The sequence below is a fragment of the Henckelia pumila genome, chromosome 4 (assembly GCF_033568475.1).
Source record: "Henckelia pumila isolate YLH828 chromosome 4, ASM3356847v2, whole genome shotgun sequence".
Classification (NCBI taxonomy): Eukaryota; Viridiplantae; Streptophyta; class Magnoliopsida; order Lamiales; family Gesneriaceae; genus Henckelia; species Henckelia pumila.
The window spans coordinates 14114560-14186092 of NC_133123.1; the positions used below are offsets into that span (position 1 = coordinate 14114560).

General features: G+C 34.8%; 7 protein-coding genes across 11 annotated transcripts; 1 reads left to right on the forward strand and 6 right to left on the reverse strand.

Annotated features, from left to right (window-relative positions):
- Positions 1-1461: 1461 nt before the first annotated feature.
- On the forward strand, positions 1462-6366 carry LOC140866801 (U11/U12 small nuclear ribonucleoprotein 35 kDa protein). Its single transcript, XM_073271853.1, has 8 exons — positions 1462-1645; positions 1749-1846; positions 1919-1970; positions 2223-2293; positions 3334-3424; positions 3493-3568; positions 5380-5458; positions 5788-6366. The coding sequence occupies exons 1-8, from the start codon at positions 1507-1509 to the stop codon at positions 6100-6102; spliced, it is 921 nt and encodes a 306-aa protein (XP_073127954.1). The 5' UTR covers positions 1462-1506; the 3' UTR covers positions 6103-6366.
- Positions 6367-6479: 113 nt separating this feature from the next.
- Positions 6480-7983, reverse strand: LOC140866800 (glucose and ribitol dehydrogenase-like). Its single transcript, XM_073271852.1, has 3 exons — positions 7520-7983; positions 7027-7403; positions 6480-6864 (listed from the first exon to the last, which is right to left on the reverse strand). The coding sequence occupies exons 1-3, from the start codon at positions 7781-7783 to the stop codon at positions 6480-6482; spliced, it is 1026 nt and encodes a 341-aa protein (XP_073127953.1). The 5' UTR covers positions 7784-7983.
- Positions 7984-10350: 2367 nt separating this feature from the next.
- On the reverse strand, positions 10351-14488 carry LOC140866799 (mevalonate kinase). Of its 4 annotated transcripts, XR_012144975.1 has the most exons (6): positions 14284-14488; positions 12490-12733; positions 12148-12401; positions 10988-11401; positions 10507-10691; positions 10351-10465 (listed from the first exon to the last, which is right to left on the reverse strand). XR_012144975.1 is itself a non-coding variant. In XM_073271849.1 (5 exons), exons 1-5 carry the CDS (start codon positions 14414-14416, stop codon positions 10573-10575), a joined length of 1164 nt encoding a protein of 387 aa, XP_073127950.1. In that variant the 5' UTR covers positions 14417-14488; the 3' UTR covers positions 10351-10572. The 4 variants fall into 4 exon arrangements, 3 of the variants coding, with proteins under 3 accessions (XP_073127950.1, XP_073127949.1, XP_073127952.1); XM_073271849.1 differs by having other exon boundaries at positions 10351-10691; XM_073271848.1 differs by lacking the exons at positions 10351-10465; positions 10507-10691 and having other exon boundaries at positions 10698-11401.
- Positions 14489-18704: 4216 nt separating this feature from the next.
- Positions 18705-23877, reverse strand: LOC140865112 (cation/calcium exchanger 5). The gene is made up of 2 exons (XM_073269624.1): positions 22925-23877; positions 18705-20310 (listed from the first exon to the last, which is right to left on the reverse strand). Exons 1-2 carry the CDS (start codon positions 23810-23812, stop codon positions 19546-19548), a joined length of 1653 nt encoding a protein of 550 aa, XP_073125725.1. The 5' UTR covers positions 23813-23877; the 3' UTR covers positions 18705-19545.
- A 1489-nt stretch (positions 23878-25366) lies between these two features.
- LOC140864879 (signal peptidase complex subunit 3B) lies at positions 25367-29508 on the reverse strand. Of its 2 annotated transcripts, XR_012144390.1 has the most exons (8): positions 29374-29508; positions 29099-29232; positions 28949-28996; positions 28006-28068; positions 26745-26798; positions 25816-25902; positions 25521-25734; positions 25367-25475 (listed from the first exon to the last, which is right to left on the reverse strand). XR_012144390.1 is itself a non-coding variant. In XM_073269276.1 (7 exons), exons 2-7 carry the CDS (start codon positions 29222-29224, stop codon positions 25609-25611), a joined length of 504 nt encoding a protein of 167 aa, XP_073125377.1. In that variant the 5' UTR covers positions 29225-29232; positions 29374-29508; the 3' UTR covers positions 25367-25608. The 2 variants fall into 2 exon arrangements, 1 of the variants encoding a protein (XP_073125377.1); XM_073269276.1 differs by having other exon boundaries at positions 25367-25734.
- A 1674-nt stretch (positions 29509-31182) lies between these two features.
- On the reverse strand, positions 31183-33052 carry LOC140864249 (uncharacterized). Its single transcript, XM_073268300.1, has 3 exons — positions 32853-33052; positions 32670-32745; positions 31183-32521 (listed from the first exon to the last, which is right to left on the reverse strand). The coding sequence occupies exons 1-3, from the start codon at positions 32880-32882 to the stop codon at positions 31374-31376; spliced, it is 1254 nt and encodes a 417-aa protein (XP_073124401.1). The 5' UTR covers positions 32883-33052; the 3' UTR covers positions 31183-31373.
- Positions 33053-65158: 32106 nt separating this feature from the next.
- Positions 65159-69653, reverse strand: LOC140863239 (probable E3 ubiquitin-protein ligase LUL4). The gene is made up of 4 exons (XM_073266524.1): positions 68845-69653; positions 67873-68380; positions 65584-65686; positions 65159-65468 (listed from the first exon to the last, which is right to left on the reverse strand). The coding sequence occupies exons 1-4, from the start codon at positions 69474-69476 to the stop codon at positions 65455-65457; spliced, it is 1257 nt and encodes a 418-aa protein (XP_073122625.1). The 5' UTR covers positions 69477-69653; the 3' UTR covers positions 65159-65454.
- Between the last annotated feature and the right edge of the window lie 1880 nt (positions 69654-71533).

Genomic DNA, 71533 nt, shown 5'->3' on the forward strand with positions numbered 1-71533 from the left:
TCAATGAACTTTTAATAACTCCATGAAAATCATGGACATACAAACATTAATGCTTAATGTACAACTATATTTTGTAAAAAAATGTCTTTGGTCTAACCCAAAGATTTGGATGTATTTCTTAAACTTATAAAACCCATCATTTATATTTTTTTCTCACATTTTCTCACTCTTCACTATCTCACCCCTCTCTATCTCACTCTCTCCTATATATGTATTTTTTCCTTCTTCTCCAAAAATCAAAAGAAAAAATATTATTTAAAAATTTGAAAATTTTCAAATATTTTGCTCTTTTTAATATATGATTTATATCAATAATTATAATATTTAATGATAATAATATATGATTCAATAAATTATAATATGATTTAATTCAAATATTTGAATAGCGGATAACAGACATGATAAATAAATAAATAAATTTTTATGATATAATTGATAAAATAATTTATAAGTTATCATATGTTTTTTTAAAAAAATAATTTTACACAATCGCAAAGTTTTTAGTTTATAATTTTGTTACAATAATATATATATATATATATACATTTAAAATAAATGAAATCCATTTTCATCAATAAATTAAAAAAATATTTCAAATAAATTTAGGAAAAATTATTTTTTTGTCCTGTATGTTTATCATTTTGCGATTTCAGTCCTTTATATTTTCATATTTTAATTTTAGTCCGTTATTTTTATTTTTTTTGACAATTTTAGTCTTTTTTTTACGTGGCATCAATTCAATGCTGATGTGAGCTGACGTGTACAATGTCACATAAGCATTTTTGAATAAAAGAACCGAAATTGCCAAAAATAAAACATGCAGGACTAACTTAAATGTGAAAACATATAGGACCAAAATCGCAAACCGCTATCTTAATTTTTTCGGCAATTTTAATCATTTTCCGACGTGGCGCTGACGTGACACAAATTTAGTGCTGATGTGGAGCTGACATGTACAATGCCACGTAAGCATTTTTGAATAAAAAGGACCGAAATTGCCAAAAATAAAACATGAATGACTAAAACTGAAACGTGAAAATATAGAGAACTAAAATCGCAAAGTGTAAAACATACATGACTAAATTTGCAATTTTTCCATAAAGTTATTATTTATGTAAAACAATTATTACTTCAAAGAAAAAAAAAAGATATATTTAAGATACAAATTCATATAATTGTATGAAAAGTTTACAAATTTCTATAAAAATCCTGCAAAAGTCTACAAAGAATCCATGAAAATCTGTTTATAAATCCGTGAGATTCTATAAAAGTCAATAAAAATCCATCAACTCCACAAAAGTCTATCATTTTAAAAAATCACTAAAAGTCATTAAAACTCTGGATTGAATACACCTAACTTATACTTTTGTAGAGTTTTTAAAAGTCAGGTTGAATACCACTTACTTTTAAAACTCTAAAAAAGTCTATTTCGAATACCTACTTACTATAAAAGTCAACAAGAAGTTCAATTCCTCTAAAAAAATTAAATTAAATTTTGTTGTGAAAATGGGTAGCAGCAGCGTAAATTCAGTGTTCTACGCCGGCTCGTACCACGCAATCCAAGCCGGAAGCATCGACGGAACCGACACTCTTCCACACGACAACGGCGTTTACAGAGCTCTTCTCTGTTCCAATGCCGCCCTTTGTAATTTTTGCTGCCTGCTACTATTTGTCAATCGATTATCGCTCATGCTTCAAAATTCAAATTCAATTCATGATTTTTTTTAATCCTGCTCTTATTTTTGCAGACGATCCGTTTGGAGACCCTAAAGTTATCGGAGACCCTTATTGCACTCTCTTCGTCGGTCGTCTCTCCCATCTCACCACTGAAGATACTCTTCGAAAGGTTTTTCTTTCGAAATAAATTTAATCATTGTTGTTATGTTCTGCTAGGAATTATTTTTGTTTACTGTTTCAGGCTATGGATGCCTATGGGAGGATCAAGAACTTGCGCTTGGTCAGGCATATAGGTATATTTTAATTTCCTCCAGTTCCTTTGCTTCAAAGGGATTAGTGAATTACTGGGTTGAGCTTAATCTAACAGCGAAATGGGTTTGGATCATATTTAAAGAAATTTCATGTTGCCATTTCAAGCTAGTCACTAGAACTTCCCCCTTCCTTAGATTTTGGTGACACAGGAATTGTTTGAAAGAATTTCAAATATGCATTCTTATTTCCTTTTTACCTCAAGGATCAACCTTACCTTAGTTATTTGTTTGCAGTGACTGGTGCCTCATGTGGTTATGCGTTTGTTGAGTTTGAAACAGAGAAGGAGATGCGTCAAGCATACAAGGTTATGCATATTGGCCATGATTGTTAGCTGTAAATTTGCTTCTTATCCAAATTTTGTGCGTCATACAAGTGCGCCAAGTTGTTGAGTCGAGAAGAAAGCTCTGTAAACCAACTACATTGATTTTTACTAAAGAGAAAAATATGTTTTTCGAGTTCCTTGAAAATTGGTTTAAAAAAGGAAGGTCGCTTTCGGGGTGAATGGTGAACCAAAAGGAAATTCATAGGAATTTAACTACAGATGGGTAAAGCACCATAACAATAGCTAATAGATTAAAGTCCATATGGTCTAGAAACAAGATTCGATTATTGTACAAAGGTAGCTTCTCTGAGAAACTTTGTTTCAATTAATAACAAAGATTCTTCATATTATCATATACTATTAGAGAGTGAGAAAAGTAAGGAACATATATGTCAAACAATAATGGTCATATGCTCCTGGAAATCTAAATTTGACAAGAAAATGATTATTGAATCCCAAATAAAGATAACATAAACTCCACTTTGGCGTTTCATTTGTGGAAAAGCAACCCATTATACACTATGGGTAGTTTTTATCCATAAAGAAAATGACCTTCGACTCGAACCATGCATTTACTCGATGTTCACTCTTCTAAAAATTGAAATTTTATTGCCAGTGGTTCAACAAGATTTTCCCCCAAAACGCTGATATGTTGTTTGTCAAAAAAAAATTCAGACCTCTGCTGACCCTTCCCAATGATACGAGGCTCCCGGAGCTGAAATATCTTCCTTATCCAGTTTATGAATTTATGGGCATGATACTCTGTCACATCCTCAGACAACAAATGATGATACACCAGTTGTGTACCAATACTCACAAAGAATGGAAACTCCTTTGTTTTTCTGAGTTATGGCATCTTCCCAGATTTTGAAAACCAGTGTTGCTGGATTGTGTCAATATGTGGAAATTTGTTGTTACATGTGATACATTCTTAATACTCACTGAAATCTGCAGCAACCATGTTTTGTTCTTCACTCTACCTTGAGTCTCACTGATGATTATGCGTTCTTGGAAAATTTCAGGATGCTCATCATACGATTATTGACGATTCTGAAATCTTAGTTGATTACAACAGGCAGCATTTGATGCCTGGTTGGATTCCAAGAAGATTAGGTGAGTCAAAAGTTTTCTTTCGCGATGTTTTTGTACTCAGGGACTGAAAGTTACATCATATTTGATAGGAGGTGGTCTTGGCGGCAAGAAAGAATCAGGACAACTTCGTTTTGGGGGACGAGAAAGACCATTCCGTGCTCCACTGTATGTCCATCTTTCCTTGTGTACTAGCAAATGTTTAATGATTTTATCTTTTTATCCTGGTATGAATTTTATGTTTGAATTTTATGTTTGATACGGACAAGAAAAGCAACTACCTGAATTAGCGGGAATCGGGTGGTCTACCAAATCAGGGGATCAAATACTTGAATGATCTCTTGCTCCAACGGGTCAGCTAACATATCGAAAAATCCAATAATTGATCTCCTCTGGACTGTCACCTACTTCACGAACAGACGTTAGAATCGCTGGGATTACCCCCGAAAACCCCGATCACCTCCAAAATATAGTAAAAAAGAGAGAGCTTTTGGAATTAAAAGTCACTTACCCAAATGGAGAGAGTATCAAGTATTTATAGACAAATTAAGATGGATTTAAAATGCAAAAAGGCCCTTTTTGGGTTATATATTACCAACTTGCCGTCTTTAAGGGATAAATATTATTAATTGGTTATTTATTTACTTTTTTGGATTAATTTTGGTGGAATTAATCAATTAAATACGATACTCACCAAAATTAATCAATTAAAATTTTAATTATCCGATTGTTTAAAATACGATACTCACCGGTGTCTTAACAAAAACTTGAATTCTAGTTCTCCATAATATTTCCTCTTTGTTTGTCAAATTGTGGTAAGACAAATTGTTTAAAGAAACCGCAGCAGTGTTTATCAGTTACGGATGGGAATCACCCTCATTTTCTCGGTCATAAATGTGGGAGGTTGAGTAAGAGTCATATCATAAAATAAGAGAAGAATTTTTCGGAGAGATTGGAGTTAGGGAGTGTTAACATGGATTTGTGAGTGTGCATGTAGCGTTGACACTAGACAGAACTAACCAACTGGAGGGATGAATTGGTATGCATTAATGGTGATAATGAGGTTTGTTTACTGTCCAAAGCCAATTAACCAATGGAGATGGCGGGAGAGGAAGAATACTGTAGTTTGTTTCTAGTTCTTGCAAAATTCAGTAATGTTATTGTTTCATCATTTGTTATATAGTTTAAACCATTGAGGCAAAGCACTTGACTGGACAATTGAAGGTAATTGAAGATTATTGAAATACGTCTTAGCAGAATCCCGGGTTTTTTGAAAGATAACAAGATTGTTCCACTTGATGAGGATTGTGTATCAGATAGAAAACCACTAATTTTGGATGATTTAAAGCAGTACTTCTACTGCGTGCTAGTTGCGGTGAACTGTAAATTCTTAGCTAGAATTATATTCTTGTTATGCTCCCTAGCATTGTTATAGGAGCCACCATCGTAATTTTGAGTGACTGTAAATGCTTAGTTGTTTTTCTTTTTGTGTGGAAAGCAACATTTAGCTTTTGAGTTCTGCTGAAAAGGGTTTTTTAGCTAATGATATGTTGGGGTTTGAAGGAATTGACTATGTGAGAATGTGTTGAAATGAACTTGGTAATATTCCTCGAGACAAAAAAACATTCTTTTCTTATATGATTTAGAACCTCACGCATGCAAATTCAGTTTGATTTTGTGGCCTGTCAAAGTTATTTTCGTACAATAAAGATGGAAAGAATATTATTGGAACATGAAGCCTGAAATGGATCCCAAATTATTAGTTTCATCTCAATTTTTTCGACTTTCGAATTGTTTAGTTCCTTTTCTAGTTGATTCAGTTAGTCGACGATCTGTGCACGACTCTTGTCCTACCTATAGTTGTATGCTTTCTAAAGGGAAATATCTCAAGCATACACCTCCCCAAATCCATCTCCGCAAATACTTTACAGTGATGTTTTCCGAGCTCAGAGCTCTTATGTGTTTTGTTGCATGTTTAGGAGACAAATTCCTTGGGATGATTTAAGGAGGCTTGGAATACCACCTCCTCCTGAAGGAAGGTACATGTCGCGCTTTCAGGTAAGGGTACCATTGGATCATTAAGCATGCTGACTATTGAATGAAATATATTTGAAGTTTTGAACGATATCACCAGCTTGCTTAGACTGAGCTTTGGATAGATTCATCTGTTCCAGTTAGGATTAAAACCCAATAAAGCATTGTACTTGATGTTCTCTGAGAAATTTTTAAAAATATCGAAAATCCTTGAGTAGGTACTTCACAATTTGATTAGTTTCATATCTTGTTCGATGACAAACTTGTTAACTTGACACTTGCTGGCCCTTCTGGCAGCAAACAATGTTACAATTTCGAAATGTAAGACGGTCGATATTCTAATTTTTAATTAGGACCCATCGCCACCGCGAAGGAAAAGAGGCGGCGCTGAAATGGATGACACTCGGGAGCACAGGACACGGAGGACACCTTCTCATCAGGTCGAGAAGTTGTCTAGTCCTCAGCATTCATTTAGCGAAGATCGCATCCACAAGGAGCACAGTCGAGTTAGACATTCTTATCGGGAGAAGAAGAGGTTGTCTAGTTCTGATGCCTCGTCTATAGAAAGGAGTTATACTGGCAAGGAGGAACGACCTCGTACACAAACCCGCCATTTGCATCGATATGATAGGTGGACTCCTAGCAGAGATGACCAGTACGGCGATTAGGTTAGAGCTGCATAGTGACCCTTTTCCGGGATCTCTGTTATTGGATTGCAGTTGGCTAATATTTTTGTAATAGTTCAGCTGCATTATCCAAGATCCACACATAAGCACGTCTCGTTAGAAAAGTTTCTAGACACCAGTTATGTTGTAGTTATAGTGTCTCCTTGACTCTTTCAATAGAGTGCGACGAAGGTTTACATTGGTGGGCTGTTGGTAACACAAACACCATGAAAATATAAAGTATATCTTCTCTCATGTAACAGAATACACATGGTCACAGCCAGCAGCTGCATAAAGTGAACATCACAGAAAACTCCCACAATAACTACTATATTGTTACCGTTATTCATCTATACACATATGAGCAATAGCTATCTAACTCAACCATTCACAATTGTGCCGCCGTTGGGGTGCAGGACCTGTCCGGTCATGTACGACGAGTCCACATTCGAGGCCAGGAACAAATACGACGGCGCGAGCTCGTACGGCTGGCCCGCCCTTTTCATGGGCACCTCAGACTTTCCTAGCTCAGCATTTTCCTCTTCACTTAGAGCTGCTACGTTCACGGGCGTCCATGTAGGCCCCGGCGACACGCCGTTCACCCGAATCCCCTTGTCCAACAACTGGTTCGCCAGGCCTCGAGTGAATGCTATGGTCGCCCCTTTCGCGGCCGTGTAATCCAATAACTTTGGGGTGCCTATGTAGGCTGTTAGTGATAAGGTGTTGATGATGGCGCTTCCTTTCTTCATATGCTTCAGACTATGCCTACAAAACATCACATGAAAAATGTCCATATGTTATGAATTCATTAACCACGACTATGTATGTTTTGTGTCTCACCAGAGTTTCACCGGATTGTTTCGGGTTATGTAGAAGAAAATGCTGCCATGATATGGAAATTTATCAAAATTTTGAGAATTACTGTACCTGGTCATGAAGAAGTAGGAGAAGATATCAGTCCTAAACACTCTTATAATCCTTTCTTCATCAATATCTTCAACAGAACTGGCTAAGTGTTGCTCCGCCGCATTGTTCACGAGTATGTCGATTCGGCCGAATTTTTTCACGATCTCCTCCACCACTTTCTTGCAGTTTTCGTCGTAACCCAAATCCGTGGGTATAGCGATGGGGTCTTTGGCATCTGGGTGCTTGGCTTCCTTCAGTATGTTAATTGTGTCCTCTGCGTCTTTGTCTTCTTGACCTTTCACGTACGTGAATGCAATGGTGGCGCCCTCTAAGGCAAACAGGTGACTCACAGCTCGCCCGATGCCCGAATCACCACCGGTCACCACCGCAATTTTACCCTGCAACACATCGCAATGAAATTATGAACTTGTACCTAACTCAACCATGAATACGAACGACTCTCAAGGATAATATCCCACCGACGTGGGATCTATATCTTTGTGCATATACTTACAAGAAGCTTGTTGGATGGCTTGTAATCATCGGAGATTGATTTGGGAATGGGGTCCATCAAGTACTGCTTCCCAGGCTGAGTATCTTGCTTCTGGGGCGGCTGCCCGATCCCAGTCGACGACGCCATTGATCTAACACAAGAACGATGTTGAATCGGAGGACGAGTAGCTTTAGCCGGTAAACGTGGGATGTAACAAGGGAAAGAAGTGGGATTCAAGAAAGCTTTGGTTGCCAAAACTTTGGAACTTGGTATGAAACGAGACATGAATTAGATGTGTTATATATAGAGAAAGAAATATGTGTTTGAAGTAAGCAAAACTTCAATGGGGTACTTTGCATTAATCAATTTGTGTAGGTTGACTGGAAATGGGATAAATTGGGCAAATGGGCAACGGGCATTGTATAAAATGAGAGGGGGAAGGGGATACGTGTTGATGGAAAAATGAAACAAGCTGAGTTTAGGACACATGTACGTACGACAGTGGGAGTACATTTGGATCCATGCAGCTGGTTACATATGTGTGTGTTATATACGTATGTTACGTTTTGTGAAATGACAACATTAATAATGTATATTTGGAAATAGTTAAACTTAACAAATTTGAAAGTATTATTAAAATATATTTTTTTGGATACCGGTCTCATTTTTTGTTTGAATAGAACACATTTCATTTCTCGAAGCACCTGTTAGCTTTTGCAAGTTTGTCTAAATTGTATTTATTTGAATGTGCCAAGTTTATCTTCAAATAATCATAAACGATTTTCGTATTTTTATTTATCGAATTCCCAAATAAATTTCATGTTTTTACATACATACACTGATATACATGCATATATATATATGTGTGTATATGCCTGCGTGTGATCTAAATAGTTTTTTTAATAGATGATTGAAACATGTATTTATTCAAATATCCCTATAAATTTTACCATATATATATACACCATCTCAAAACTATATATATATATATTATATATGTGTGTGTATTAATAAGAACCCAGGAAAGTCAATTAAGGGAACGAAAATGATTTTTTATTGGATGAAAGGATGGACATTGATAAATTATTTAGAAAATGAATTATTATTGCAAATTTGAAAAAAAAAATATATATATATATATATATATATATAGATAAGCAAAAATTGAGAAATGGCCCTTAGAATTGGCATTCCCGTTGGCTTCATCTCTATATATATGTATATATAAAGACACGCACACACGAGTAAATTGAAACTTGAATGCCAACTAGGTGAAAAATGTTCAATTTCACTGTGTTCACTTTACATTTCTTTTGATCGCGGCACGCACGCAGATGAAAGATTTTATGTGAAATTTCCTGAAAAAGAATTTTTAGTTCAATACGTGTTTATTTTTGTATTTTAATCCACAAATATTTAAATAATAACATGGTTATTACAAAGTAACGAACTTAATTGTTTAGCCAAATAAATTATTTAAATTAATCAAGTGCAAAATTCAGTATATTGACATAGATACAAATTTATAAATTGATATTTAGTGGGATAAAATAATTGTTTGTTAATAAAATTTCAAGGAACATTATGAATATTCTTTTTGAGAGTAAAATTTGGAATGACTGGTTCGAGATTTTTAATTTTGTCTTTGCTGCAAAAATTACATTATTTTTAAAACTAAACTTGTACTAAAATAGAGATATGAGCAAGGGTATCTCAGTCAATGTAATGTTTCAGATTCGAAAACTGTTCTCACTATATAAACATGGTTCTTTCCGGCGAAACTTGACAGGAACCACTCCTTGTCCTTACAACATCTTGACACCGACAATCACTTCCTGTCTCTTTTCAACCCCGGACGTCACACTCAAGTTCACACCTCTATAATGGGGAAACAATAGTGAATTTGATACCTACATTTTTCAGGGCACAAGACCAGTCTATTATGAACTTTGCCAGTACTTGTACATACATTTTGGGTTTTTGCTGTTCTAGTTCGTTAGGCTCTAGCCTGAAAATCATTGAGCGCTACTGCGCTAGTGAGGAAAGCACTCGACCATATCAATAAACCTCTGATTGAATACGGTGAGCCTGCTTTTCAGTGGCGGCTGCTATAGGAGGTTCGATCCCATAAGGAGCGATTTTCGGTACTCGCACACATCTGTCTGGTAATTTACTCGCTGAATGCTGGATATCATGTTGATTGCTATAGAATTCATTTTTTTGGCTGTCCTGGAAAGAAGCATAGTTATGACAGAGCAACAGACACTCACATCTTGCTCGAAGCTTAAGCCCATTCGCGTTTTCGCCCCAGCAATATTTGTTGGACATGTTCCTTTTTCTCATGATAGAGACACTTTTGGTTCTATCAATAAGTGTATTACACAGAACGTCACTTTAGCCCCTCCCCTTTCGTACTTCCAATGATGTATATCGATAGTGATGTACCTAGTCCACCTGCTACACTGGAGGGATCTTTGGGGCAAAAAAAAATGAAAAAAGAAAAATTGCAAGCACTCGATCTTACCTTATAAATGGCTAGAGATGGAGAGGCAGAAGAGAGTCTATTATTGCATAAAATATTAAATCTTTTTTGTCGCAAGAAGTTGCTGAGGGTGTGTAGTTAATATTTTCAGGAGACGCGAGAAAGATATTAACCATGCATCAGCTATAATAACAACGAGAATAGTCAGTTCGCTCTAAAATGCATAGATTATAGCAAACTGAACATATCCTTCAAGAAAGTTGAACTGCATGACGTAAACTTTAAAATGCAGCTACAAAATGATAAGAGAAAAGAAACGACACACCGGGTAGTTCATTTTCAAATTTAGAATGTAACAAAATGGGGACAATGAAGAGGCACAAGATTTCATAGTTTTCTCGAGTGAAGGGGAATATGATATCCCCAAGTCCAAAAAAGAAGTTTAACATCGATGAAAACAACAATAGGTAAAAGAAAAACAAATCCTACTGAAATCGAGACTAACAGAACCAGGGAAACACAGCACACATCTGCATGTACTTATTCGACATTACACATACAAATCTTACAGCGTAGGTGTTGCCTACTAAGGTCAGGAAGAACCGGTAAAACTGATTTCCATGCCCCGTCCACCAATCCCTGCGATCAGACATTGGAACCCACTGGATTCTAAATCTGCAATCACTTTATCAACCACTGATCCTGACAATACTGGGTTATGCAGTCAAGGAAAACTTCAGAGAACCAGACATCATAAATTAATAATATATATAGATACATATATACATATGTGCGTGTGTGTATTTATATAAAGCTAATACTTAAGCACATAGCCAGTGGTGAAGCCAGAGAGGGGCAGGTGGGGGCGAACCATCCCGTTTTCCTTGAAAATTTCTGACGGACATTTACATTTTTATAAAATAAAATATATACATTTAAAACTTCAGCCTCTGCCACTGGATAAGATAGGAGTAAAGGAAAGAACCAGCAGAATAAACGTCGGATACAGGCTGGCAGTAATGTCAAAACACAGCCTCCACCACCAGCTCCAGTTAGTTTTGAAGGAAGTTTATATTTTAACGTTGTTCGAAGCACATTTTCTATAGACGCATGGCTGACCCCCATGCACAGGAGTAGTCCTTGATTCATTTCCATTAGCTCTCCTAGTCTTTCCTCTTTCTCAGTTATGGCAAGATCATCAGAAACAGGTGTTTGGATAATTGTAGCCAGCTCATTGCTAATGGAATCAACAGCATTAAATACAGCAGTCATAGCATTAGAATGCCTCATTGTCCTTTCCGAGACACCAGCTACCAAAACTTTCGTATTTCTCCCGACTTTCGTATTTGTTATGAGCATTTTAAGAGGCATATTGGTCTTGATGCATGTCAGCTCACCAGATCTAAATTTGATCATGTTGCCTGATAAATAGAAGTGTCATTGGTTAAACAGTCATCAAAGTGTTCATTGATTTGAGAATCGTTGAGACAAAACATAGCAAGATCTTTGTATTATTCAACAATTTAATCAGGCACGATCGTTTGGTTATGTGCTTAAAATATCCACCTAGACCTGCGGAGTAGTCCACAGAAAACATTTGTTGTGAATGACATCTTGATATGTGTGGGAGGTACTTCCAAGCACAATCTACCGATCTTCAGATGAGGTTGGAACATCGAGTTTATGAAGCCCCTATGATTATTCTTTAGAAGACACCTTATACATCTAAAAAAAAGTCCATTTACGCACAGATAAAAACTTGTTAAATTATTTTCAAAAAATAAAAAATAAAAAATTTGTTAAATTGTTTTCTAAAGTTATATGCAATTTATTGCTTTGCTTATGTTCGAATTAAACATAAGCATTCTCAGAATGTGTAATTCGAGGAAATGTAATTGGAAATGTTTTCTAAAGTCCACAAAGATGAACATCATACAGTTCGATTATGAAATTGAACATCCTGATAACTCCTTTAGGAAATGCAATCGGATTTAATATTTGAAATTAGGCACAAGTCATTCTCAATTTCCCATGGGAATCAAAACCTATTGGAGTTTCTTATTTTACCAGATCTTCCTATTTTCCTCTTTTTTAATTCTTAAAGAATGAGTATGATGAAGCAAGATGAGAGGGATAAAAGACTAAAAAAACAAGAACGTAAACTTACCATAGGTGCTGACTGTGTTATCTATCCCGGATGGCTTGCCATGGATGATCTTTTCACCTTCAAAAGCCCATTTATTTACCAGTTCCAGCTCATCCTCCCCGAACATTTGCCAGCCTTGATGGCTAAAATCCAATTTTACAGAATCGGATAGAGCGAGGAGCGCAGCTGAGAAGGCTACGCACAAGGCAGCAGACGAACCCAAGCCAGCACCCAATGGCAATTCAGAAGTGACAACTACTTTAGCAGGTTTACAACTGATGAAGACAAAAAATGAAACTAAATTATAGCAGTTTGTGCTTAAAAGGAAATTCACAAACCAGCAAAAAAGTTTAAATTACACACCCATGAATTGAAGTGTACAGCCAAATAAAAGCAGAAACACCCGAAGTTAGTCCAGAATGTTCTTCTGGGATATTTTGTTCTTCAACTAACAGAGCAACTGCTTTTGCAGCCTCTAGTGAACATGACGAGGGAGAGGAGATGGCATGACTACCTAGTTCAGGCAGAGCTTCTTTAATTCTTCCAACAGGCCAAGAAAACTCCAAGTCCATATCCTTAAGTTGGATTTTAAGTGCATCATCATTATCTATTCAAAAGCAATCGATAACTGGGTGTTAAAATAACAGATATGATTATCAAACAAATTACAGAATCAAGTATGAAAACAAGGACTGCTGATTTAATGCACAGTTCAAGTCATGTTCTGCTATTGATAGTACTCCCGTCAGAGTTATAACATATTATTTGCAGGAGCTAACTCTTTGTGCATAAAAGTTTGTTAAGGAACAAAGAAGGAAACATGTGATCTTTCTGGCGTCAAGGACCTTAGAACTACATGGACAAATTGATTTCCATCAATCCTCCATATCATTTCAATTGAATCTGGAGTTCAACAAGATCACATCAGCACCTTTAATTCAACAGATTGATTTAACATTGGAATATGAATTGGAATTGGAAGAAGAATCATAATAGATGTCATGTAACCATGACAATTCTTCATCTCAAAGCTCAAAAAACTTTGGAAATATATGTTCAATCATGAAGTGCCATCATACCAATGTCTGACATTTTCTCCACAATTTCATTCAACACTAAGAAACTCAAGTACCAGATTGAGCAGAGGAAGTGACCGTGTTTTATTAGACAATCAGGAAAACTAACAATTTTCAGTTGATGTACGTTTGTCCATAGAATGTAACTTCTAATTGTTTCACATGAACATAGTTAATTTATGCTTTCACTTTTACAATTATTATTTGTTCAACTGACACAACTAGTTGTACTCCACAAAAAGAATGTTTAGGCCAGTGATTTACACAAATTCAAGTAGGAAAGACTCAGTTTTTAACTAACATCGTACATGAAGTTTCAAGCACAAAACTAAGTTCAAATATAAAGTGTTATATCTCATGTCTTGCACCGATTTAAATCAACTTTAAATTTTTATTTTTTGCCATTTCAATTTCAGTAGTCAATCTCACAGTGCCATGTGGAGCATCAAAATTTGTACATCCTTCTAAGTTAATTTGAACCTCTGCTGACAACGAGGAACCCTATCATTCATGTTCATTACAAAAATTCTACAAAGTACCATTCCCAACGGTAATCAAAGCCTCGTCACAGATTAAAATTCAAACTTATTCCCCACCTGCTAACAAGCTTCCCCGCAGCTCAAAATAGTGTGAGAATCATTTTAATTCATTTGACTTAGGGAATTCCAAGCTCTTCCCATTTAATGAAGTAACCAAAAATAAAAAGACGAATCTTGCAAGTAAATCTCAAGTAATGAAGTGTGGAAATATAATGATTAAGTAAACTGTTTAATCAAAAGTTCCATACAATCATTTTCCCAGCAATCAGAAGAAAGAATTAGGATACTCCCAAAATGAATCCGATCACTAACGAAAAAAACAAATCATGCCCATGCTTGATTTTGCTCAAAAAAACGATTAAAATGCATGCAAAACATCAACAAAGAGCAAATGGAACTAAGATTCTGAGATTCATGTAAGCCCTATTGCCGAGTAGTTTAGGAGCGGAAATCAAAATCCCTGCCAAACAGCAAAACATTCGGTGTGATTTCCTCGAAGTTGCCATATCTCTAACATTGTCAGAAAGGGAGCAATTGAGTACCAAAGGGAGTCGGGAAACGAAGAGAGACGTAAGTGTAGAGATCAATGGCGGCCGCCACGGCGGTGGATCCGTGAACCACCGCATGTTCGCCGGCCAATATGATTTTTCCGGGGGCTCTGGCTCTGACTTCCATCGCCTTTTTTCTATTTCTTTTTTTTTTTATTGGGAATCTAATTCAAACAATTTACACGTTAATTTCTTCGAGTGCCGGTGGCGGAGAATTTTATGTACACATGCATATGTATATAATATTTTTTTTTATAACCATGTGACAGCAAATCAAGTGCACTTGCTAAATCTCACAGTTAATTTAGACTTGTTTTTTATCCTTAAAAATAAGTTATTATAAATTTTTTTAAAAAAATAATTAATTTTTCATAACAAAATAAGAATTATCACTTATTTTTAAAAATTACAAATACTACATTATATGTTTTATAATTTTGAAATCAATTTTTGTATAACTACAATATATATGACCTCGGTACGCACTCAGTCAATTTCAAGATTACCGTTTGTATTACCATGTGAATCAGATAAACTACGACACAAAGAATAAAAATGTAATGAAATAAAATAAAATAAAAGTGAAATCAATTTTGATCAAATACATCAATCAATATCTACCACTTATTATTTTGATCAAATACATCAATCAATATCTACCACATATTGATTTCACTTTTATTTTATTTCATTACATTTTTATTCATATTTGTGATTGTGTGCATCTACAATTAGTGAAAACAAGTGGACTAAAACAAATTTTTCATTACATTTGTATCTAATTATTACAATAGATCATATAAGTAAACTAATTTTTTTAAAAAAAATTATTTGAAATGATTAAATTTTGATATATTCGATAATTATTTAAAAAAAGATATATTCGATTAATAATTTATATCCTAATATAATAAAATAGTAAGATATTGAATTCGAGCAAAACAAATATGGCTGTGTGAATATTATTAGAACTTTTTGAAAACATATAGTCAATCAACGGACCCAACCAACTAAAATTTCATTCTTCTAAAAACAAGTTTTTCATGGGAAATGTGGAAATAAAAAAAAATACTAAAAGTTTACTTTGTGTAAGCGTTGAACATCGAATAACGTTCTTGAAAACCGTGCTACCTAACTCCTATCTCTATGTTGGTTCCTTCTTAGATCAACGACTAATTTTTAATGCACGCCTGAACATTTCATGTGTACAATAATGAATCGTTGGATATTGAACACTTCCCAACTCTCAATGAAATAGCATCGACAAGACCTTCTTTCACACACCTATGCATATACATCATGGACGAACCTATATGAAGGGGTAAGACTATGCTCCACCAGGTGTGTGGAGCACAACCCTTGGATCAGGGAGGCCCACATAAAATCATATGGATGCCACATGATTTTATGTGGGCCCTTGCATGATCCAAGGGTTTTGCTGCATTTGGAGTTCTTTTCCAGGTGCAGCATAGTATTAACCTATATGAAGGGTTGGGCTGGGCTCCAGCCCGATGCCAAACCTGAGTTTTTGAGGCTTGAAGCGAGCGTAAAAAAATTGGTGTCCTTCAAGAACGTAACTAGGATTTTTCTTTAGAGGGGGCTAAATTTTAGGTACAAAAAAATTATAGGCATTGAATATTCTAATCTATTATATATATATATATATATATATATAATTTTGTTCCCCTGCACATCAGTGTGCAGAAATTTTGTGTGCACCCTGTGATGTTCGCGTGAACATCTCAAATATTCACGCGAACATCTGATTTTTTTTTAGATGTTCGCGCAAACATCCCGCGGTGCCCACAAAATCTCTGCACACTGGTGTGCAGTGGATCATGACTATATATATATATATATATATATATATATATATATATTTATATAATCTAATTAACTCTCTAAATTTATATATCATTTATTTTTTCATAATTTTTTTAATTTTATTAAATATCAATATCATAATAATGATATAAAAATCTAACTTTTATTATATTAGCTCCCCTAAACTTAATAGAGAATATTATATTATATCATTACACAATTTTTTTTTAAAAATAAAGCATTTTACATTTGAAATCTAATATACGGATGATACTTGTCTAATTTTTTTTAATTAATTATCTTTATAATATAATTTATTATTAGTATAATATAATTGAAATTTCTCAAACTCCATTTGAAAATTTAGTTAGTCCAAATCAAAGTTAAAATAGCCCAAAACAAAAAAAATATGTTTGATAGAACCCAAAACAAAAAATATTATTAGTCTATATCAAACATTAAAATAGCTCAAAATAAATTTTTTTTGAAAGAGCCCAAAAAGAAAAAAAAAATACATTATATTGAACCTTAAAAATATACACATAATATACACATATATATTAATATATGGGCTAAGGGTGGGGGCTAGACTAGGCTGAAGCCCAGTCCAGCCCCCACTGTTGGTCCGTCCCTGGTGCCCTTAAAGCTTAAAATTCATATATTTTTTTATCGATAAATATGATAGTATAAATAACATGAATTCTATAAATAAAATTAAAAATAAATAAAAATATTTAATAAACAAATACCAATAAAGCCAATATCATCCAAACAAAATGTGAAATTCATGTTTTGAACTAGTACATGTTCACTTGAATATTGCTTGTGTCTCAGTTTTGGAAGCGAAAATATGATTAATTTTGCATAAAAGTGTTCTCAAACAATACTTCTTTTCTTGATTAATATATAGTCAAATCATTTATCTTTCATATAACATAGTTGATCGGAGATGAGTTTCGCACAACTTCAACTTGAAAAAACCCTCTTTCGGTAAATAAAACTTCTGATGGATCACAAAAATTATGTAGTCAAGTGTTAGAAAATATCCTGAAATGAATCGATAAACAAATATCAAGTGATAGCGAGCTTGATCATCATAAAATGATGGGGATTTGATTTTTAGCTGGAACTTACTAGATAGATATTTTGAATTGATTATCGATTTTTGTTGAATATTTATGTGGATAAAAAGATAAATGAACAGTGATACTCCAAGTCTTAATCTCATGCTACTGGCAATTAATTATTATTCATGAGATGAGATCACGAATTAAATATATATCATAATAGTAATTTTTTAAAATTTTGGTGCCCCAAATTTTGGGGCCCGAAGCACTTGCCTCAAGATTAATATAACAAGTCCGGGCCTGCAATCCAGCCCAATCGAGCCCCGGCCCTATCCAATATCCATATATGTCATACATTTTATATTTTGAGTCTTTAGTTTAATATTAGTAGACTTTAGTGTTTTTTTTTTTTTTTACTTTCTCCCAATTGCTACCCATATAGACTATATATTTTATATTTTATGTCTTAATTTATATTAGTGGATTTTAGTTTTTTTTTCAAGCCAATATTCTTTAGTTTTCAAATTATTCATTTAAGTTACATTTTTTTTGGGTTTTATATTTTTAATTTGGATTTGTCTATGGTTATTAAAAAGTATGGATAAACTTCTACAATTTTATAATATTAAAATCTATAATTAAATGCTTTCAAATTATCCATTTATGTTACATTTTTGTTGGGTTTTATATTTTTAATTTGGACTTGTCTATGATTATTAAAAAGTATGGATAAACTTCTACAATTTTATAATATTAAAATTTATAATTAAATGATTTTTATCGCTCATTATATAATCATGTACTAAGATTTCATATACATATATAATTATTTTATTTTTTAAAAAAAGGATTATTTAATTATTCGAAATAGAAATAGATATTATCAATTAAATTAATTTTTTTATAAATAAATTAGTTTTTATTTTTCTCTAAATTTTACTATTTCAACAATGGATATATTATTATTTTCATTAATATTATTTTATATTAAGATGGAATTTATTTTAAAAAGTATATTTATGTTATGAAAATTATATAAAAAAAAATTTAAAAATTATATTCAAATTTTCATTAACGAAAATTTTCACATAAAATTTAGCTCCCCAGTGATGAAATCTTGGTTCTACAATAATTAATTCCAACTAGTTACGAGCACTCTTATTTAATGAAAAAAAATCAACCCGTAAACTTCTTAGTTTTAGCATAATATACCAATCATTTTCTTTATTATTAACTGATATAACTCCAACAGTATGTACTATAAATTTCATAAGAATAGAATGAAAATAACACATGTAGAAATGTATGTTTGTACATGATAAAGAACCAACTCCATTAATTTATTAATAATTATAGTTAGCGGTGATATCGTAATTCTAACTTTTGTTAATTGTGGGATACACGTGAATTTCTATTGATGTGTCATGTAAATTATTCATATAATCCAACAAAAGCAAGTTATAAACATGATTTGTTTGGTAGAATATCACTATTATATTTTGTAGACCCGATTCCAAATTCCCATAAAAAATGATTGGAGCAAAAGGTTTGACAATTAGCCCCTCGCTTTTCTTTGACTGCTCAAAAGCGAGAAATTCATACACGACGAGTTGGGATAACGTGTAGGGAAATGAACACTTAAAATTAGCTGTAATTACACTAAGATACAAAGGTAGTGTTTAGAAAAGCTTTTAAGAAGTATTTCTTAGCCTTTCGTTAACAAAATTTCACAAAATTTCAAAATTTTGTTAATGAAAAGCTGAAAAATGCTTCTTAGAAGCTCTCCCAAACACTACCTAAATTCCCAATTCCATAACTTTACAGTAATGGGTGTTGAAAAGAGAGTTCCTGCTCCTCCCAAGGTCCCAAATAAACGATCACTCAATGGGTTTTGAGCATAAAGATTACACCCACCTGTATAAAAAGCCGGGCCTAAGTTTCGTTAATATGTCCAAGAAATTATTCCACCGAAAATAATCACTTATAGATCCAAGAATAGTAAGATGTACTAAATGTCATGTCCACCTCAAATACCTTGGCCGAAAAATCCTGACAATTATGATGATTCAGACAAAGATTCGACATTTTTGAACCACAAAACACTAGGTTTTCAATTGGGTTGTGGGCGTAGCCAACTGCCAACCCTCTACTAAAGATAAAGCAAAAAGGAATAGTAGAAAGAGAGCTCCAGTTGTTATTCAGGGCTATGCAATTTTTTCATATTGGTTTCAGAAGAGCAAGAGCAGCATATGGCGGAATGTAATGGCTAAATCATTTCAGAAATTCACCGTACAACGTGGATTTTTTTTTTCCTTTTTTTTTTTTTTTGCTGCAGCAGCTATTCATTCCCTTTCCTTAAAAAAAATCAAAAAGAGAATGTTGCAATTACCAGACTCACAACCATGAAAACAATGTAAAGGCCAACAAGGCAGAAACCCCAGAATCTAGGCACTCGAAATCTGCTCCAAGTTACGACTAACAAAGATCCCATCAAGCTCAAGATCAAGAAAACAAATGCAACTACAATACTCGTGTGGAAATGAAGCTCATAAGCCTCGGGAAATACACTGGCAGTCTGTATCACTAAACCGGTACCGAGTCCAAAAAGCATATTAAACATCGGCCCAGCAAAGCATCCAGCCATAGCCATAGCCGGCTGCCCAGCTTTAGCTACCGCCACATCAGCAACAAGATCACCTATGGAATTTCCCCAGGCAAGAACTGTCAATCCAAGAAGCGAAGCAGGCAAGTTCAAAAGTACACCAAGAGCCTCCAGGCAGTTGAGCAATTCACCTGCCGTGGTGGAAATCCAAAACACGCTCATAATAAAAGCAACCACCACTGACAGCATTTGCTGGGATTTTGGAGCTTCTTTTTCGACTATGTGATGAAGAATAGCTAAAGAGAAGCTTCCACAAAAGACCACGAACCAAAGAGGAAGATGAGTGTTTGGAAGAAGAAAGATGATCGGGTGGTCTAAAGGCATAAATGATTTGCAAGAGTATAAAACCGCAAGTGGGCAAAGAGCAATGTTGGCAGATTGATAAAATCTGCTCCATTCAGCCGGTGAAGTCTGAGGGATGGTGAGTTTTAGAAGTATTGAGACAGGAATTTCCCATGCTAGTGACATCTGACAAAACAAAGAATATTTAATCAAACTAAAATGGTCGAGATACATTGATACGGGGTTTAATTATGATTAAAACAACAGATTTAGAAATAATATGACATAGATTGATCTAGCATCAGGGAGTGTGTGAAGTTAGATGATAAGATTAATCACACTTCTTGATAAAGGAGTTAGCTTATCATATCAAGGGATTTTACTCAATTTATTTGATGCAAGGCTTTATGTTTATCAATCGCCTATCGTCCAATAAAAAAGTAAAATAAAATATTCCGACAAAGTATTCCCTTCTTCAGGTAATAGTAAGTCTATAATAATGCAGTGGCATAAAAAGGAAATGATTTTAACTTGGCTCATTCCTTATTCTTCCAAAACAAATCATTTTCAGCCTCCTGGTTAAGAATTGAAACTCTTCTGCAGCTCATAAAAGCTAGCTTTGAAACTTGCCCAACTGTTTCAGCCATTGATAATCAAGATTTTAGGTTTTTGCACTAAAGAAATTTCCAAAGGCCAATCTTTTTTTATTTTATGAAACAAATTACAAACACCTCAACAGTTCTAGAATGGTCTATTCAACCCTCCCTTTTGAACTATTTGCTTATTATGCAGAATCCTAACGAACATTTTTCGGTGTATGGGAAGCAATTGCCCTACTATCCTATATGGCTGCTTATGTCATATAACAATTAAAACGTAATGCTTCATACCTTGTGGGATTTAAACTTTCGAGTTACACCATTGCTAAGTACTATAATTTTTTATGGTGCAACACATGATTCAATAATTGTAATCCAAGCCAAGGTCGTGAGGTCAAGTCCCATGAGTTGAACGGGGGCGGTTGTTGAGAACTGCTTAAATGGCATAACAGCCGAAATGTATCATTTGACTAAAATATATAGTTTTTTGGTACAATAGCATGCTCCATTTGACAAAAGTCTCAGCAACAGAGACAAATGCAGTAGATATTCCCTATTGCGCATTGCCTCTATTTTCAGAACAAGACAAATGTAATAGCTACTACAGCAGAGATAGAAACTGATTCCTCATCCTGCTTTTGTTAAATAGAAAAAATTAGAGATCCAAAAGGATCAACGCCAGCCTATCCTCACACTTCCAAAAAATTTTAAAATCATCCAACCTCCAGCAATCCCTCAAATAATAACAGAAGTGGACAAAAGGGAGATGATTAAAATTTCCAGCACTTCAATACCATTTATCATAAGCACATCTTCTCCAAAATATCGGTAGCACTTGGTCAGGATTTCAACTCAATTAAACCCAAAAAAAAAATTATAATTGTTTTGTAGTGATTTCCAAGATCATTTCAAGATAGTAACTGCATATGAATTTCAAAAGGTGTATAGTACTAAAACATATCTAGTGTTGTGATTATAAGGTATATGTCAAATGGTATGGCAATTCATCGTAAGGTAATGGTAAAGTTTAACAGAAAAAGTTTTTCAAAATATATGTCAAGTAGCCCGAACAACTTTATGAATTGATAGGATAAAAATAACATATGCACAAAAGAAATCCTTAATTTAGATCAACTAATAGATACAAAAGGCCTCAGAATGGCAATCCCATCACACTGTCAGTTCACACCTACACATGGACAACTGATTACAGGACAAAACTAAGTTTAAGGTATGGCGTAAATGTCAAGGCTTTCATATAATCAACAATAGTACGTTCAGGACAAGAAACCACCAAGATAATACTACAAGCTGACATCTTCCAATTGGCACTCCCATACTCAAATAATTAATAACATTCTACTTAGAGTCTTAGAGTGTGATTTTTTTTTGGGCTGAGATATAGACCACTCAGATCAAGTATACGCAACCATCTCTTCCAATTGCAAAACAAAAAAAAGTCTGGACAACATGAAACTCTCTCTGCTTCCCCAAGCTATGGAGAATTAAATCTTTTATAATCCTAAGTGAAGATTTTTTACAACTATTAAGGTTAATCTGGCCCCAAAAATTATTCCTCTGGAATAGCAATGGCAAGGTATACATTCTGACTGTGTTACGATATCACCAAGTAAAATTTCTCTGTGCATATTTTTAAGCTACATGCATGCAATAAATGAACTACAAGATCGCCAAAAATATGTCTATCCAAATAGTCAATTATATTATTATGCATAACTTTTAATGGAAAGCAGCACAAGTTAGACTACTAAGGAGATGCTGGCCTTTCAGTAAATTTCTTGAACTTTGAAATTATCATCAAGAAGATAAGATTAATCATTCTTCTAAGTTATGATATAATCGGGCATTAAATTTTTATGATGAGAAAAAGACGCAAGTATTCTAATCTTGCTCATACTTTTCACTTTCAAGATACTGAAGCAGTAACTGACCTGGCAGTGCATTACCGTGACTTGCGTGCGAAGAGGGTTAATGCAAAATTCACATGAATCTATCAATTAGTGCATATAACTTTACAGCACTGATAAGTGAACATAAATTTTTTAAGAAATGAACGAAAGATCATAGGTTTCTAGGCCTACATTTTGAGCTTTAAGCATCTCTGACATGCAGCAATTAAATACTAAAAATTACTAACTTTTTACTATTGGAACAAATTTTGATCCATTGAAGAAACATACCTTTGCAAAGACTTTCAAGAAGCCAAACCTTGGCTCCCCTCTAACCTGTAATCTGCTTGTAACTTCACCACTTTCACAATCTAATTCCTCCAACACTCGGCCCGCTGTCTCTCCACTAGAGACCAACTGCACCTCCTCAACACTGGAGATATTCATCTTCTTCCCACTATCATAACCCAAATCCATGGAAAACACAATCCCAACAAAGAAAAGGTAGAATCCAACAAAACCAACCGCTTGCCACAAAAATATCTCAGCGCTCAAGTACACGTAAAACAGGAATAACGCAGCAGTCAAGTAAAATAAGACATCCCTGATGAAAGGTGCCGGATCAACGGCAAAGGGTGCAGCGTAGATAGCGACGAAACCAACCACTAAAGCAGAGACAAAAGTCCCCGCGGAAAGAATAGCACCAAACCCAGTTCTGGGTTGTCCCCCCCTAACAGCAGCCACGGATGCAAACACATCAGGAGCCCCATTGCCGAGAGCTAAAAGCGTGACGGCGCCCATCGAAGGGGAGAGCTTCAGATGCTTGGCCAGCCTGGTGACAACGACGGAGAAGTAATCTTGGGCCGTTCTGACCAGGATGTAGAACTGAATAAAAAGAACGAAAACGAGGAAAGGGACGGAGACAAATGGGTTGCTAGCAAAGAGGCAGAAATGGAAGGAGGAATAGTTGATGAGGCCATCGGAGGCCGTGAGATTGGAAGGCGAGCAGAATGAGGAAGCATTTACGACGGCGGAGAGGGACCTGCGGTGGGCTGGAAACGACGGTGAGGGGTGAAGAGAAGGATCTGGGCGGGGGAGAAGGAGGAAGAAAAGGAGGGAAGTGAAGAGGATCAGTGAGATTGCGGCGCTATTGAAGACATCGCTGGTGCAGAAGGCCATGCCATTCGCAGATCACGCCATTTCCGAGGATTACTTGTTTCTTGCCTATACGCGGTTTGGAAGCATTTTACATTAATAAAAGCTGTTAAATTAAATTCATATGTTTCTTGGGATTTTATAATTATTCGCAATTCGAATAATTAAAAAAAAAAAGAATTATAGGAATCATTTCATAATATCAAGACTCAAGAGCGTGTTAGTCCGACATTATTAAGTGAGCATAAAAAATAGGGGCTGCGAGTTCCCACTTAAAAAAAAGGTAACCTTTTTTAGCCAAAAAGAAAATCCAGTTTGATCATTCCAAGCAATAAAATTAGCATAAGTGAATCAAATACTTTCAATCTATGTGCTGCAGAGTCATCTTGACGACGAATGTGTTGAATTTCATCGAACACATTATCCAGAATTAAGACTTTAGAGCATATACAAATACGATGACTTTTAGAACATATACAATGGGTAGGAAGTTCATGCGATGAAGTGAACTTTCTCGCCTGTTTCAAAGGAGCGAGAATATCGCACGACGGATGCCCTCGTGCAATGTTGCAGGCAGTCCCTGTGCGGATTCTTTCTACGTGGTGAAGCTCATCCTGCCACTTTTTTTTAAAATTTTTGTTAAAAGTTAATCAGATCCAAGCTAGATTAATCTAACCGTTTTAATTTATTAAATAAAATTTAAAAATAAATTTAATAATAAAACATTTTCTTTATGAAATTGAGGATACTAAGATTGCTATAGCAAGGACCATTATGCAAAAGTTGAGGTACATATGGCAAAGAAGTACGAAATATAGACGATGAATAAGGAAATGAAACAAGCAATGAAATAGACAAAGCTGGAGAGAGAGCAAGAAAATTGAATCATGGAGAAAAATATTAACGATCCTAACATGAATGATGTGCGATGTGACTATTTTATGAAAATACAACGAGCAATTCTTCGTAAAAGATTGGACATAATTTTATTTAGTTGTAAGTAATTTGCTTTAATTATTTGTAATTTTTTAACCTCTTATTTTTGTGTATTTCTTAATTTTATGTAATATTTAAATTTTAATTATATGTAATTTTAATTTCTTTTAATTATAAAATTTATTTTGTGTTTAAATAAAAATATGGATTTAATGAAATAAAAAATTAATATTTCAACATCATCTCTACGATACCATCTCACACTCGCACCTCGCAGAACCATGAGATAAAATTATCATCGCTAACATCAACATGCAATAAATTATTAACAACATCATCACATTTACATCCTCACACCATTAAGCATGCGCTTAAGTTGGCCAATCAACAAGCCAAGCCTTCTACACCCAAGAACTCGGTTAGTGCAGTCACGGCTTGGATTGCACCCCACAAGTTAGGAAAAAACCGATAATGATAATATCACGTTCTTTTTCCCCGATTTCTAACAGCTTTACTGTTTAATTTTTATGAAAAGAATCTAAATTTATCTGAAGAATACATCCCCAACCCTCCCATCCAAGATCATAGATTCGCCCATGATCATATCAGTCATAATAACAACATTAAACACAGTTTTCAGACTTCAGGTAGAGGCCAGTTCTTCGAATTTACGGTAAAATGCCGAGCCTAAACATCACAAGTTCTTCGGATTTAGGGTAGAATGCCGAGTCTAAACTCAAATTCTATAAATCTTCATGGTTAAAACAATATTTTCAAGAGTCACAAATAAAATCACCTCTCAGATTCCTGATTTTGTTACTCCCAAGCATGTATCTTTAACTCTCGTAACACTAAATTACAGAAAATGCCACAAGATGGTTATTTTATCTATACGCCTCAGGTAAGCGGTAGCCAGTCATCACTATTTTGTCGGCAAACATCTTTCCGGTCTTTGGCATGACATGCCAATGCAATGTTAAGTTGAACTCTTTGCCGCGTAGGTTTCTCCCCTAGGCGACAAAAGAAGATACATCAAAGACCGAATCAAAAGATTAGGTATGAATACGTAAAACACTACATATAATACTCACTTGGTCAATAAAACGATATTTGTTTGTTGTGTGAATCTTAAACTTTGCATGTTCTTTGGAAGGTATAATGCCATCCCACAAGGACACCTACAAAATTGAATTCCAGTCATTTAGAGAATTGTAACATACACGATATTTTATGCTACTCAAGAGCTCTCCTGATAGTGTTTTACAATGAAACAAACATTGTCTAGCAAATACTTTGGACATCAATTTTCTTTCTTTCTATCCAATCAATGGAGATATATGATATTGACTAGAATAAAATATTAGAAGGGTATGAGGGGTCCACAGGCAAACAGATATATAATTTCAGTAGTCCAGAATGCCATCCAATTAACAAATCAATTCATACATCATCTTTTCCTTTTTGTTTCCTTCATTTATTTCACTTTTGCAATCTCTCTGGTGTCAAATCAATTCATACATCTCTATCTTTTTGGTTTCCTAAATTTAATTCGTTTTTTCAATCTTTCAAATGAGATAGATCAGTAAAGATATCTCCCCACTATTTGCTGATGACAAACTGAAAAAAAGGTCGAAACCCATTCACCGAAGTCTAAGAGTTCCCAAGCATCAAATTGTTTATCGATAAAGTACACCTAGAAACAATTTTAACAAATCCAAGGACTAGTCATCAGATGACATCTATTCTTGCTTCGGTGATGCTTTCATTCTCAAAATTCTAAATAGACTATAATACGAACCACCTCATCACAAGGCCATAACAGAACAATAGCATAGAGATATCTGCAGAGTATGTCTCAAGTGCAAGAAATACTCTGGTGACAAGAAAACATTTCAATTAGGCCACTAATTTGTAGTGTGATCAAACCATGAGCAGATTATGTACAGTAGATTCGAGAGATAGAAATATACAACAAAATGAATTCGATAAGTATAAAAAAAACTCAAGAACTGGTACACACCTGATTCAACGAATTCTTTGGTGTTTCATATTCAGCAGCTAAAAATACAAAGACCTGAAAATTCCAGAAGGACTGTTGTCACGTTACATGAACTTAAATGCCAATAAGAGCTCATAAGTTAAGCCACTCCAAAATTTTAGCATCTGAAGGTTGACATTAGTTCATTCCTTTTTTATAAACTTCTACGTGAGATATTTTACACATGATATAGTTAAAAATTGCATGTGGTGACATAAAAAGTCAAAATTTGCTGAAGAAAGTAAAAGAAGAGAACACTAATACAGTAATACTTACCAAAAACAAGTACAGATACAAGAAAGCATAGAAGAAGAGAAAACACATCAAGCCCTGAGAACTATGATATTATGAAGGCTAACAGAAGGCAAGAGAAGTTACCATTGATATGCATAAAATGGAGAACTTAATTTAATTTTTATAAAGCTCAAACAAATTAGTAAGGACTAAGGATGGGTCTGGGAATTCGTTCACGTTAACAGTGGCGGAGCCAGGATTTCTGGTCTACCCGAGCTAAAACTTTAAGCTCCCGAATCTTTTAATATTTTTAATTGAGCTAACCGGGCTAATACCAAATTAATCCAAAATTTTTCAAAATTTATATATACAAAAAATTGTAGCCTGGGTGGCCATAAGTGTGGCTCCGCCCTTATACGTTAAGGGAAGGCATGGGATGAAACTTTTTTAAGTTTAAAAAATATTAGATCTCTTGAGTTTAGCTAAAAACGAAAATGAAAATGAGATCTAGGTAGATACACACTTTGTTTCAGGTATTTGAGTAGGAGCTGGGACAGATGGGCAGATCACACCCATAAGCCTGTCCTTGCACACTATGTAACTACCTAAAACAGGAGCCCTGGAATAAGCATGAAAGAGAGATGCAAAGCATAACCTTCCCGTATTTTAATGGTATAGCCTGCAGTCAATAATTTATTGAGCAAACCACGTGGCATGTTTCATTGCATGTGTATTATATCCAGCGACCAGCCAACAACTGAACTATGCCCATAAAAGCTGTAGATGGATAGGCAATGATGATGTTCCACTAGTTGAACTTCATCTAGTTACTGAACCAATCTTTGTGACTATAATAAAAGCCAAACCCATGAAATCATGGATTTATTTACAGAAAGCAAGTAGCCCTCTCTATCCATATTGGGTATCACCAATAGTATCAAGAGAACATACTATAGGTAGTCAAAGTTAAAATTAACAAAATATTTCACATACTAAGTAACTGACAAACCTGCTTTGTATTCCATGTAAATAATGACTGCAAGTTAGCAGATATATTCAATGTCAGGCTGACCTGCATGATACAAACATACTAATTAGCGAACCAGGTATGTCATGTTTCCCCGATTGTTTCTCAAAATTGGAATACAAGAAATTGACCACAATTTTGCACATTGATAACTGCTAAACCTAAGTTATTTTCTGTGCAAGCACACATTAGCTTAGGATAATCTCTATTCATTAGTCAAAATGCGGAGCTGGTACTCCAAATTTGGTTTGAAAAAAGGAAAGAAAAATATGCAAGAGATTTGGGATGAAAGAAAACCAGATTCCAGATCAAGCTGTTGCTTCCTTTTTAACTTTTCATTGGTAGAGGTAGTGACCGGTGAGTGAGGAAATGTAAAATCCTTGAGATTTATTATCACCTTAAACTTAACCAAACCGAAGGACACATAATCATGAAAACCTCCGAATGTAACTATGATAAAGATCATAAACTATGCATGACCCATAAATAGGATTAAATGGCAACCTGAGCCTTTAAACTCAAGAAAAGCATTTCAACAGTGTCAAACTTTGATAGAAAGTTAAATGTTATAAAAAAAGTAAACACAAAAAATAGTCCATAGTGCAGAAACTTTGACTTGTACAAAGCTGAAATTTTGACCGGGAAAGGAAGATCGAGACAATGAAAATGTATGTGGGCAATCCGAATCGAGTAAATGCATAGTCGGCAAAACAACTGAATTTTGAATGCAAGATATACCAACGTAGCAACCAAAATGTACAAAAATCACAGGGACATACAAACAGTTTATGACGAAACGAAGTTAAGGAGAAATTAACGTAGTTCACGTGCTAATATACAAGCGGAACTCTCTGCGCAATAACAGTCCCATAATCTCGGATACATAAAATAAATTAATGAACACCGTCCCAATAGGTTGATTTACCTCATCATCTCCATCGGGTTTCTTCTGGAACCAATTAATATTCAGAACCTAAAACTCACAGGGAAAAAAAAAAGAAACCCAAATGAACAACATCATAAAAAAAGGGAAGAATTAACAATTAAACATATTTGCGCATCCAATTATATATACCTGAACTTCAGAGGTAGGAGACAGCGAATTAAAATTGTCAGATACAGAGGCCATGGCGCACATCAAGGCGAGAATGGTGATGGCGAAGGTTAGCAGAGCATTAGCTCTGTACCCAAAGGAGTGCATTTTTGTCCCTGATTAAGTACACATAATCGGGGGGGGGGGGGGGGGGGGAAAGGTAAATCCAGAGTTGAATCAAATTGAAAGGAATCGCAAATCGTTAAATTCTTGAAATCGCTCAGCATTTGTTCAGAAGCAACAATGAATCTTTGTACCTTGTGAATCGTAGGTGCTGGCGGAGACTGAAACCGATCGACGACGACTGTTGACTTGAGAAGACTCGAACGAGAGAAAACTGGTGAATATATGGGATGGGCCCAACTTTTAAGCAATCTATTGGGTCAACTATTTTTGTTATGTTGGGCTGAAATCTTTACTTTTTTTTCTTTAATTTAATTATAAGCTTAAAAAGATTTGAAATCTATAATTTAAAATCATTTCCATAAGTGAAGCGAACTAAAATTGAGATTTGAGTGTAAGTGTGTACACGTGGCAATTGGTGAGTGGGTTCAGGCATTATGGGTAGATTTCAATCTAGCATATGGGTAATACCCCAATGATAGATCTAATGTCTCATGATTTGTCACGTCAACATTATATAATTAATTACGCCTATGTGTAAAAATACGAACCGTTGGATGCATGATTTGGGTATTACCCATATACTAGGATCTCATCTACCCGCATAATGATAGTAACATTGCACTATATCTAATAGGGTAGATTTTCAACCTAGCATATGGGTAATACCTCAATGATAGATATAATGTACATCTAATAGTCCAATTTTAATTTAGTTATGTGTCCACATTTTTATGAACTTCATGTTCAAATCAATTTTGGACGATTGGATTTAACATTGGCTACTACTATCTTTCTGCTAGCATGCATACAACCAATTGGTCAAAATGATGATAAATAGTTAAACAATGCATTATCCTGCACACCAAACGATGTCATATATTACCCCAAATCTTTATCCAATAGCCAAAGAGATGGTAAATTCTTTTTCCATATAATGCAAATATGCAGAGTCGCAGACCTGCCTGAAAAATTACATGAGACACCCTCGTAACCATTATATTAAGACTAAGGCCTAAAGTACTATCCATAACGTTGCATAGAAGAACTCCATCTGAACCATGTTTGATGATTTAATCTACTAGTTTGCATGAGGATATTGTCTGATACTTTTATAAATGTCTATATTTGGATAGATGGATGTAAAACTTTTTAATCCATGACACTAAAATTTTTTTTTTATGTCACCTCAGCTTTAATATTGGGTATAAATATATATTTTAAAAATAAATAAATAAATTTTCGAAAATTGGAAGGAATTAAAGCCAACGAGAAAGCGAAGTCCTCTCTCTCAAGCTAGGTAGCCATAATCCAAATAGGGATTCTGTGCAGTTGCCGTATGGTGTGGAACAATGTTAAATTGAAATTCACAGCGCACACACGCGTTTTCTTGCCGACATAATTGTGTTGAAATTATTATTATCTAATTTCAACCAAAATTATAAAGTATTTTTATGTTCTATTTTCGTTAATTATATTGAACCCGAATTGTGGTCTTCAATATTAAATCGGGACAAAACAAAGAAGTTGAATTTCGTTATTTTTTTATTTTTTTGAGTGAAAGTTGAATTTCGTTATTACTGCAATACCTTGTATGACTCCCCTTGGTCAACTCTCACATTTTGTAATCTCAATAATTAAATCAATTTAAATAGACTAGAAGATTCAAAAGTTTAGTTCATACATCCACCCACTTGTTATTGGTGCATTTTATTTCAATTTCAATTTCAATTTCAATTTCTTTTAATATTCTAACAATTTTTGAAATTCAATTAATTCAAAAATGATTTGGAAGCAACCATCGTATCAAAACTCAAACCAAACAGCATTTATTCAAACCAAAGACGAAATATTTGATCCATAAAACGATCTCACAAAAGTTTTTATCGTTCAGAATATTGTCTCATCAATAGTTTTTTGTGTCATTAACATAGACATCGATCTCAAAACACGAGGGAAGAATGTTCATAGAACCTACTTAAAAGGAAATCAATACTTCGTTTAGTACATGTTGGATTGACAATAGCACAAATTTTCACTAAGCTACAACAACAGGTCACAAAGCTGACCATAGGAAAAAAAACATCACAAAACAAATTTAACTAAACCAAACATATCTAAAACAAGACTATTTTCACATGATACTGCAACTATCAGTGTTCTCATCACTGAAAATATGCGTAAATTTATCGTTCGGCGGTGGCGGAGGCCCGTAGTTCATCCCGGGTTGCACCGGCCGATTGAACATCATCGGATGGTACATATCGTTCCCGTTCGCCCGTTGCTGATTCATCATCATCATCTGAGCCATGTATTGCTGCTGTTGGTTGTTATAAGGATTCCCATGTCCCATGGCGAAGTGATCCGCCGCCGGCCGCCCTTGTGCCGCGCCGGGAAAATTCCCCATGTGACCCGGAAAATTCCCCATGTTCATCCCTTGCGCGGCGGCGGCGGCAGCCGGAAAATTAGCCATCGGATAGTTAGCACCCATCATGCCTACATTTCCACCATTCAACCCTTTATGATTTGCATTGACCTCCTTGAATCCTTGCTGTTTATTGTCCATTTTTGGAACCACATCAAATTTCTCACCCCCTTTCTTGCCCCAGCTATCATTGTTCTTCCCATCATTCTTACCGTTTTTCGCCCCAGGTTTACCGTCTCCGACTACAAATCCTACATTCTTACCACCTTTTTTACCACCCCCTTTATCTTGATTCCCCTTCTCTGCTTTACTCTTACCACTGTTCTTCCCATCGACATCTTTAGCACCAGTTTTACCCAACATACCCTTCAAAAAGTCGAATCCGCCGCCTTTCTTGCTTTGTTTAGCTCCATTCTTGCCCTTCAAATGGCCGCCATTTGCAACTTTATGGGACACTTGATGACCAGTAACAAATTCCTCATCAGAATCATCATCAAATTCATCGTCGAAATCATCATCATCCTCCTCATCTTCAGAAAAATTAAACTTGCCAGATTTATTATTATCTTTACCCAGAAATTTCATATCTTTCATCCCTTTTACACTCTGTTGCTGCAGAGGTATTTGCTGATGACCACTTTTCTGCTGATCTTTGCCACCCTTTTGAGATCTATTATCTTTGCCCCCATTACTCGGGTTATTGTTGAGAAAATTTGCGGGATTCTGTCTATTTTGAGCTCCCACGAGCTCAGCATGTTTGCCTGATTTCTCCAGTTTCTCTATGAGAACTGCTGGATCAACATTCCCAGAAACTAAAACTTTCCCTTGCTCCACATCTATATTAACCTTGTACACTCCTGCAGAGATATAAAAAACCAAAAAAGATTAAATCTTTGACAAATAAGTAAATAAAACAGTAGAAAAAATCACATGGGACAAAACTAAAACTCGATTTCTTGATAAACACTAGCTGAAAACCAGTGATAATCAAACCCCAAAACTTACCCTGAACCTTCTGCAGCTTCTTCTTGACCTTTTCCTTGCAGCCTTCACAGTGTATATTTACTCTAAGAACACAAGTCTGCAATCCAAAATAACAACACAAGAACTGAGTCATTAACACAAACAAAAACAAGGCAAACACCACGAGTGTGCACAAATCTTGAAAGAAAGAAACCCCTTAATTACCTGAACCTTCAGCATATCTTGCTTGTTCATTATGAATCTTTGGAGCAGAAAACAGGAAGAAAAGGGGATTACAAGAAGCTTAACAGCAAAGAAAACAAGAATCTGAGAGGTGGGTATGCATTTATATCATTGTCGCAGGGCTTTACAAGATCAGGAACCGACTCTCTCTCTCGCTTGCTTTTGCAGTCGGCTACTATCTTTTGTAGTGAACAAATAAAGGCCGACTAGGTTTAGACAGAGAAGGCGGTCGCGAGAATTTTGAATAAAATACAATCTCAATAATAATAATAATAATAATAATAATAATAATAATAATAATAATAATAATAATAATAATACTTTTAAAATATTTCAGTCTGAACACCTCTCCAGCACTTCTTGGCACTATGCAGTGAAAGTGCCATTTTTTTAATCAGTGGTTAAATACTTAAATTAGTCACTTTTTTCCAGAGTTTACAAATTTACATTTTTTTAATCAGAATTACATTTATTTATCATTAAAAAAATGTAAAGATAAATTAAATTAGTTGATGGGAATTTATTATTTTAAATGGATCGAATTCGAAGATGTTAAATAAAATTGTATGCATAAGGTCAAAAGCCTAGGAACCTTAGTATTAAACTAGTTCCTAATGCATTGTTATATACGTGTACCGTCCATTTTTCGTAACGGAAAAAATGATAAAGAAATTTTTTTTATGCGACGGAAAAAAGATAAAGAAAATAAATTGGTAAAAAAGAAATGGAAAGAATGGTAAACTTTTTTAAAAAAAATATGAAAAGGAGACAACACTATCCTACCAAAAAAATGATTTCACCTAAGAACCGAGCCACTTCAAAGTTCAAGTCAAGACATGATTGTAAATATCGTACTGTATTGATGATCCTGAGTCCTATGTTTCTAAATATATGGAGAATTTCGTTCCCATGAAATATTAATGTAAAGAAACTAAACCAACATATATTCACGTGATATTTTGAAATATATCCTAAAATATAAATAAAAATTAAATTCGTAAACGTTGACAAGAGGTCAAAAAAGCATTGGGACCTTAATATTAAAAATTTGATTGATTGTAGTTGCGAGAGATGGATAAAGTTGGCTCCATTACCAGTGTACAGAACCATGTGGCAATAATTAGGAATGACAATGGGTCGGGTATGGGTTGGATATCGTGCCTCCATCCCCATACTCATTTATTAAATCTATCCCCATACACATACCCATACCCATCGGATATTTAATTTCATCTACATCCTCATACCCATCGGATGATCGGATATCCATATCCTACCCATATACCCATTTATTGTATATACTCCATAAAAATAATTTTTTTAAAATTTTAATTATTTGATAAAATTATACTTATTTACTAGATTTTTATATCAAAATTTTTAAGATAATAAAAAAATAAAACACCGAAGAAAATTTACAACCAAATACTTATATAAAAAATAAAACTTCTAAAAAATAGCATTAGTTTTATATTAATAATTTTCATTATTTCATCCAACTAACATAATTCAACAAAAAAAATTAAATTAGAATTTATTTAATATAAATTAATATGTGTATGTATGTATGTATGTATATATATATATATATATATATATATATATATATATATATATATATATAATCGGGTATCGGGTCGGATATGGGTAGGATACCACTACATCCTCCTTCATCCCCATTTACAAGATCTTCATACCCATTTACCAATTTATTTAATCGGGTCCAAAAAATGCCTCCATACCCTCCTCCGTTCGGGTCGGATATCGGGTTCTTCATTGAGTTCGGAGGAAATTGCCATCCCTATGTGGCATTAATGTTTTATTAGCTTTGACCCTAATCCCCATTTCACATTTAATAGTGACGTAAAAATTCAATTTTTAATTATCAACGAAATTTTAAAAGGTGAAACGTGACGAAATAACGACATTTAAATTTAAATTTTAAAAAATTTAACGATTTTTAGTAGTTGTTAAATATAAAAAAAATTGATTTTATTTTTTCCTATAATTGAAATTATATTAAGTGTATCGGTATATATGTTAAATAACATATAAATATACAACATTTATGAATAAATAAATAAATTTTAGAAACTTTTATATTGAAGAGTAACCATTAATGAACATTTAGGTCTTTTAACGATTCTTTTTTTTAAAAAAAATTATTTTGTAGAAAATTAAATATTTAAAATTTAAAAGTTAACTTTGATTTTAACCAAAAATAAAATTTAACTAAAAATAAAATTAAATATCACATTTTTTTCCTACTATTTTGTCTAAATTGAATTCCTTTAATGTCTTCATTCATGCTTCACGTTTTTTAGAATTCTCATTTTTAATATTATATATACATATATATGTTGATATTATTGAGAAAAAAAGTGTAGTAGTCCGACTCTTAATTAAGTTAATTAACTGTCTAATCATATTAATTGGTCAAAACATGGTTAAAAGATCCTCGTTTGGGTAATTAGCTAGAGTTAAAAATGGGATTCAAAGCGTCTAGTAATAGTCCGGAGTGTTTCAAGTGTTCAAGTAGTTCTGAAAGTCCGAACTTGAACCGAGTCAATATTGGTGGTTCCAAACCCTTCAAAAGACAATGATTAGGACCGGAGGTACCGAACAATTCGGAAGTTCCGAACTGTAGATCGGATGATCTGAACCTTATTCCGGCATATAGGTATATGGCTGATCATTTTTTTTTCAAAAACCGCCCAAACCGACCGCTTCGCCCCACACCGCACCGTTGTATCTCATTTTTTTTTAAAACAACCGAGGTTTTAAAAAAAGAGAACCGCCTCGCCTCGCCCCACCGCCGTGTATAGTTTTATTTAGCTATGACTATATTTATTAATGAGCACACGGTATATACACGATAGATTCTTACTTATGCCGCCTCCACTCTAATTTTTTTAAAGCAGGATCAAACATCTAATGTTTAAAGTTTGAAAGTGACAAATGATGGGGATATTGCAAACTACCTTTGTGATTTTTTGAAGAAACTGTTATGTTCAACGTTTAATTATTATGGTTGTGTGGTTAAAGAAAAAACTATATGCTAGATTGTTTGTGGGTGTTTTGTTGTGTCTAAAAATATTATAGTTTATTAATTTTATTTTGTCGCTTGATTTTTTTTTATCTAGATTTATTTTGTTTATTATAGTTTTCATTCATTGTTCTAAATACTTTGAATAGTTCTATTTTTTTATTTTACTTATCATTAAAAAAACCGTGAAGCGACCGCAACCGCTTAAAACCGCCGAAAAGGCGATAATAATTTTACATATAAAATCGCAACTAAAAAAAATAAAATATAACCGAACCGAATTGACAAATCGGTTTGAATTTCTTACCAAAAAAAACCGTCAAACCGCACCGTGATCACCTCTGGATAGGTATGGGTTTTTCTGATTGGTGATTTGACTCGAGAGAGTTCGGAATGTCTTAACTCTTCGAGCAGCAATTATTTGTCCAGTCACAGGACACATGTTCGGTGGCTAGAGACCAGAAGCTTTGATTGGGAGATCGAAGCTCCGAAATGCGTGCGGAAGCTCCTAACCAGGGATCAGAAGTTCCGATCGTTGCCTATAACTAGGTCGAAATCTTTCTTTCCAATTGCTCATTTCTCTTTCATCTATCTCGTTTTTGGTTAGCTTTTGAGAGCTTTTAGACATCAGTTCAAAGGACAGGCAATAGCGAGGCGCTATCGGGATCGTAGCGGAGTTGTGCCTAGAGTTTGAGGTCATCGTCATCATAGGGCTAACAACGGACACATGCATAACGCTATACTCTGATTAATCTCTGGCTATTGGTCTAGTTAAGGGTTTTAGTAAGGAAAAAATAATATGGTGATTACTTGCTTTTAGGCTTGGACTTGAGTACCCGAGTTGCTAGGTTGCTTGAGTAGATGTACAGACGTACTATCCGAGATATCCTTGTTAAGTATGGATGTTCTATGTTTGCATGATTAAATGACATGTTTTATGTACATATATTATGTCACGATTATTATATTGCATACATTATCGTGTTGAGCATGTACTTTGATATAACTCGTAATGAAATCTCTCAACCACGAGTTCTTGAGTGGATGGTGGGGTCTGTTTGTTACGGGATCAGGTCACTGATATCCACAGTTTTCTTCTGGTGTGTGAGTCATCTCTTGATGCGACGGTTCAGTGTGCTACGTACCATGGCGCCACTTTATTGAGCAAAAGTTTTACCGTGATAGGTTTTCGCTACCCGTTCATTTTCATTAGCATGCATAGCACGTGTATACTCATACATTCGTACTGAGCGTTGTTATCGCTCATGTTCACGATTTTTTCTTGGACATCCCATTCCGCGAGACAGAGCTTAGGTTGGACGGACCAGAAAATAGCGATCGTTGAGTTGCAACAGTCCTGGGGTTGGCTTTGTTTTCAGTATCAGGTTTTGGTTTGAGGATATTATTTTCTGTTCTTTATTCGACGGAGTTGTATAAATAATGCTTGACCGTTTGGTTTAAGAGTCGTTTATATTCCGCTGGTTGTTTGGTTGTATCGATTTATTTATGTTGTTTAATGATTATTATGTTTTAAATTTTAATTATTGCTTGCCTAAGTATGATTAGTAGGTAATCTCCGGAGAGGGTCACTACAAAAAGAATTTAAATTTTTTATTGTGACAATAATAATATCGTGAAGGATCGATTGTTTTTATGTGAATCTATTGAAAAGTTTGGGGAAAAATGTGTTTAATTTCTAAATAATTGTATAGAATGATGATACTTTGTGAACATGAATAAATATTTAGAAGTAGATTGGTCACAACATGGATAACAATAATAATAATAAAAATAAAAAAGATTTTGATATTTTTATTTAGCAAAATCTAGGATCACTATTTTTTCAATGTACAATGAGTAAATCCTTGACTTTAACAAAGTAGGATGCAAGAATTCTGTTTTTTTTTTTTTATGACAATGAAACTTATAATCGTTATCATTTTGTGTGTACTAGTTAAACCATTGGGTTAACCGTTAATGCAATGACCTGGAAAAAAAAAAGCAAAATCGAGTATCTAAATAAAATTGTATTTGCAAACTTTGTGTGAGATACTCGTCCAAGAAAATAATGATAAATGTACCCATGTGATTTAAATATTTACCTTTTCATCCTGTAACTATATATGTCCGTGATATTATTAAATGTGTTATTTATTTAAAAGTCAGATTGTCAGATATACGTGTGTTAAATACCCAGATAAATTTCATCCGAATATAAGACCCATAACCCATTTCAAAACCATAATAATTAATAATCAACTATATTAATTAAATAATTTATTTATTTTATTCATATAAATCCAAGCTTTTGTTGGGAGTTGCTACGAATTAGTACAATGAACTTCCGACTAGCTAGCTTTCGACTCATTGACTGATTGACGCGTCCTGTAATAATAATAATAATAATAATAATTTGTTATTTTTATTTTTCTATGAGTTAAGAATCTCCTGGTATTTACTAAATTCATGGGTATGCGCTAAATAAATCACGGAAACGGTCTATAGGCCACAGCAGTAACACGTGAATCACGTTAGTCAAATAAATAAACGTTTAATCAATAAACATGAGTTTGATTTTCTCTTTCAATATTTTTTTGAACGGATACACTCGTTTATAGTAGTAATACGTGAATTACGTTAGTCAAATAAATAAACATTTGATCAACAAACATAAGAACATGAGTTCGATTTTCTCTTTCAATATTTTTTTCGAACAGATACACTCAAAAAAAATATATTTTATAATATATAAAAATAAAATAATAATAATAATAATAATAATAATAATAATAAAGAGGAGTGTGGGAGGCAAAGACACGAGGCAACCAATATATAAGAACAAAAAAGAAAAGTGTTGTCGAGTTAAAAAATGTACAACACGGAGTTGTACATTTCTTAAGGCACTGTATACTGACCACTGACAGCTACAATTCACTGCCCTTTACCAATTTCTTTATTCATAGCATTGTTTCCCACATCTTCACAGTTGTCTCGTTCCCATCTTGTCAGAATCTTGCATTTATCTTATATAAATACTACGGAATTTCAGGTTCAATTTTCAGAAATCATGTCCTCTTTTTTTAAATTTTTTTAAATTTTTAATAATTATTTGCTGAATTTCACATTATTATTCTTTCTTAATTTCTTGATTTTTTTTTGGCAAATCTATTGTCAAACTAAGAAATTATAGTCGAAGTCCGTTATTACTGTTTCCCGATCGGGAAACCATTAGCTAATATTGTCGAGACTTTGAGCTTTCCGGACACATTATGTTTTGTTTCGTAGTGTTGATTTATTTCGATGAAAAAATATCTTTAACGTTAATAATCTGGCCATTTTTTTAAGAATGAGTGGTTAGATTTAAGATGTCGAGATGAAGGTAGAAGATTTAATTCATCAAAAGTTCATATATCTTTTCGTTATTGCAATTAACATCAAAAGTTGATTTTTTTTTAATATAAAAGTTGATTTTTTTTATTGAAGACAAGAAATGGGGGTTTGGGTTGACTTGATTAATTAATGATGATTTAGAAACCATATGACTATTAATTAATTATTATATAATTCCAACCCAAACGTGGGATCGTGAGAGACGGCCCCGTCCTCTCTTCAATAAATGTATTTATATATTGTTATCTATCTAATATATTATGTTTGTATATCTTATAAAGAATAATTTTGTGCTTTTATGTTTTTTTTAAAAAAATTCTTCTTATAAAAAAACTTGACACCACAACCGATTTTAGGATCAAATGAAAAGGAGAGACAAGGATATTGATTAAAATAACTTCATCTCTTGTTGAGGTCGATCAAGTCAAGTAAATTCAAAAATAAAAGATATAGACCTCATGAAGCATGATCCATAAAGCATTTAGTGTTCATAAGGCTTAGCTTAGATCAGGTACCAAACGGAGAGGTGAAGGTTTGAGAGGGAGGTGATAGAGCCCCAAGCTCGGCTAAGGCCTTGGAGAGGTTAAAGAAGCATGTCAATTACAAATGATTCAACTTATAGGTTGTTGAATGCGACTTATATAAACCTACTCCTAGTATTATTTCGATCAAAATAAGTAAAAATCCTTAACTCCCTATTTGTCATGTGTGGAGTTAAAAATGATGGTAAGAGAATCTAATAACATCACCTCAAGTTTTCCTTAGGTATAGAAGATAGAACATGCAAAACCCAATCGATTATGGTTAGTGTAAAGTGTAGTCCCTTTATCTCATATATTCCCATCGAACTGTAACCATCAGTTGATCGAGAGTTGCATATGAATTTCGACAACGATGTTTAATGCCCAAATTTGGCAATTGTCTCCATTGTAACAACACTGATCTTTTCAGCGTGTTTATATCCTCACTTACTCTCACGCACCTTAAGAAACATCGTAGGAGTCACTCTTACCATAATTTTACTTGAGAAACTTCCTAAGGATCACCCATCCCATAATTTTTCCAAATAAAGCACGCTTAATTATGAAGTTCTTATTTGATTAGCTCTTGAAAGAAGATGCACCTTGTTGTCATGAATATTACTTATCAAATCTTTTGTATCTATCATTTTAGTGTGGGATCAGAGCATTCATGCTCCTCGTCACCAATTCATTGGGGAGGTTTCTATCGTTCAAGTATTGACCACCTATATAGTGAACCATGTATCACCATGAAAATTTCGGGCCAGATACCGACCTAGGAATTTGGCTTCGGATGTCACACGATGTGATATATCTTACAATATACATAGTGGCATCGCATAAACAACTAGAGATGTAGTGTCTCGTCTCAGATCACCTACTATATTGAACTTAAGCATGAAATTAAATTAAACAAGCAATCATAATCTGAGTAATATACGAAAACAAATACTAACCCAACAGAATACAACCGGGGCAATAAAAACTAAAAACCCAAAGCAATGAATATACAACACAATCGAAATAATCAAAAACCGAATATAAACTTAATCTATACCATCAAAAACTATGCTTTCAATCCCTGATCACCGACCAAACACTGATCCAACTTCTGGTCAACCTGCAAATATTTTTTTGCGAATGGAGTGTCCGAGATAAAATAAAGGACGTGAGCGATGAAAACGCTCAATATGAAAGTATGATTATACACATGTTATGAGTGCATGAATGCAAATGTACGGGATAGTAAAAGCTATCTCAATTAAACTCTGCTCAGTTAAAAAAGGTCATGGTATGTAACTCTCTGGGCCATCGCACCAGCAGGTGGTGGCTCCCACATTAGAATAATCTTTGGATGTAGGTGACCTGACTCCGTATAAACGGATCCAGCCATCCACTCAAGAAAAAAAGAATGAGCGACCTCACTACAGACTATCACAAGGAAACATGTCCAACAAATGTATGTAGCATAATAGTCGTGACATAATATATGTAAATAAACATGCTAGTGATAGATAAAATGCAACACATATAACTCAACCAGAACATCTCGAAGAGAACTTTCGTACATCAACAACTGACCTAGATGTACAAGCATCTATAATTTATCACTACAAGCCAAGTGAAATCAAAATAACTTATACTGACCTAAAAGCCTTAACGAAGCTAATAGATACTCACTAATACTACTATGGATCTCAGACTATACCTACTTCCCTCGTCAGCCTGCTGATGTCAAAGGCTTCAACCCTGGCATAGCTCCGTTACAAGTCCCCTAACACCCCGCTATCGCTTAGCCTTCAAGTATAAGGCTAAAACTACTAAGAATATACACTGATACACAACCCACACCTCAAACACACACTGAATTATTATAATTCACGACCTATTTATAAACTAAGTTCGAAAGGTCCGAACCCTAGTTCGAAACATCCGAACCACATGATTTCCATGTCTCAGACTTCTACTGATTGGAAGTTTCAATCTTCACTTTGGAAGACCCAAACTCCCACTTCAGAAGCTTCGATCTACATGATTCTCACGTGTCCGTACACTCTTGGAACGTCAATAATGCACATGGCCTAACATACTTCGGAAGGTCCCATCTCACGTTCGGACGGTCCAAATGCATCCTCAGCTTTCGAACTGCACCTTGTCCATTTGACCAGTTCAGATCCTCCAAATTTCCTTTGGCTCAGGTTCGGTGCTTCCGAACTGCTCGATCCCTTATTGTCCTACAAACCATTTTCGGACATCATGCAGTGATTTTACACTTGGTTTCATCATATTATAATCCATTAATCATGTTTTACTATTTTAAACATTTTTAGTTATTTTAATCACGTAAAATGAGATTAGGATTACTACAAAAAAACTACTTTACTCTAATATACATTTCGTACTCTGGTGAAAGATTATGTGTAATATTATCTAATCGGATCACATAGGATGTCCACATTTTTAGATGAGAAGTGAATTGTAGTGACCCTTACCGAGATCACCTACTAATCAGAAACTTAAGAATGCAATTAACTTAATAAAAACAGTAAACCAGAATAAACTACGGAAGCAATAAACATTATACAATCTCAAGGAAAGGAATCTGTAAATACCTGTGGGGACCTCGGGTGCTAATCTAATCTTACAGGGCAATTAATAACTAGAAATATTCAATCTGAATATTAGTCTGCTTAATAATCAAATAAATAATACATGACATTTGGCGACGCAAAACCTTACATTTGGCGACGCGAAAACACGTATCGAAAAGAATAAAAAAATTTTTCCCAGGCAGACAACACACAGACCTCGGTTCGGACCCTGCACAGACCAAGGCACGGGGTCTACGCCTATTCTGGACCTGGGTCCGTTCCCAAGGCTGAATTCAACAACAAAGAGATTTCAAGGCAGAGTACACCCGGACCCGTGAACGGACCTTGGCACGGGGTCCGTGCCCTGTACTAAAAATTCAGAATTAAACATTGCAAAACTGTAAACATGAGATATACAACTCTTATTCAATCTCAAACCTCATTTACATGCATTCTTATGCAACTACACAGTCATAAACATGTAAACTACATTAATCCCTTCATCTAGGATACACAACATCAAATATAAACGAGTACTCGCAAACATATATACAAAGGTTCTTGTTTGTGTTTTAACATGTTTAACAACTCAAAAGACATGTTCTCTTGCTTAAAACCCGAGTCCTCACATGCTAAAACTCTATCTCTAGCTATCCACGTCGAGTCTGACCAGCTCCTGCCCCACCTATTGCCATGCACACATACAAAACACAGCAATAGCCGGATAACTTCGGTGAGAATAAAATCCCAGTATAAACAACAAAACATGCAATATAATAAACATGAATGCAATGCATGTTTCAAATGAAAGCTATCAAGTCTGATATCAATCGAATATTGGTTCTTGGGATCCCGGGGAATAAAATTCTCAAATGAATCACCAACTCACCCAATCGAGGTGACGTCAAGTATTTTATATCCCCTGACTTTGGTGCAACTATAGTGAGTCATCTAGCTTTGGAAGTAAATCTACATTCCGTGCCACTCAACTACAGTCCTCCAAACGTCATATGCACTCTAGGCCTTTCAGCCCTCTGTGCTTTTCAGGCTAGAGTTCAAGATAAATGCAACATAATCTGTATGCATAAAAGACTGTAAAACATCTTGAACATCTACGCAAATAAACAAGCAAATCAAGAAAATCATCTAATCACATAAGGCACATAATCAAACAAGTATGTAATCAACAAGGGAATACTCGAAAATCATAACTATTTCGAGTATTCTATCCCATCTAGATCAGCTGTCATTTATACCTTTCAATGTCGAGTCTGAAAACACTTCAAATCTTAAAACATAACATGATGAACATGTATCAAAATCTGCTCGAAGTCGTTGCAATTCAATCAATCAAACTACTTCAAACCTCAAGCTTTTCTATTCCGATTCGAACGTTGAATTTCCGAGTTTGAACACTTCAAAACAAATCTGAAATGAAGTACCATCAGCTCAAAGATAAACTAATCATTCAATCTAAAGCATAGCTAATTTAATAGGCTTGAACGTATATCAAAATCTTGATAATTCTTGAACCGACAGCATAACGGCTAAAAACCGATAACCGAAACCATATCAAAATCAATCCAACAATCAATACAACTCATAATCTTCAAGATATCAACATGTAATCACACGTCCAATACAAATCAAAAATGGGAGATTTTCGAAATAGCTTCAGAAATTCATATAAAATTTGAACAACAGTCTTTTTCCGAACCGTCTGCGAATACGTAACCGGTACTTGCTCAATCACATATATAATCAGAAATAAGAACAACCTATCTTCAACATAAAAATAAAATATGAGAAAGCTCAATAAAAGTTGTACCAAAACGAAGCTCTCAGAGCGGTGATCGCAGATATATATTTATCTTGAATTTCTGACGACCGGATCACGAGTTATCGAAGCTTTCACGGGACAAAAATGGCATTGGAGAATTGCTCTGTTCTTTGTTCCCTTCCTTTCAGCTGATGTTCACGTGTACAATGAAGATAAACAAGTGGGAATTAAGATAAATATAAGCTATTTGCAGTTTAGTCCCTGAACTTTTGGCTATTTGCAATTCAGTCTCCAAAAAAGTGATTTAATTCAATTTCAATACTTATTCATTTAAGAATATTAGAATTTAATTCTAAACTCTAAATATTCCCAAATTAAATATTCTCGAATTAAAATTAAATAATTACGGGCCTTACAATACCCAAATAATTATACAACCAAATCGAACAGTGTATAATCCCAATTATATTAAAATAAAACCCTAGGCAAAATCCCAGCTGGCCATCAACGACCTAATCCTTCCTGGATCCACCCGCCTCATCCAAACGCAAACCTGCCCTATGGAATAGGGTGTCCAGATATACAAAGTACGAAATGTCAGCATAAAACGCTCAGCACGAGAGTATGAGCACGCGGTATCATATAAATTCATGGATGCAAGTGTACCGCCTACTGAAGCTAGGGGCCAAAGTTCAGATAACAAAGACAGACCGAGACCTGGTATGTAGCACGTTGTGCCGTCGCCTCAAGAGGTGGCTCCCATACCAAATACAGTGGATACTCCGGAACCAAATCGATGGAAGTCCATTCACTAACAGGATAGGGTGAAACCCTACTACAGGATATCTCAAAGATATATATATATATATATATATATATATATATATATAAGATCAATATGAAAAATGCATGCAGCATAAAATAATGTCATATAAATCATGCAGTCACATAATACATGCATACTCATTCAGGATATCTCGAACAGTACTTTCGTTCCTCAACTACTAGGCAAGCTCTACCAGCTCTAAGTCCACGCCTATAGTTCGCACTATACTGCGAAATGATACTATTATCATTTTATACTCCAAAACTCTTAACTAAGCTATTGCATACTCTTAAATATTTTTAGGAAGAAAAATCTATACCTCAGTCCGTCGTAAGTCCATGGCTGTCGCTTGCCTCAAAACTAGGCCACAGCTCCGCTACGACGCCTGAATCGCTATGCCACTTCTGGGTTACCAATGGGACGCCTAAAATTCCCTATATCTAAGCTAGAAGACTAAGAAATTGAGAGAAGAGAGGTGATTGGTGCGTCTGAAAAATGAATCTCGGCACCTTTATTTATAGACGGAGTTTGGACCATCCGAACCGGCTTCGGAGCATTCGAACATAATCAGACCGTCCGATCTGGAATTCGGGTCATCCGATGTCCCATCCGAACGTCAGCCATGACGTCACTTTGCTGACGTAATCAATGACGTAATACTTGATCCCGATCGGACCTTCCGAACCTGCCGACGGAGCATCCGAACACGTTTGGAGCTCCGATCCTGGCTTCTGATCGTCCGATCTCGTTCGGAGCCTCCGATCCTTCCCTTGGGGCGTCCGAACTTAGGATTCTTAACTGCGATTATTTCCTTAATTACTTTACTTGGTTACGAGCTACTACATTCTCCCCTAATTAAGATATTTTGTCCTCGAAATCAGATCTTAAGTACCAAAATAAAATAACATATGCAGAAACATCCTTTATTCAGATTTAAACATCATACAACTGAATACAACACTGGAACAAAATCAAAATAACTCAGGATGTTCTGAACGCATCCTACTCTCGAGCTCCCAAGTGGCTTATTCAGTACCTCGGCGCTGCCACTGAACTAGAACTAGAGGAATGACTTTATTCCGTAAAATCTTATTGTTAGAACCTAATGGGGGGGGGGGGGGGGATTTAGGTTCTATTGACAATTTTAGCAATTTAAAGCGATTATGCAAATACGCAAGTGGAAGACTTAAAATAATCAAAAATAAATGCGTAAAAGAAATAAAGCGATAAATGAGATAGGATATGTTTATGGAAGTTCGACGATAAATCGTCTACGTCTCCCCTTCTTGGTTAAGTTCGATTACCCAAGGATCCACTAGCACTTCAACTTCTTGGCCTTGATGGCTCCAAGGATAGCCGTACAACTCAACACGATCACCACGTCGATACAACTCGAACACTTGGCCTTAAGGGCTCCAAGGATAGCCTCAACACAACACACTTGGCTTAACACTGAAGTGTTTACAACGATAGCACAACACACTTGGCTTCACACGCAAGTGTTTACAACAATAGCACAACCAACTCACAAACTGATTTTACAAACACTCTCAAATATTTGAATATATCACACAAACAACACTTTGATAGAGAGAAGATTGCTTGCAAATGAGAGAAGAAATGAGTTGGGATGTCTCCAAATGACCTTGGAAAACCTCTATTTATAGTTGGCAATGATTTGAATCTGATTTGAGTGCATGGAGCGTGTGTTGAGAAGTCAAGGAGTAAACATAAAGTGTTCGGCGTCGCTGCCTGCTTTCACCCAACACTGAGCGGATTTTGTGTAAAAATCATATCTCACAATCTAACCGTTGGATTGATCTTAAATTTTGCCTGAAGCTTTAAACATCTTGATCTTCATTATGAACATTGGAGATTGGATTTGAACATGTCAAAAATTTCCAATAATTTTCGGAAGTCTCTTCATCATGTTTTCGCATCTTGTTCTGCGCGACACATTTGAAAAATTCATATCTCCCAATCCATCAGTTGGATGGATCTGAAATTTGGACCAAACTTGTATAACATCCTAAACTTGAATCGGATTGGTCAAGATTTGATTTGGATGTCTTAATAATTCCCAGTTATTTTCTGAAGTTGAATCTTCATGGTTTCGTTCCTGGCAGGAGTTGGTACTGTGCTGAATATTTGAAAAAATCATATCTCTCAATATAGCCGTTGGATTTCTTTTAAATTTGGACAAAAGATTTAAAACTTCCTCATCTGAATTATGACTGGTGGAGATCGGATTTCAATGCATATAAAATTCCCAGTAATTTTCAGAATTTGCTGCTCCATACTTTGGCTTCTTCTTGTCATTTTCTTCATATCCTCATAACAATGTTTCATGACATCCATATAACATTGTGTGCATTATATGAACAATATGAGACTTCATAAATACATTGATAGCTTCAAAATAACTTTCAATAATTTATTTGTCAATAAATCTAATCTGCAAAATCTTACTTTAAATTGTTAGTAACAATTAACCGAGTTTTATAATCATCAAAACATAATAGTATGAGACTTGTTAATGCATTAAAAACATTAATCTCACAACACGAGATTTGTATGCGTTTAAGGCGTAACACTTATCCTTATGATCCAAGATACGAATCGGTCTATCTACATAAGTCAAATCAGTATCCACCTGAACTTCAGACGGCTGTAAAATATGAGACTGATCTGGCACATACCGTCGCAACAGGGATACGTGGAACACGTCACTAGGCAGATATGGTGGCAAGGCTAACCGATAAGCCAAATCACCAATGCTCTCCAAGATTTCAAACGGGCCGATAAATCTAGGAGACAACTTTCCTTTAAGACCAAATATGAGAATCCTACGGAAAGGTGAAACCCACATAAATACTTTCTCCCCAACACCAAACTGCAGAGGTCTACACTTGGTATTAGCATAGCTGGCCTGATGATCTTGTGCAGTCTTAATCCGTTTCTTGATCTGATCAAAAATATCTGCGGCTTGCTGGACTAACTCTGTTCCCTCGGCCTATCCTCTCCCACTTCTTTCCAAAAGAGTGGAGTACGACAACGGTGTCCGTACAACGTCTCAAAAGGTGTCATCTCAATGCTACGATAGTAACTGTTGTTGTACGCGAACTCAATCAATGACAAATGTTCTTGCCAGACTGAACCAAAATCCATAGCACAAGCCCGAATCATATCCTCTAAGTTACGGATAGTGCGCTCTGACTATCCATCAGTCTCAGGATGATACGCAGTACTCAAACTGAGAGTAGTGCTCATCGCACGCTGAACACTCCCCCAGAATCTGGAAGTAAACCTCGGATCTCGATCACTGACAATGCTCACGGGCACTCCATGAAGTCCAACAATCTCCTGAATGTACAACTGTGCCATACGATCAACGATGTACTCTCAACTATAAGGAATGAAATGCGCTGACTTGGTTAGTCGGTCCACCACAACCCAGATAGTGTCACAATTTCTCGAAGATACCGGCAAATGTGTCACAAAGTTCATCGTGATAAGTTTCCATTTTAATCTGGAATAGGCAGACTGTGAAGCAAATCTCCAGGTCTTCGGTGCTCTGTCTTGACCTGCTGACAAACCAAGCATCTCGAAACATACTGATACACGCTGCATTTCATTCCTTTCCAAAAAAACTGAGTACGCAGATCCTTGTACATCTTGTTGCTCCCTGGATGGATATTCAACTTAATGCGATGCGCCTGAGATAAAATCTCCCCCCGCAGATCCTCATCCTCCGGAATCACAAGCCGACCCGACAAACACATAAAAATGTCTAACTTATAATGAAATTCAGAAGTACTACCCTCGTTGTCTAGACGAGCTAAACGCTGGGTCTTCGAATCAGACATTTGGGCATCCCGAATCCGCGAATACAAAGATGACTCAGATAAAATTGCAAACATATGGATATCCTGCATACCTTTTTTGTGCTTGAAAGTATATCCTGAAGACAACAAGTCTCGATCTCACGAGACATCGAACAAGTCTGAAGTGCGGATAATCGCACCTTGCGGCTCAATGCATCAGCAGTGAGATTTGCAGCTCCCGGATGGTACTTAATCTCGCAATCGTAATCCTTCAGCAAGTTCATCCAACGTCTCTGTCTCATGTTCAATCGCACCTTGTTAAATTTTTTTTTTTTTGCCTTCTCCTTGTGTTTTGGAGCGTAAAAAATTATAGAGAACCTTCGAGCGATCGTGCTGATAACGTGTTGTGAAAAATTAAAAATTTACGTTAAAAAGTAAAAACTCCAAAACTCAAAATATATCAAACTCTATACTTCACAAGTTTTTCTCTCTCATTTCAATTGTATTTTTCATCACAAATGAAGAACTATTTATAGATTCACATTTGAGATTAGTTCAAAAAATAATTACTTAATCATCTACATCATCACACACTAATTTTAATATTTTACAACTCAATTTTCAACATTCAACATTCAACTTTAAATAATAATAATAACACATTTTCAACATAACATATATATATATATATATATATATATATAAATATATATATTCCTTATATATATATATATATATATATATATATTCCTTATATATAGATCTAGTTACTTAAATTTTGGGGGAAAATCACCTATACTTTTTGCTACATGTAAAGTTTATATTGCTATGTCAGTTGCAATTTAAAACACATGACAACCAATTGTTAATCTAATACAGTTCTATGAACTATTTGTACTACAAATTTAATACACGTGACAACCAACTTTGAACAGAGTTGGATTTATTTTTTCCTATTTGAGTAGCTTTTTGAGAATATGCAAATTTTTTACTGATTGGAGCGTAGAATGTTTGTTGAAAATTTAATTTGTGCTTAATGAATTGAAATTAAGCAATGAGAAGCTCGAAAAAAAGAATAAAAAGGAAAAAAGGAACAAAAATAGAAATTTGTGGCGCAGTGGAGGCCAAAAATTGCGCCCCTGCACTAGCCCTACTGTCTGGGCATTTTCAAATGCCCAGACAAGCAGGGGACGCCTAGGCACCTCGGGTGGTGCAGGGGCGCCATAATGTTGTGCCCCTGCGCCGGCGCCTCCGCCTGGGCAAAATCTCAGGCACGGTTGCCTAGGCGCCTGTAACACTTTTTCACAAAAAAAATGTTTCTTTTTTTAAGTTTTTCTGATGTTAATTCATTCTTTGAGTGGTTATGATTAGTTTTTTTTTAATTATCAAAAGTTATACCACATGGTGAACAACAAGTCCTTACATGAAAATAACTTTAAATATCAGATTAAAATTCATTTTTTAGATTCATTCATTTTCATCTGCAAAACCATCTGCATTCATATTTTTTTACTTTTCTGAAAAAAGAGTTCATATCATTTTCTGGTTATTGAACTTGTGATTTATTATGCTATTATCACAAGTTTGTTATTGTTTTATTTTGGGAGAAGTTTTCCAAATTTCGTCAGCACCAAGAGCGGGGCAAAATTTTTTTAAGGATATCGTGTTCAACACGAGCCTCAACAATTCCAATTTGTTTTGTTTTCTACCATTTTCAAAACAATCTCAACACCACACATATATATCCACAAGCTTAAGAAGTTTTTCATATTTGAAGATGGCTACTACATCAACAACCAATGTTTCAGTGACTCATGGGGAGAAACCGGAAAAGTTCAGTGGCACGAACTTCAAACGTTGGTAGCAGAAAATGTTTTTCCATCTTACAACCTTGAGTTTGACAAGGTTCCTGAAAGAAGATCCACCAAGCATTTTTGAAGACGAGGTCGATCCCTGCAAAAGGACAATGAATGATTCATAGAATCAAAGCGACTTCCTATCAGGGGCGGCCATGATGTAGGACGGGCCGGGCGACCGTCCAGGGCACCACCTTCAGACGGGCCTCAATTTTTTGAAATTACTATTTATGTTAATAATTATATAATTTTAGTTAATTAAAAGTTATATGTAAACAAAAAAATGATTGTTTTATGGCAAAACTTTTGCTTCGATTGAGTTAAATTACCACAAACTCTCGTATCCCACCAAATTTTTTTAATTTCATCTTTTTTCTTTATGTGGCACTGGAAATAATTTATTCTAAGCATGAAAATTTATCGCTGACCTCCATTGTTTTACAAGTAGGCATATCGTCAGTTTTTTACTTATTATAAAATTAAACCATGACAATTACTCATATTACAAATTTGAAATTGTATAATTTTACAAAAAAAATAACATTTTTTTTTCATTTTCTTCATTTACTAATTACTAATTGATTGTTGCATTGTTATTTTATTAATTCATATTACGCTAATTTATTATTATCTTATATATATATATATATATTTGTTCGTTTTTAGCTCATTATTTATTACTATTTTATATTGCACATGAGTTAGTTAAAAATAGTTTTATTCTTGTACAATTATTCATTGAAATGAAAATAAAATGCGGAATTTGCTTTAAAAAATACGAGAAGAGTGTATTTTAAATAATTTTTGAATAATTTATTTTGAGAAATAATATAAAACATTTGTGATGTGTAATTTCGTTAATTACATATTATTCGCCCCGGGCCTAGTTTATCTCAGGATCACACCTGCTTCCTATGCAAAAACTACTTACTCAATGGAATTGACAATGCATAGTGCAATGTGTATTGTCAAGTCAAAACAGCAAAGAAACTTTGGGAGATGTTTGAAAAGAAGTACAACATTAAGGACGATGGTCTTAAAAATTTCATCGTAGGACCCTTTATGGATTTCAAGATGGTAGACTCCAAACCATAGTGAGTCAAATGTAGGAAATGCAAGTACTACTGCACGAAATTCATTCGAAGGGGATGGGTCTAAGTGAGTCCTTCCAAGTTACTGCAATAATTGAGAAACTCCTTCCGTTGTAGAAGAACTTCAAAAATTATCTAAAGCACAAGCAAAAAGGGATGGGGATGGGGGATCTAATGGTGAGATTAAGGATAGAAGAGGACAATCGAAACATCGAGAAAAGCAACAATAAGATATCAGCAAAGGTGAATATCGTGAAGTCAAGTAACAATAGGGGAAAGAAGAGGAAGTTCATGGCTGGAAAAGAAAAAGTATCAATCAAACCAAGAGAAAAAGTTTCAAGAAAGTTGCTACAATTACGGAAAACCAATTCATAAAGCAAAAGATTGCAGGCTTCCAAAGAAAGAAAAACAACAAGCCAATGTGGCTCAAGAAAGTTCAGTACCATTTGATATATCAGATTTGGATTTAACCGCAGTTGTGTTTGAAACGAATATGGTGGACAATCCCAATGAGTGGTGGGCTGATACGGGTGCTACCTGCTACATATACTCCGATTAAGAGATGTTTTCCACATACACTTCGACTTATGGAAGAAAATTGTTTATGGAAAACTCTGCCTTATCGAACATTGTGGGGATTGAAAAAGTCGTCTTGAAGATTATATCTGGAATGGAGGTGTCTCTCGCTGAAGTGCTACACGTTTCTGAAATAAGGAAAAATTTGGTGTCGGGGTCATCACAAGGGAAACATGGGTTTATGTTGGTTTTTGAATCGAATAAGTTTGTATTGACCAAGAATGGTCATTTTGGTAGAAAGTGGTATCTTGATGAGAGCCTCTTCAAGTTGAATATAATCGCGGTTCACCGCAAGATTGATGGCAATAAAGTTGATAATCATATTTACTTGGTTGAGTGTTCTGATTTATGACATGTTCGTTTAAGACACAAAAATTATAATACACTGCGACAACTAATGAATCTAGAATTATTGCCTAAATATACCAAGACGTCATTTTATTCAGTTGAAAGATGTACAAACTCCTTTATAGTTAATTCACACAAATTTATGTGATTTAAAATTCGTACAAACAAGAGGAGGCAAAAAGTACTTTGTGACGTTTATAGATTGTTGAATTATGCTTCTATCAGATTGAATGGGAATAGAGAAGAGATCAGATCAAATATTGCAGATCAGATGAGCTCGGTATCCAGATAAGTTCATGGTCCAGATCGAATACTGGGATCAGATCGAAGTGATGGTCAGATGAGTCTTCGGATGAGTTCACGCAGATAGATTGCTCGAGTATTGTAACTTGGTTAGACGTCAGATGGAGTTTCCGTAAAGCTGAAAGCTTGCAGGCAGATCGATGTAGATTGAAGTACAAGAGCAGATCAGACTGATGAATGAAGGCTTATCGGGCTGGACCATGTTGACTTTATAATTGGGCCGTAAGTTACTGTTGACCTAAAGCCCAAGATGAAAGTCGGTTTAATTCTCTATATAAGCAGATGGAAGATGGCCGCAACGAACATAACAGAAAATCTAATTTTTCAGTATATATTGAGAGAGAAGAAGGAGAGATTTCGGAAGAGAAAACTAAGCAAAGATTGTGACGGGAAGAATTCAAGGCTTTAAGCTTGAATTGATTATGTATCTAGCTTGAGAGTTTGTCTTAGTTCATCTCTGTAATAAGATCTGTTCTTGATCTTGGATTGTTCTGTTGGTGATTAATAAAAGTATGTGTTGCTCTCCCATAAACGTAGGCAAATTCTTGCTGAACCACGTAAATACTTGCGTTGTTTATTGCTTTCACATGCGTGAGTATTGAGTAAGATCTGTGTGCGTTGGTTTTATCTTTTTTTGGGATTGTGTTCTTACGTGCGTGGTGAATTCTCGAATACCAAATTTTTGGATTGATTCCTAACAAGTGGCGGCGTCCGTGGAAAACCAAGCAAAGATGGTGGGATCAATGAAGTTTGATATTGAGAAGTTCACGGGCAAGAACGATTTCTCGCTCTGGAGGATTAAGATGCGTGCAATCCTGATACAACAAGGATTGGTGGAGGCTCTTAAGAAGAAGGAGGAGATGTCTGATGAGATAAAGAACAAGGATGAATTGCTCGAGAAAGCGCACAGTGAGATTATTCTCTGTCTTGGGAGATAGACCTCTTCGGGAGGTGGCTAGAGAAGAATCTGCAGCGGCTGTGTGGCTTAAACTTGAGAATCTATATATGACGAAATCCCTGGCTAATCGTCTGTACATGAAACAGAGGTTGTATTCCTTTGTGATCAAGGATGAGAAGAACCTGGAAGACGAGATCGAAGAATTCACCAAGATATTGGATGACTTGGAGAATACTGAAGTAAAGCTTGAGGATGAAGATCGGGCTTTGATACTTCTGAATGCTCTTCCAAAAGCATATGAAAATTTCAGAGATGCTTTGCTATATGGAAGAGAACAGACGATAATATTGGAAGAAGTTATGTCTGCTATTCAATCCAAGGAACTTCAGAGAAAGTCAAACACAACACTGAATCACATGGAGAAGGTCTTACGGCGAGAGACATAAGTGATAAGAGGACATCCAGTGGGAAATACAGGCCAAAGTCCAGATCGAAGAGTCAAGGAAGATATCAGAACAGAAACTTGGGTAATATGAAGTGTTATGCTTCTCAGAAGGTTGGACATCTGCGAAGAGATTGTCCGGAAAGGAAAGGGAAGCAGCAGGAAAAACCCAAAGAAGATGGTACTCTGTCCGTAGCTACAGATCGATATGACTCATCAGAAGTATTGGTGGTTTCTAAAGTTGATCAAAACCACGAGTGGATACTGGATTCAGGATGCTCCTTTCACATGTGTCCTAAAAGATCTTGGTTTGAAAAGTTGGAGGAATCAGATCAGGGAATGGTACTGTTGGAGAATAATCAGTAATGCAGAATAAAGGACTCTGGAAATATCAGAATAAGGATGCATGATGGGATCGACAGAGTACTCACCAAGGTGAGGTATGTGCCCGAGTTGAAGAGAAACTTGATATCATTGGGAATACTTGATGCTCAGAGATATTCATTCAAATCAGGAGCCGACAGTATCTCAGTGTCTAAAGGATCTCTGATTGTTATGAAGGATGTCAAGAGGAACCTCCTGTATGTACTACAAGGTGACACGATTATTGAAAGTACATCAAGTATTCAGGAACAGCAAGACAGAACCAAGCTATGTCATCTGAGGCTTGGACATGTAAGTGAGAAGAGATTACATGAACTGTCTAAACAGATCCTGTTAGGTTGAGATAAGATTGAATCATTGGAATTGTGTGATAGTTGTGCTCTTGGGAAATCTAAAAGAGTATCGTTTGGTCAAGTAAGTCACACAACTGAGCAACCATTGGCCTACATTCATTCATATTTATGGGCTCCTTCTCGGACAGAAACTCATGGTGGAGGTAGATACTTCATGTCTTTGATAGATGATTACTCAAGGAGAGTATGGATATTCATCTTAAAGACTAATGATGAAGCTTATGACAAGTTCAGAGAATGGCTGCTGGCAGTTGAGAACAAGAGTGATCGAAAAGTTAAACACCTGAGAATAGATAATGGGCTGGAATACTTATCAGATAAGTTTGTCAAGCTATGTAAGGAGAAAGGTATTACCAGACGTAGAACAGTGGCAGGAACGCCACAGCAAAATGGTCTGGCAGAAAGAATGAATAGAACTCTTCTGGAAAGGATCAGATGTATGTTGATCAATGCTTCTCTTCCTAAGTCCTTTTGGGGAGAAGCATTATCTACTGGGTGTTATTTGGTCAATAGGTGTCCATCCAGTGCGATTGGTTTCAAGATACCAATGGAGAAGTGGAGTGGAATACCTGCAGACTAGTCAAACTTGAGGGTATTCGGATGTCTTGCATATGCTCATCTAAAACAAGACAAGTTGGAATCAAGAGTCAAGAGGTCCAAAGTGCTTCAACATCAGGGACGTGAAGTTAGATGAATCCAAACTGGGATATAAAAAAATGAATACAGATGGAAAGGACATTCAAATCAGTGTGAATGATAAACTACCGATTGAGGTGGAGTCTTCTGTGCCAGATGAAGGGTCAGATGAGATGCAATATGATGATATGACAGCGAGTGATCCAAAAGAGGACTTGAGTACCTATAATCTTGCAAGGGACAGAACCAGAAGGGAGATCAGAGCTCCTAAGAGGTTTGGTGAAGCTGATCTGTCTTAGTATGCAATTTCAGTAGCTGAGGAGGTGGAGTATTCAGAGACGAATACATATGATGAAGCTATGACGAGTAAACATAAAAACAAGTGGATTGAAGCTATGAATGAAGTTATGAACTTGCTTGAGAAGAATCAAACCTGGAAGCTAGTAGACAGACCGAAGCATCAAAAGACATTGGGATGCAAGTGGATCTATAAATAGAAGGAAGGAACTCCTGGTACAGATCAGATCAAGTATAAATCAAGATTGGTTGCAAAGGATTTTGGTCAAGTAGAAGGAATAGATTTTAATGAGGTCTATTCCCCAGTGGTCAAACATTATTTCATCCAGATTATGTTAGCACTGGTGAACCAGCTCGACTTGGAGCTTGAGCAGATGGATGTGAAAACTGCGTTTCTACACGGTGACCTGGAAGAAACCAAATATATATGGAACAACCAAAGGGCTTCATACATCAGAAAACCTAGAACAAAGTCTGCATACTGAGAAAATCATTTTATGGGCTGAAGCAGAGTCCGAGGCAGTGGAACAAGAGGTTTGATGAGTTCATGATTGGTATTGGTTTTGTGAGAAGCCAATATGACAGATGTGTCTATCTAAAGAAGGATGATGGGCAAGTTATCTTGTACCTACTGATTTACGTTGATGATATCTTGATCGCAAGTAAAAGTAGGACAGAGATATCATCCTTGAAACAACAGCTCAACATAGAGTTTGAGATGAAAGATCTGGGTAAAGCGAAGAGAATTTTGGGCATGGACATAGTGAGAAACAGGAAAAGGCAGGAGATTCATCTGAGTCAGAAGAACTATTTAAAGAAGGTTGTTCTGCAGTATAACATGAATCAAGAAAAATCTGTCTTAACCCCTCTGGGACAACATTTGAAGCTATCTGCGAGTCAGTCACATGAAATTGAGGAAGACAAGACGAAGATGGCTGGTATTCCATATGCTAGTGGAGTGGGGAGTCTCATATATGGAATGGTGTGTAGGAGGCCTGATCTGGCATACACAATATGTGTGGTGTCAAGATTCATGGCTAATCCGGGAACATATCACTGGGAAGCTCTGAAGTGGATTCTCCGTTATCTCATAAACACAACTGGGTTGGGGTTGAAGTTTGAGAAATAGCAAGATGGGATTGATCCGATAGTTGGATATGTGGATTTAGATTTTGCTGGAAACTTAGACACGAGAAAGTTGTTGACTAGATATGTGTTCACCTTTTATAGCACAGCGATCACCTGGAAGTCAAATCTACAATCAGTGGTTGCTCTTTCTACCACTGAGGCAGAATTCATAGCAGTTACGGAGGCCATAAAGGAAGGATTGTGGTTAAAAGGGATGATAGCGGAGTTGGGTGTAAAACAAGATCAAGTTGTAGTACACTGTGACAACCAAAGTGCAATACACTTGACGAAACACCAAGTCTATCATGAACGATCGAAACACATAGATGTGAAGATGCATTTCATCAGAGATGTAATTGAAAAAGGAGATGTGATCCTTGTGAAGATAGCATCAGAAGAAAATCCTGCAGATGCTATGACAAATTCATTGTCGTATGCTAAGTTCAAGAAATGTTTGGACTTAATTAATGCGGTGATTGGAAATTAGCCAAGGCGGCTAGGATGGAGAGCAACATTCAACCTGAAAGAATCAAGGTGGAGATTGTTGAAGTATGATTCTATCAGATTGAATGAGAATAGAGAAGAGATCAGATCAAATATTGCAGATCAGATGAGCTCAGTGTCCAGATGAGTTCATGGTCCAGATCGAATACTGAGATCAGATCGAAGTGATGGTCAGATGAGTCTTCGGATGAGTTCACGCAGATAGATTTCTCGAGTATTGTGACTTGGTTAAACGTCAGATGGAGTTTTCTTAAAGCTGAAAGCTTGCAGGCAGATCGATGCAGATCGAAGTACAAGAGCAGATCAGACTGATGAATGAAGACTTATCGGGCTGGACCATGTTGACTTTATAATTGGGCTGTAAGTTACTGTTGACCTAAAGCTCAAAATGAAAGTCGGTTTAATTCTCTATATAAGCAGATGGAAGATGGCCGCAACAAACATAACAGAAAATCTAATTCTTCAGTATATATTGAGAGAGAAGAATGAGAGATTTCGGAAGAGAAAACTAAGCAAAGATTGTGACGGGAAGAATTCAAGGCTTTAAGCTTGAATTGAGTCTGTATCTAGCTTGAGAGTTTGTCTTAGTCCATCTCTGTAATAAGCTCTGTTCTTGAGCTTGGATTGTTCTGTTGGTGATTAATAAAAGTGTATGTTGCTCTCCCGTGGACGTAGGCAAATTCTTGCTGAACCACGTAAATACTTGCGTTGTTTATTGCTTTCACATGCGTGAGTATTGAGTAAGATCTGTGTGCGTTGGTTTTATTTGTTTCTGGGATTGTGTTCTTACGTGCGTGGTGAATTCTCGAATACCAAATTTTCGGATTGATTTCTAACATAGATGATTGCACAAGATATTGTTATGCATATCTTTTAAGAAGTAAAGACGAAGCACTCGAAGCATTCAAAATATACTTGCATTGCTAGATCCACAATGGAATCTGAATTTATAGCACTTGATAAAGCCGCAGAAGAAGCATAATGACTTAGGAATTTCCTGGAGGATATTCCTCGTTGGTCAAAGTCAGTGCCTACAATTATGATACACTATGACAATCAATCGGCAATTGCAAGGGCACATAATACTATGTATAATGGTAAGTCTTGACATATTCGTCGAAGACACAATATTGTAAGACAATTGATCTCAAATGGAGTTATCACAATTGATTACGTCAAATCAAAAGATAACTTAGCGGATCCGCTTACAAAAGCATTGAATAGAGATCAAGTGTACAACTTGTCAAGAGGAACGATCTTAAAGTCTACAAAATAAATCTTTCATAGTGGTAACCCAAGTTTGTTGATTGCAGATGCCAAAATCTTGGTTAAATGGGATAACTAAATGTTGTGCCCCTGCACCAGCAAAATCCCAGGCACATGGGAGGCGTCTAGGTTAGGGCTGTAAACGAGCCGAGCCTGCTCGCGAACTTTTCGAGCCAGCTCGAAAAAATATTCGATTCGGATTCGAATTTTTTAAACTCTAGCCGAACTCGACCCGAACTCAAACTATTATACGAGCCGAACTCGAGCCTAAAATATTCTGTTCGAACGTTCGCGAGCCGGCTCGCGAACCTTTATATAATATACATAATACATATATAAATATTATATAATATATTCGAACCGAACTCAAACTCAAACTCGAACTCTAACTCGAACTCGAACTCTTTATCGAATCAACCTCGAGCCTAAAATAAAAAAATTTCGAGCCTCGAGCCGAACTTCGAATATCTCAATTCGAAATCGAGCTCGAACTCGAACACTAAAATTTTATTATAGTTCGGCTCGACTCGGCTTGTTTACAGCGCTAGTCTAGGTGCCCGAAAAGTGGCGCCTAGGCGCCTGTAACACTTTTTCACGAAAAAGTGCTTTTTTTTTTTTTTTTGAGTTTTTCTGATGTTAATTCACTTCTTGGGTGTTTATGATTAGTTTTTTGGATCAAAAGTTATACCACATGGTAAATCAACAAGTCCCTACATGAAAAAAAAAAAACTTAAAATATCAGATTAAATTTCATTTTTTAGATTCATTCAGTTTCATCTGCAAAACCATCTGCATTCATATTCTTCTACTTTTTTGAAAAGAGAGTTCATATCATTTTCTGGTTATTGAACTTGTGATGTATTGTGTTATTATCACAATTTTTTTGTTGTCGTATCTTGGGAGAAGTTTGCCGAATTTCGTCACCACCAAGAGCGGGACAAAAAATTCTTAAGGATATCGTGTTCAACACGTACCTCAACAATTCCAATTTGTCTTTTTTTCTGTCATCTTCAAAACAGTCCCAACACCACACATATATATATACAATGTTTACGTCTGACAACCTCTGCCACCTCTAGGGGTGTTCACGGTTCGGATAACCGCCCGATCCGAACCGAAGCCAAAAATTCGATTTGAACCGAAACCGAACCAAAAATTTGGTTCGGTTTACGGTTTTCAGTTCGGTTCGGTTTTTTTCCTGCTGTTAACCGGACCGAACTAAAAAATCGATTTTTTTTACTTTTTTTATTTTTTTTAATTTTTTTGGCTTTGTTTTTGGTATTTAAATTTTTTTACTAATCAATTAATATGTGCATCAATGTGAGCTCAAAAAATTAATTTTATGGAAAAACTTGAAGAACATAAGTCATAATTTGTTAGTTTAAAAAAAGACATACTTGGTTTAATTGTTTATCTAATTAGTAAAACATACATGACTTTAATTGTGGATTCAACTTGAAAAATATATTGATTTAATGATTTTAAAGAATATTGATTTTTAAATAGAAATAATTAAAAATTAATTAAGTTATTTTATTATATTATATATACATTTATTTGCATTATATATTACATTATTTATAAATTCATAATAATTATTATTATTGAAATTAGAAATGTTAGCACTTTATTTGCTCTCAGTGCAGTTATTTCTAAATACATTTTTTGAAGCATTAAATAAAAAATATTTGTATGAATGTATGACAGTATGTGTTTGTGGATTCTTATTATATTTGTATTGTATTAAATATTAACCAATGAGTTTGTCGATTTTTTTATGTTTCTAAATTCAAATTACTGTAGTGACTAGTGATTAGGATTATTTTCAAATTTCTAGCCAAGTTGAAGAAAATAGATTAATACTTAAATATTAGTTTATATAAGTATTATTGTATTAGTATATTTAGAGTAATCGAAAATACATAACTCAAACTCAAATTGTACCTGTTTTTAAAAGAACATATAAACATAAAACATTTGTGGACTTATGATTTTTTCAAATAGAAATATAAAAATTAATTAAGCTAATTTTTATAAAATTATATGTATGCATATATTTACATTATATATAATATTATTTTTATAAACTCATAAATTATTATTAACCTAACGTCATGATGGAATCTTTGCTAGATTTTTGTTCTTAAAAATTAAGTCTCAAACGGTTACGTCCAAATATATTTTGCAAAGCAATGAAATTTTAAGCGCATATATTTGACTCGATATAATTGGTTCTTCACTTTTCCAAATATAATTTCATCAAAACAATTTTTCAAACCAAACCAAATTCCAAAAAAAAAGAAAAAGAAAAGAAAACCGGTTAACCGAAAAATCGAACCGAAAAACCGAAATTTTTTCGGTTAAAAACCGAACCGAACCGCTCCATTCGGTTCCATTTTCGGTTTGGTTTTTCGGAAAACCGAAAAACCGGTTCGGTTCGGATGGTTTTAACCGTTTGAACACCCCTAGCTACCTCGGATATTACTTTGTGACATATATATATATGATAATCCACGGAATTATTGTACAATAGTATATATACAACTACGTATACCCGTTTATGATCCGTTTACAAGACAATCGTTTATGACTACTTGGATCCATTTACAAGCACGTCGTCTTCGACTATCTGGACCCGTTTAAAACCAAGTCGTATCTTCCTACTTTGATTTACGTATTCCGAACAATTACATTTTTTGGCTTTATATACGAACTCGAGACGTGGAACATTAGTTGAAATAAAATTTAGTAATGATTAAAAAAATATTCATATTATACACAATAAAAATAAAAATGGCAGAAAAAATAAATAAACTCGGAAGGTGGATGTGTCTCACGCGGACAAATAATCAAATATGTAACAGTTGGTCAATAATTGATTTACTCGAAACCCAAATTATTTGTTTCCTCTTTTTCCCTCAAAAGCAGCCTGGATTCTGATCACATTGTCCACCCAAATTAATTGGTCCGATCCCTACCTTTTTACACACACTAATAAATATATATATATATATATACAGTCATGATCCACTGCACACCAGTGTGCAGGAATTTTGTGTGCACCGCGGGATGTTCGCGCGAACATCTAAAATAAAAATCAGATGTTCGCGAGAACATCTCAGATGTTCACGCGAACATCATAGGGTGCACACAAAATCCCTGCACACTGGTATGCAGGGAAACAAGATTATATATATATATATATATATATATATATATATATATAATTCAAACTAAAATGACAGGAGAGAAATATGATGACAAGACAGAACGTAAAATATCATGTTAATAGAATTATTGATATTTTGTAACGATAAAAAAAATTCCTCTAACAATAAAAAAAAGTTAGGCTAAATTATAATATCCCACATAGAAATATTAAACTACTAAAGAGTTGGTTATAAACTCTTGAGGTAATCCCACCTAATAGATAAGCTTTTTGGGATAGACACCTCATAGGTTTATAATCTAATATTACCGTTCTGTTCACCATATTACTAATATATGTATAACTCATCACATCCACGTTTTTCTCATCATATTATTTATCCACATATTAACAATTAATTTTACATCAATCAAATCATTGAATTCAAATTACTATATTATCCCTTATAAATAATATAATTTTTATTTTATTTATTGTTAAAAAGACAAAATAGTCATTTAACATTTTTATATAAAATTTAATCAATCAAATCAAATAAACCATAATCTATCAATCAAATTCAATACTATTTTAACTATCATTTTTATTTATTTTTTATTACATTATATTATTTATCTATATATTATTTATATCGGGCTAATTGCATTCACACCCCCTGTGAAAAGTCTAAAATGCATAAAACCCCCTAAGAAATATTAATAGGCTAATGCATCCCTCAGTTTTTTAAAATGTAGCACATTTCATCCCTATGTTATACAAACTCGGGCACACTTATACCCTCTCATAGGGGTTTTTATGCTAATTTTTTTAAAACATAGGGTCTAACGTTCTATTAATTTTACACTGAGTGTTTTATGTCTTTTAAACTTTTCACAGAGGGTGTGAATGCAATTAGCCCTACTTATATCATACCTCAAACCATAGTCGACTTCAACGTTTCAATAATTTAAACCAATGATCATCTCTTTTAGGGAACATCTAAAGACTTGTAAACCGATAGACTATGACATCACTTTATAATCTTTTTTTTTTAAAAGAAGTTGTTAAAAGTTGATATATATAATTTAATATCTTTTTTTTTTTTATCGAACAAGTAAAAAGATTTATTTAATTACCTACTGGTTACTTTATTTGAGGCAGCTTGGATTCCGTATTTTATTTATACATAAACTACGGAGTTCACTTCTCACCGTTTTCAAAAAAGTTTTATTGTAAATTGAAATTTATATGTACACATACACGCTCTTGTATGAACACTCAAGGACGGAGATACCCAAAGGATTTATATGTACACATACACGCTTTTGTATGAACACTTAGGGACGGAGCCACCCCAAATGATTTATATGTACACATACACGCTTTTGTATGAACACTCAGGGACGGAGCCACCCCAAAGGTTGGGGTGGGCTCTAGCCTTGGTCAGTTTTTTTTTTTTTTTTTAGTTTTCAAAAAGTTTTTTTTTATGGGATTTGATGTTTTTTTTTATTGAATTTCAGCCCTATTAAATTTTTTTTTGAATCTTTAGCTCATTGAATTTATGTAGCCCATTAAATTTAATTAGCATATTGAATTTTTTTATCTCATTAAAAATAACATTCACGTTTGATCAATTTTTGTATTTATCCCTCACCTCAAAATAATAGCTATGAGCATATGATAGTCAAATTTAAATATCTCCTTAATGATCAAGTTTATTGTTGAAATTTATTTGTTTGGATAAGTCAATTTTATTTATGTTGATACATTTTGTTGAATTCTTAGACTACTATTGAGATTATGTTTGTGTTTTGCATTTATTTGTGTTGTCATCGATTTATAGTTTGTACATTGATTCTATCTCATTACTTGTATTGTTCGAGGAAATGGTTCCTAGAATTTTTTTTCATCTTGTATTTTTTTTCTTTTTCGTTGTGCTTTTGGAACATTATTGTTACATGTTGGATGTATAAAACCAGTTAGTTTTCTAAAAAATTAATTGTATATTTATTTCATAATAAGCTGGTTTTTCTAATGGAAGTACAATGACGACGAACAACCCGTCAAAAGGCAGTCAGCCCAAGGTCGAAAAAATTTCTTACTATGTCATGATGAACAGTGTAAATATAAGAATTATAACTACTTAAGGAATGATATATAATTTATCTATGTTACTCATCGTATTGTCGTGTATATTTTATCGATTAAGATAATATCCAAAAATTTAATCTAATGGATCTGTTGTAAAGATGTCACGTGTGTTTTTTCACATCGTATACTGCATTAGATCACATTAACGATATCAACGTGACTTCCTTATAATTACTAGATCAAATACGAAGACACTAGTCATAATCATAAATATACTAAAATTGAACTATCAAGTATTTTAGGGTCCTTTATTCAATAATATTACTGAAGATCATGTTGCTCACCTGTTTGATTCTCAATGGGTTCAACCAATAATTTCTTTTGATTTTGATGATGTTATATACACCTTTTATATCTTTAGAAAATGCTTAAATTTTAGACCGTCAATAGATAATATATTTTCCATAAAAACATAAAAAGATATTTTAGGTCTCGGGATTGCCTAATGCTTTCGCTTTAGTAGCGCCTTTGAATAATCCACCAACTTTTTCAAGCTTTTTCGAATAGCCTATTACCATATCTATGCCAATTGTACCATCCCCACTTTCACTTTAGCAGAATCTTACAAGGATATGTTTTATGTTATTCATTATTTTAAAAACATCAAATTAAGAAAAAATATATATATATATTTGATTATAATTTCTAAATACTCTTTTCATGGATATTGTTCCGTCACATGAAAACTCATGGAGTTAGTTAATTTTTATTTTGAAAATATAATACAACACTTTTTTTTTGTTGTTGAAAGAATACAACACTATTATTTAATTACGAGAATTGTGAGATTTTAAATGAAATTAAAGTTACATCGGAAACGGTGAAAGTTGCGATGTGGAAACATGTGAAATTGGATTTGTTTTGTGTCTTTTTGTGGGAGATGTGCCATGTGACCAAAACTTCGTGCCACACACATTTTAGTTGCAAAAAATCACAAAATTTATATTCAAATTTATAGCGAGTAGCAATCAAAAGCCCGACCAAACATATACAAAGCTAGCTCTAAGTTTTGACTGAAAATACATACAAAATTATAGAAGTGAACAGAAAAATAATGGGACCATTATGATATTCCAGAATGTGTTTAACAAATATTACATTGTCAACTGTACACCATGTTGATTCAAGTTTCTTCCAAACTGCAGACTTCGGCTGATCATCATACAGAGAAGTGATCCTGGGGTATCGCTTCTCGTTGTATATTATGATACTTTACACTCCCCGCTTAAGCCTCGACTTCTGAAAGCGAAACCGACAATAAAATTCACAAGGGATCGAGTAAAATTTGTTCCAAAAAGATTGACGAGTAAAAGACAACTCATTCTGAATGAATCACAAGCCAAAATTTTGTTACCTTCATCAACCTTGATCTCTATAAGTTCTTCAATGGGATGGCGACAAATCGGGCACTTGTCTGATTGGAGCCTTAACTCTTTGGCACACTCGCTGCACATACACTGAAAGCCAGAACAAAGTGAGGTTTAACGTAAAAGTAGAGAATACATACTTTGCAGCGATCGTCTAGAAACCCCTTCCAGCCAAAATTATACAAAGCATCCAAAAGTAAATACAGTAATTTTTTGGCCTAGAAGCTCAAATGAATCCTGACACTTTTCAAAATAAATTGTTCACAAAAGAAAGCCCCCCATCGTGCCAAGATTACCAATGTCAACGTTTTAATGCCAGGACCAATTGATAATCAAACAGTGACAGATTTCTTTGTTTGCTAAGAAAGTAATCACTTCATATCATTTCAAAAGAAAAAAGAAAATAAATCACTTAAAAGTCAAAAACCTCAGATACCACCAATAAGAGAGACCATAAGATGGAAACTAAGGTGTTGGCATTTTCAAGAACATATCGACCAAGGGAAAACTAAGCTACATCAGTTGGTTAATTTCGTTGTTATTCACTAAAGCTTAATCTTTGGTCGGTCATTTTTCCTCATGTAACAGATAATTTCTGCAAGCATAGGAGCATATGATATAACATTTAGAAGATAATATCCATTCTTCCTGATGTGGGAAAAAAACATAAGATGGAGAGAACAATACACGAATAAAACAGAAATTGCTTGGGCACGGCACAGGTATAAAGGTAGCTAACAAAGGCATTGTACCCCTCCAGTAAAGTAGAATCTCAAGTTGTCGTGAACCTTGAAGGCAATAAAAAGGAGGGACTTTTATGACTTGGGAATGTTCATTTTCTATATAACATTATCGTAATACTTCAATTAATTTTTTTCAAAAATCAAGCATGTTCAAATTAATTTTTGGACAAGCTTTTTTCACTTTTTTTTTTACCCCAAGAAGGTAAACTAGACACAAAAAAAATGTAGAAAGTAATCTGTGTTGCAGGTGACAATCAACAATTGGATGTTGGCTTAACTTCCTAAAGAAAACTAATATCGAGTGATTCAGTTAGTTTAATATGGAGAAGTTGATTTGTTTGTGCTGTCATAAATCCCCATATTAAGTTATCATTTGACTCCAATCTCTTTATCAATTTTCTCTGTGTGTTGAGAAAAAAAAATTAACAAAAATTAAATATTGGATGCACTGTGGTTGTCGATTTTCATCTGATCAGTGATTCAGTAAAACCAGAAAAGCTTTGGACTTTAGAGTTGCCGCACTAGCAACTTTTCATTGTCATTTCAATCAAAAATAATATCAAGTAATTAAGTTCATCTTGGACCAAGCAACTTCTGACCCCAGTAGTTAAGCAAATTCAACTACAAGCTATTAACCTGACTACCACACTGTCCCCACATTAGATAAGATTTTTTAAGCCTATTTAGGCTAAACCATTCTCTGGATGGTAAAAAAGATAATTAAATGGTCAAGAAGATTTTAGAGAAACTTCAACTAGATAAAGTTTCTTTTGATTTGTTTATTTTTTTTACTATATAAAGTTGGCTTAAAGGAAATGTGAACAAATGGGCTACGTTTTTTTATGGAGGTGTTGTGTTTTAGCTGGAAATCAATTATCATTTAAGCTTTTTATTTCATAATATTTTTCCAGATTGACCAATTATCCAAGTTTTTCAAAAATATCTATTACTTGAAAAGTATATCATTCCTAATCAGTAAAAACTTATTTAGGATTCTATCAATGATGTTAAGAAAGTGTTTGCAATCACTAAAAAAAATGATTGTTAGATTTTGGCTTAAAAAAATCACTTTGTGTGCTTCTTAAACTCAAATTATGTGTTAGCTTATGCTTAACTTAATTGAAATCCAAAAGCTAGTCATACGGTGATTATAATTCTCTAAAAGTGATTATAATAAAAAGATCAATGTTAAAATCACTGTAATCACTTATTTATCAAACACTACCCAACTTTGATTTTTAGATTTTCACATTTGTTTCCAAACACTACCAACTTTTGATTTTTCTTTAACTTTTTTATAATCTATAAATTTATCTACAAAAGCATAATCTTTTGCAAACACTCCCTAAGATTCAATTGGGTTTGTTTTCTATAAATTAGGCATCTCAACCTGCACAAATGCTTGTATCTATCATCATTTGTATGTCAACAACGGATCGAGAATATACACTACGAAACTCTCCAGCTTCCACATTAGTGTAAAAATATTCAGTATCTATGAACAAATATAATGGGCAAGGTTCGGGTTGTTACCAGATGCCTGCATGGCAAGGCGGCTGTGTTCTTGACCTCAGTCATGCAAATGACACATTCTTTTCCCAAGTCCATCTCGCTGATAGTTGTTTCATCCGAATTGCTAATTCCAAAAATCTCACGCAACTCATACCGAACACCATCAATCCATAGAATTTGCTTCATCACTTTCACTTGGAAATTCCCATCATTCTTCTTTTCTAGGACAGCCTGAGAGATTTGTGCATGTCGAGACGCATTTATCACTTCTAGATTTGAATGGTCATCCTCAGGCGTGATCGATCCACATGACTCTGCTAATATAACAAGTGGATAAACATCCTCCCCTGGAGAAGGTGTACATAGGTCATCAGTATCGAAGAAGCCTAGGTCCACACCAGTTCCTGATGTCTGGCAAAATTTTTGGCCAAGTCCTTTTCCGAAGGGGGATTTAACAGGCTTGATCTCGGGATACACGGGAGTGAACGAACAGTTGGGGCCTTCCTTGGCAAAATAGAAGATAGTGATGCTGCATTAGAAGAGCAGGGATACTGAGTAAAAGGAACTTCATTAACCAGAAATTTAGGAAGTACATGCTCCCATAAATGCAAACAAACTTGTATTCACACAAGGGATACATAATTAAAAGAAAAAAATCTAGCAAGTACCGAATCATGGAGGAGATAATTATTTGACAGCAAATGTCACAAACCTCAACTGATTACACATCAACACATGATCATCTGTCGACCAGGCAATAGTTAAGAGTTGTTGTATATAATGGTGCCTGAATTTTCTTGCCCCCGATGCCAAAAATCATAAATAGATCCAACATTTATTCAACTTCTTATTAAGGCCACAAGCAAACGGAAAGGCATTTCAACATTGATGGGCAACAAAAGCATACATATGATAAAATGTCTCATCATGTGACTATAAAATCAGCACAAACAGAAACAAGGAACAGCATAATAACATATGGAGTTGAAATACCTTCCATCAACCAAAGCATCAAATGTGAAGGTAACCAAATGGCAATCTTCGTTCTGAACATCCAATTGAAGCCTTATGGTGTCCTTATGGACATTCACATCATTCTTAATCTTCTTGGCACTTTGATGATCAACGTAAGGAACAGGAGGATGTGGGGGTGGCGCCGGCCGTGGAAGATGGGCCAGTGATTGGCCCCACCCGTTGATCTGAGGTATATAATAGGGTCGGTAGCTCGAGTTCTGACCAGCGGGTCTTGGGTAGTAATTTGAGAAGTTGTAACTGTAGTTGTTGTAGCTAAATGGGGGAAGAGGAGGCGGAGGAGGCGGCGGCGGCGGCGGATGGGGGTATGGATATTGCCCCGGCGGTGGCGGAAATGTAGTAGGATGCGGCGCGTTGGCCGCAAAAGCGTAGCTTGGTGGTTGGATGGATTGAGCTGGTCGCGTTGGTTGGATCGAATTGAGGGGTGATGCGGAGTGCGGTGGTGGTAGTGGTGGTGGAGGTGGAGGTGGAGGTGGTGGAGTTGAAAGAGTGGTGGTGGTGGTTGGGGAAGGAGGTTCTGATGAAGAGGAGGGTGGAGGGGGTGGTTGTTGGTGGTGGTTGTGGCGATGCCTTTTACTCCAGGTTATGCCCATATTCGGTGGCGGTGGCCCCCGGCGCCGGCGGTGACGGTGGCGGTGGTTGAGGGAAACTTGTATGCTTTGTGATTCAGAGAGAAGAGCAATAAAGGCGTCGCAAATCTCGGTTTGACAAAAGTAAAATCTGATCAAATGTTTCTTACAAAACAAGTATTATTCCAGAATTAGAGGGCTTTTGCTTTGAAAATTATAGCTTCAAAGCGTGTTTTTTTTTAATTTCATAATAATAACATTGATTTGGATAGTCTCATTTTTTTAAAATTTGTTAATTGTTATATTATTATTATGAACTAGTCAAAATAAAAACAACATTGTATTAACATTCGTACCTATATTTTATATCCACATGCCACGAACGTATTATTATAATTGTTATTATTTGAGTAGAAGCCGCCTTCGATTAGAGTGCTTTTGAGGTGTAATGTAATGGTTATTATTTATTAAACTACTATTACAAAACTATACAAGATTTTTTATTTTTATTTTTAAAAAAAAGGCGCCATGGGTTTTGAGAAAATAAAAATAAAAAATCTCTTTATATAAAATTTTTAATTATTGAATGTAACATGAAGGTAGCTCGAATTCTAATTTGTTTAATGCCGTGACATAACGACTCTTGTCAGCTGCGGAATAACGATTTGATAAAATGTCTGTTTTGAGCACTTAAAAGAATTTTTTTTTATAGTACAAGTACAATCTTAAATCCAAATGATAATTATAGAATGAAAATGTCCGCACAATCGACGGAACTTTGAGCAAGGACTCGATACTTGATTATCTCGAGCAAAGAAATTAAAAATAAACTTACTAAATCTACATAAATAAATTAGCATTTAAAGTGTTAGGTTGAATTGTCGATTTTTCAGGCTACCTACATTCAACTGATTTTAACTTAATTTTAAAAAAAAACATACGTTCAACTGATTTTTAGGCGCATGTGTCAGGTTCAATGGTTTGTGGGCCGATATATGGGTTAATGAATTAATTAGGTCTGGCCCATGTCCGAAGCCCCGATTCCAATTTGCACGAATAGATGATTTGATTGTAATAATTGTAGTATTTCACGGTAATTACAACAATCGGAATCACATGAAAAATCTCTCATAAGTTATGTGAAAAAAATAACGTGACCTGTTTGGTAAGTGGTAAATATACGTATTTGTTTCCTCTGTAAAAATAATAAACATAATACATATATATGCACGCGACACTGATATATAAATAATACAAAACTTTTTATGACTGACTTATATGTCAATTTTGTAAAATTGATTTTTAACCTAACTTGACTCATGAAAAAATATTATTTTTATGTCAAAAATATTATTTTTTACTACTAATATGAATCGGACCAACTCATTTTAGGATAGATAGTCATCTCACAAAAAAAACATATTCGATGAATAAAAGGAGATGCATGGCCGATTATGTGATGCTATTGTTTGTGTTTTATGTAGAAACACAAACAAAATAGGAGTAATGATTTTCGGTGCACCCAAATATGGTAACTGTTTTGAATGTGTCGTCACATATTTTTATTTGCAGTACATTCTTGCGGACAATATATGGTATATTATTTTGATACGTTGAATTTTTCAAAACATTAAAAATTGTGCATAAAAAAACGATGATGAATACGTGGCATTAAAATATTTTCGAGCTGGATTTAAATTTCAACGATCAATAAGCTTTTGGAGCCTATTTTTGAGTTTAAATATATATTTTTTAAAATTTGTAATTTATTTCGGAGCAATATGGTAATTAATAAATCACACAATGACATAAAAAGCTCATAGCTTGTTCATAAACAGCCGATGAAAAATAGGAGCTCAAACCGATTAGGTACATTTACAAGTGAGCAATACACAAGCCAAACCCGAGCCCAATTCACGATTTCAAATTCGGGTTTAAATCGAACTTTACTAATTAATCACATTGAATACACCATATGACGCTCGATTTTGAACCAATTCTTCTCATGCTCATGGACACCGAGACGATTGATATTTTTCATTCACATACGAACACCACCAATTTGTACACACAATCGATAC

Excerpts from the sequence above, each read along its gene's own strand:
- LOC140863239 (XM_073266524.1), bottom strand. The coding sequence starts at position 69,476 with ATGGGCATAACCTGGAGTAAAAGGCATCGCCACAACCACCACCAACAA. Across the intron at positions 68,381-68,844 it reads GATGCTTTGGTTGATGGAAG|CATCACTATCTTCTATTTTG; the intron begins GTATTTCAACTC and ends CTTCTAATGCAG. Across the intron at positions 65,687-67,872 it reads CCTTGCCATGCAGGCATCTG|TGTATGTGCAGCGAGTGTGC; the intron begins GTAACAACCCGA and ends TCTGGCTTTCAG.
- LOC140864879 (XM_073269276.1), bottom strand. The coding sequence starts at position 29,224 with ATGCACTCCTTTGGGTACAGAGCTAATGCTCTGCTAACCTTCGCCATC. Across the intron at positions 28,997-29,098 it reads CTCCTACCTCTGAAGTTCAG|GTTCTGAATATTAATTGGTT; the intron begins GTATATATAATT and ends TGTGAGTTTTAG. Across the intron at positions 25,735-25,815 it reads AATATCGTTTTATTGACCAA|GGGAGAAACCTACGCGGCAA; the intron begins GTGAGTATTATA and ends TTTGTCGCCTAG.
- LOC140866799 (XM_073271848.1), bottom strand. The coding sequence starts at position 14,416 with ATGGAAGTCAGAGCCAGAGCCCCCGGAAAAATCATATTGGCCGGCGAA. Across the intron at positions 12,734-14,283 it reads TCGTTTCCCGACTCCCTTTG|ATAATGATGATGCACTTAAA; the intron begins GTACTCAATTGC and ends GCTTTTGAATAG. Across the intron at positions 12,402-12,489 it reads CTGTACACTTCAATTCATGG|TTGTAAACCTGCTAAAGTAG; the intron begins GTGTGTAATTTA and ends TGTCTTCATCAG.
- LOC140866801 (XM_073271853.1), top strand. The coding sequence starts at position 1,507 with ATGGGTAGCAGCAGCGTAAATTCAGTGTTCTACGCCGGCTCGTACCAC. Across the intron at positions 1,971-2,222 it reads GCGCTTGGTCAGGCATATAG|TGACTGGTGCCTCATGTGGT; the intron begins GTATATTTTAAT and ends ATTTGTTTGCAG. Across the intron at positions 5,459-5,787 it reads GGTACATGTCGCGCTTTCAG|GACCCATCGCCACCGCGAAG; the intron begins GTAAGGGTACCA and ends ATTTTTAATTAG.
- LOC140866800 (XM_073271852.1), bottom strand. The coding sequence starts at position 7,783 with ATGTCTCGTTTCATACCAAGTTCCAAAGTTTTGGCAACCAAAGCTTTC. Across the intron at positions 7,404-7,519 it reads AGCCATCCAACAAGCTTCTT|GGTAAAATTGCGGTGGTGAC; the intron begins GTAAGTATATGC and ends GATGTGTTGCAG. Across the intron at positions 6,865-7,026 it reads TCCTACTTCTTCATGACCAG|GCATAGTCTGAAGCATATGA; the intron begins GTACAGTAATTC and ends GATGTTTTGTAG.
- LOC140865112 (XM_073269624.1), bottom strand. The coding sequence starts at position 23,812 with ATGGCCTTCTGCACCAGCGATGTCTTCAATAGCGCCGCAATCTCACTG. Across the intron at positions 20,311-22,924 it reads TCTTGAAAGTCTTTGCAAAG|ATGTCACTAGCATGGGAAAT; the intron begins GTATGTTTCTTC and ends TTGTTTTGTCAG.
- LOC140864249 (XM_073268300.1), bottom strand. The coding sequence starts at position 32,882 with ATGAACAAGCAAGATATGCTGAAGGTTCAG. Across the intron at positions 32,746-32,852 it reads AAGATATGCTGAAGGTTCAG|ACTTGTGTTCTTAGAGTAAA; the intron begins GTAATTAAGGGG and ends TTTGGATTGCAG. Across the intron at positions 32,522-32,669 it reads GAAGCTGCAGAAGGTTCAGG|GAGTGTACAAGGTTAATATA; the intron begins GTAAGTTTTGGG and ends ATATCTCTGCAG.